General features: G+C 34.8%; 4 protein-coding genes across 11 annotated transcripts in view; 3 read left to right on the top strand and 1 right to left on the bottom strand.

The window, feature by feature from the left end:
- Positions 1–21,161: 21,161 nt before the first annotated feature.
- LOC131158176 (uncharacterized) lies at positions 21,162–26,079 on the top strand. The gene is made up of 4 exons (XM_058112849.1): positions 21,162–21,545; positions 23,264–23,304; positions 24,592–24,841; positions 25,467–26,079. The coding sequence occupies exons 1-4, from the start codon at positions 21,485–21,487 to the stop codon at positions 25,787–25,789; spliced, it is 675 nt and encodes a 224-aa protein (XP_057968832.1). The 5' UTR covers positions 21,162–21,484; the 3' UTR covers positions 25,790–26,079.
- Positions 26,080–27,858: 1,779 nt separating this feature from the next.
- LOC131158175 (uncharacterized) lies at positions 27,859–41,537 on the bottom strand. Of its 6 annotated transcripts, none has more exons than XR_009137418.1 (5): positions 41,359–41,537; positions 33,097–33,525; positions 30,377–32,794; positions 28,115–28,225; positions 27,859–28,032 (listed from the first exon to the last, which is right to left on the bottom strand). XR_009137418.1 is itself a non-coding variant. In XM_058112846.1 (4 exons), the coding sequence occupies exons 2-4, from the start codon at positions 33,447–33,449 to the stop codon at positions 28,219–28,221; spliced, it is 2,778 nt and encodes a 925-aa protein (XP_057968829.1). In that variant the 5' UTR covers positions 33,450–33,525; positions 41,359–41,537; the 3' UTR covers positions 27,859–28,218. The 6 variants fall into 6 exon arrangements, 3 of the variants coding, with proteins under 3 accessions (XP_057968829.1, XP_057968830.1, XP_057968831.1); XR_009137419.1 differs by having other exon boundaries at positions 33,097–33,470; XR_009137420.1 differs by lacking the exon at positions 41,359–41,537 and adding an exon at positions 40,911–41,287.
- An 11,766-nt stretch (positions 41,538–53,303) lies between these two features.
- Positions 53,304–57,126, top strand: LOC131158174 (monogalactosyldiacylglycerol synthase 2, chloroplastic-like). 2 transcript variants are annotated; one of them, XM_058112844.1, is made up of 8 exons: positions 53,304–54,005; positions 54,637–54,809; positions 55,303–55,464; positions 55,555–55,696; positions 55,793–56,017; positions 56,150–56,212; positions 56,314–56,388; positions 56,468–57,126. In XM_058112844.1, the coding sequence occupies exons 1-8, from the start codon at positions 53,736–53,738 to the stop codon at positions 56,726–56,728; spliced, it is 1,371 nt and encodes a 456-aa protein (XP_057968827.1). In that variant the 5' UTR covers positions 53,304–53,735; the 3' UTR covers positions 56,729–57,126. The 2 variants fall into 2 exon arrangements, with proteins under 2 accessions (XP_057968827.1, XP_057968826.1); XM_058112843.1 differs by having other exon boundaries at positions 53,306–54,005; positions 55,303–55,696.
- A 6,577-nt stretch (positions 57,127–63,703) lies between these two features.
- LOC131158173 (actin-related protein 2/3 complex subunit 3) overlaps positions 63,704–67,292 on the top strand; it is a 25,627-nt gene continuing 22,038 nt past the window's right edge. Inside the window, exons 1-3 of one of the 2 annotated variants that reach the window (XM_058112841.1) lie at positions 63,704–63,972; positions 64,086–65,685; positions 66,139–66,225. In XM_058112841.1, the coding sequence (XP_057968824.1) occupies positions 66,223–66,225 (3 nt within the window). In that variant the 5' untranslated portion in view covers positions 63,704–63,972; positions 64,086–65,685; positions 66,139–66,222. Of the gene's footprint in view, positions 63,973–64,085; positions 65,686–66,138; positions 66,226–66,312; positions 66,362–67,292 lie in introns of those variants that run through there. The other variant, XM_058112842.1, reaches the window with a different exon arrangement.

The raw sequence follows: 67,292 nt of genomic DNA, 5'->3' as shown, positions 1-67,292 counted from the left end.
TAACTTTAATTTTCAAAATATATTGTAATTAACCAATCAACTTGTCCAACTTAATTTATTAAATTAATGTTATTTTCTTATTTTATCATATTAAAATTAATTTAGGAGCTCTTCTAGCTTAGTATTCAAATTGTTAGGTGTTCATTTTTTATTGGCTTATTTTATCAAGAAGATGTTATACACAAAACACCTAATATTTTTTCCATACTTATAAAAAGTTTACCAAACATATTTGATTGAAATATATTTCATATGAAATTTTTAAAATTGAAATAAAATGTGATATGCCCTAAATGTATCAGTTTATAAAAGGAAGTCAGAGCCCAATAATCATTACCCAAGTCAAATGTTTTGGTAGAAGCAATTAGCTTTCACCTAATAATGAAGGGAGAGATCCACTGAAATGACCTGCTAATAAAATATAAACTTTTCCCCCATTTTAATATCAAACATTAACCTAAACAGCGGAAGGTCAATCATATAAAATAAATCCACACTGTAACGCCCTGAACCCTTAAACCCGGGTCCGGTGCGTTATACCTAATAAAATTTTGATAATTCATAGTTCATAATATACACAGTGGAAAATATAAACATAATCTCCATATAACATAATACTAGAGTTTACTAATTCTAACTATAATCCATAATAAATCATCTATCACCTATATTTCCATAAATCTACATAACTCCCAAAACAATTCTATATTTTCACAATCATTCCTTACTCAACAGCCTTAAAACATAAAGACATAAAACTTAAATATTTACATTCCCCAAAATTAACATAGAAATATACCCTTTTCTTTTTCTAATTCCCAATAATACTATAAAAATCTCAAGCTCTCAAAGCTCGATCTCGAAGAAATCCTGAAAAAGATGAATTCATATTCAGGTGAAACACATCTCAGTAAGGGAAGAAACATACATATTAAACACAGCGTGTGTTTAACATGAGGTATATAAATATCATTTTAATAACATGTGTAAAGCATTTTCATAAACTCTGAAATCATTCTCTATATCTAAACAATCACATGCAAATGTTTACCCACGAGATTACCCAAGGATAGGGATGATTACCCGCCCATATAAGTAGCGCCCCTTTGTTCTGATACTTAGGCAACCCTGAGATCATAATAAAAGCATATCGGGACACTCACCTTACTCAGTAAGCCCTCAAGAGTTAACTTGATTTCATACTCAAACATTCAACAATAGTTTACCGATAAAGGCCCTAAGGATAGGGAAATCTACCCGCCCATACAAGTAGATTTCCTCTGCCCTAGTACATTATGCACCTACTGCCACATCTGAAGTTACTAGCGCACTCGCCTTTCTCAGCAAAACCCTCAGACGAAGAGCATGCCCTGCCCAAATCATAGCATGTTCTATGTACATAAATACTTCTAATATCATAATACATCATTCTTTCTGTCATTATTCAATCATACACACTTGTTCATATTCATAACTTAAACATTACATTACATTTCACTTTAAGTGACTCTTTTCCATTTTCATCGTTCACATTTCTCGTTTCATTCTATTGCCACTTCATTGTCATGTCATTGCATAACGTTTTCGTTTCATTTTTTCGTACTACAGCTGGTCTTTAGTCATCATCAGTTAGTCTACAACTCCTTTTAGCTGTCATCAGTTAGTTTACACATAAGTGTGCTAGATCTAATAACATGACTGTCTTTCAACTGTCTTACGTTTACATGGTTGCATTTAACATACACAAGCAACATAGTTCATTTCATATTTTATTCTCATTGCTTTACTTACTTAGCTTGTATCTCATATATTTAACATATATTTGCATAGAATCTCATGCCACACAATTTAGCTGTAAAATTCATACATATTCCTATAAAATAGGCTAACCCACATTTAACATTTAATTACTAAAAATACAATTTTCATTTCTTACATAATTATCTAGAAAATTTCTTTAACTTTCTTCAATTCATTTCCACAAATACATACCTAAATAAGTGGTCCTAAGCTCAAAATTCATAGTTTTACATGGTTGACATTTTAATAATTCACACCAAAACATACATATAATATAACGTAAATTATTAACTTTAATTTCATAAATTCTGATTTAATATATATTTTCCCCTTACCTGAATTCTCGAACTACAGCGATAGGAATCTCACACAGATGCCCGCGGCGCTCACCCGGACCCTAATTCAAAAACCCTAGTTCCATTTAAATTATTCCTAAATAAAATACTATTTAAATATTTTATAGGGCCATAATTTTGAAATTAATAGTTATACCCGCAAATATAATCAATTTTCTAAATTTCCCAAATCTCACTCTCGCTTTGGAGTGGGACTTAGAAAACCCCAATTGGAAGTTTACCTACGTCAAAATGACGATAATCGCGACTAAGACCACGTGGTGGTACCCGATCGTCGATTTAATGACAGATTTAAAGGAAAATTAAGAAATTAAGAAAAATTGTCTTACCCCAAGAATAGTGCCTACGCCACTCCCACGACAAATTTGTTCTAGTAGAAATGTCGACAGCGAAACCAGGAATCCAACGGCACCTTTCGTTTCCCAATCCGCCACAAACCCGTCGAGAAATTGAGAGAGAGAGACGGAGACGGAGGTAGAGTGGCCGCGACGCGCAGAAGAAACTCCAGGGGGGGAGGCGTGAAACAGAGTCTGTTTTTTTTTTTTAAATCAACTCCTCTCCTGAAGCTTCTAAGCTTCAGGAGGGTTATCTTATATATATATATATATATTATAATAATATATTATATTATGTTAATATATATTAATATGTTATGTTACGTAAATTAATTAACGATTAACATTACTTAATTTAATTAATTATTTAATTCAATTTAACTTAGTTTTAAATTTTATTTTATTTTTTTATTGATTGATTGATTTATTTATTTATTTATTTACTTTATTTTTATTTTTTTTGGGATCACCACACACATAATACAATACCAGAGTGTCAAATGATCCCATGATATACAAGCATCACTGTTCTCTCAAATCTATCTTTACTGATACTAAGGGTTTACAAAAACATACTCACTCAAAAAAGGGCAGTACAACAGCCCCTCTACCTGCGAGCCTACTTCGTTCGCCTAATTGGTTCACCTGAAAAATAATTCAACACTGGGATGAGCCAACGCTCAGAAAGACGAAACATGCTATTACTAGGGTGTGGCTATTGAGCTATAATTTGGTAAAAATAATCTGATTTAAGAATAATATGAATAATTGAATCCAAAAGTGTTGATATTACATAACGTATAATAAAACCATTAACTACATAATTGAACATGCCAATTTGTATGAAATTACTTTTCATATTAATATTACTATTTCTGAAAGTCTGATAGTACTCATAATATCTGAGAAATTTCTCTAGATGGTTGTATGTCATGATTTAACCCCTCATGACAGGGTTGTGCGGCCCGAAGGCAGGACCTATTTTGGCTGGCCTACCAGGGTAAGTCAACTGAACTCCGACAGTCTGATCGGCCCCCTCAATCCATATCTGATGGAGAGCCTGTCCCGACGTGGGCACGATCGACCTCATACCACTTACTATCTGAGTAAAGTGGTTGCACTCTAAACTGAATATCTATAGCTACGGTATCGTGCTCTACTATTTGATCCATCAAGGTCTAATACTATATAGGTAACTGATATCTGTAATATAATGTTTTTATTGTGGTTTCTAAAATAACCATAATCCCATAGAATTTAACTGAAATTCTAAATAAATGGACAAAAATTCTGATTTATGTATAACTGAACTACTATCTGAATATCTGTTTATTGGGGCGTTATGGTCTTGATAAACGTGTTATTCTGAAATTATTGAAAATGCGTATTCTCGAGTATACTGTATACTGAGAAATTCGTTATTCTATAAACATACAAATATCATGGTATTTCTGCTAATAACTGTAAACATGGTATTCACAAATTCTATAAATATAGTGCTGTTCTATTATCGACTCAAGCCACATAAATAAATATTAATATTATTAGGTTCTGGAAACTATATATATATATATATATATGTATATATATAATCTGAATAATAATTTGATAACAACCTATATTTTGTACTGAAATCATAATGAAGTTTCCAAGCATAGCATGTTCCCCTTACCTGACTATTGAAAAGCTCCCATGGTATACTGGTCCAACACCCGCAGGGCTTCATACTCAACACCCTGAAAATAACATTCGCCAGAACAGAATATCATCATTTCTTTGTCTCCATCATTTCCTACAACTACCAGAAGATCAAAAACTGACTAAAAAACCTTACCCTGATTCTGGGAAGAAATTCAACTCGATTCCACCGACGATCCGCTCCAGTAAACTTGGAGAGAACTTCGCCAAGAGCGTCGTGGTGGCCTCAGATCATTGATCCGATGACTAACACGGCTGGAATCAAAGATACAAGAGGGAAGGACTGTAGGAGAGAGAGAGAGAGAGAGAGAGAGAGAGAGAGAGAGAGGAATATTTTCGTTGATTTTTCTCTAATTAAACGAAGTTTAGGGCTATTTATACTACGACCTTCGTCGACGAGTCACGTCATCTCGTCGATGAGTCACGTCATCTCGTCGATAAGTCACGTCATCTCATCGACGAGTCTAATAGTAAATTCGTCGACAAGCTCTCCCCTTCGTCGACGAAATTCAGAATCGCCCAAAACATTTTCTCGGTATCTTCTCGTCGACAAAACATTCCCTCGTCGAAGAGACCCTCTTGTACCCTCGTCGACGAATCCCTTGTGTTTGTTGGGTCGTTACATCCACACTGATGCTTTAAACCTACAAAGCGATCCACGCACCAATGTCATAATGATGGATCAACCTAAAGGTCAGACTTCGCCACTATAAAGAGGGGTAATGCAAACAGGGAAAGGTAACTCACTCTTAACCCAATCTTACTATTGCACTTAACCTCTTCGAAACATTCCCTTACTTAGGCATCAGAGTGATCCCCCGGAGTACACCTTGAGTCCTCCAAGCCTGCTTTGTTTTCACCATTTTCAGGTCATCGGAAATCGGAGAACAATGTCGTAGGTCATCACCATTTTTATCTCGCAATAGTTGGAGCCGTTTGTGGGAACCCGCTTCTGGGAGGTGCTCATCCTGCTTCCAAACTCTGATTCTTAAATAATGATAACAACCCATGGCTAAAGCTTTAGCCCTATCGCCAATAAAGAGTCACCCCAATCTGTTCACTCCACACCTGGAGATCGTTCGGGAGTAACCAGGAAGGAATTTATCACCTTCCAAAGGAGAATGGAAGCCTCCCAGAATAAGATGGAGGATATGTTCAACCTACTCTTGTAGCAAAAGGGTCAGGAAGAACATGTCCCCCACCAACAATAGGTTAGCCCGACTCACCTAAGAAAGCAGAGAACCCGAAGGAGAGTGAGGGAAAAACTAACCTCACTAAGAAGGTGGAAGACGTGAATAACAAAGGAGTCAATGAGCAATGATCGAATGAGTTAGAGGAGAGGATAAAAAAAGATAGATCAAATAGAGAAGATGATGAAAGAGGGTCGAGCCAACCCCTCCTACGGGGAAACCTCTTTAAAATCCTTGGAGCTGCCGCTCACCAAAGAAGTTATGGAGGTCCCGCTGCCAAACAAGTTCAAAATGCCGACTTTTGAAAGGTACGAGGGCTTGGCTAACCCGATCAATCATCTAGACACCTTCAAGGTATTGATGTAATTACACGGCGCACCTGATGCCATCATGTGTTGGGCATTTGCAACCACCCTTAAAGGTAGTGTCAGGGATTGGTACCAAACCTTACGACCTGGATCGATCGGCTCCTTGTTTAAGATGGAGTAGCAGTTTACCAACCATTTCATCAGCAGTCGGAGAATCATCAAAACTTCGACTCATTTGATGAGCTTGTTTCAAGGAGAACGGGAGACGTTAAAAAAGTTCATGCACCGCTTCCTCACCGCGACCTTGGAGATCCGCAACCTGGATATGGGGGTGGCGTTAGCAGCCTTGACTATGGCCCTTCGGCCGGGGAATTTCCTCTACTCATTGGGGAAGAAGCCGCCAGCTGATATGGGAGAGCTGATGGCCAGAGCACAGAAATATGTCAACCTGGAAGAGATGATGGATACAAGAGGAAATCGGATTGAGTTGAAAAGGAAGGGTAATGGAGAGATCGGCGAACCTTCCAAACCCAGGAAAAGACAGGAGAACAGCACGCTGCAAGCCAGCTCTAAATAAAAAGGGCACACTAGTAAGTTTCAAACTTATACTCCCTTAAATGCACCGCGAATTGATGTGTTGATGCATATAAGAAAGGAGTATGTTTCATGGCCCGAACCAATGCGAACACCTTCATATAAATGGAATATGTCAAAGTTTTGTCAGTTCCATAGGGATCACGGGCACGACACTAAGGAATGTATTCAACTAAAAAATGAAATTGAGACCTTGATAAAAAAAAAGTCATTTGTTGAGGTTCCTTAAGAAATGGGATCGTCAAGGGGAAGCTCGTTAGCAAATTAGGCCAAATGGAAATTAGAAAGAGGAACAGATCGTTGGAAAAACCGCTGTTATCTTTGGTGGCTCCGCTAGTGGCGCATACAGTGGAGGTGCTCGAAAGAGGTATGCCAAGCAGTTGCTCTTAATGGAGAAAAGGGAGCCAAATGGCAAAAGACAAAAACAGGAAGACACTATCACCTTCAGTAGTGAAGATGAAGAAGGCGTACAATAGCCCCATGATGACGCTCTGGTAGTATCCCTTCTGGTGGCTAACTACAAAGTGAGGTGCGTGCTGATAAACAACGGGAGCTCGACCAACATAATATTCTGGTCGATGCTCGAAGGAATGAAGATCGGTAGGGAACACCTCAAATCGATCTCCACCCCGTTGGTCAGATTTGGAGGAGACGTAGTACATCCCGTGGGAACAATTACGCTACAAATGACCATGGGGGATGACTCCACAGCAAATCAATGTAATAACCCCAAAAAAGGATATAAAAGATTAGCGAAGTGGTTCAAAAAAATAATTAATTTATTAATTAATCGGATTTATAAAAAAAAATTAAATTTATTTTTATTTTTATTAATAAAATATATTATTATTAATATTAATTAAATATTATATATATATATATATATCAATCATCCTGAAGCTTCCTTCAAGAGGATTTCAAAGAAAAAAATTTTAGAGAGGAGGAAGCTGCGCCAGCCCCCCCCACTGTATTCTCTCTCTCTCTCTCTCCTCTTGTTCTCTCTCCCTCTCTCCTCAGTTACGTGGCGGATTCTCGCTCGATCGAGAATCATAAGATATCGTTAAGCTCCATTCTCCGCTGCTGTCATTTCTACTAGAGCGGATCGGTAGTAGGAGCGGCGTAGGCGTATCTCCTGGGATAAGCCAATTTCCCATTTTTCTTTAATTTCTTGTAAATTAATCCCAATTGATGAACGAACACCACCACGAGAATCTAGAGATGATTCTCTACAAGTCTAGCGGGACGAAATTCTCGTGGGGTTGTTGTGGGTAAAACCCCAAATTCAGGGTACGGGGGTTATTAAGGGGTTTATTTTAATTAATTAAGATTAATTTAGAAATATTAAAACATTGAGCATCTGGAGTTTAAGTAGAATTTTCAGAATTTAGGGCTCGGGTGAGCGCCGCGGGTGTAATTTTGGGACTCACGGGCAAAATTCAGAAAATTAAGTGGGGGTGTTAAATATTAGTTTAAATATTAATTTGAGGTATATGAATCCTAGGGAAGGTTAGATGGGTATTATTTTGAGAAAATAGGTTAATTAATTTGGAAAAAATGCAAATTGCAGGATTTGACTTTCGGGCGCCAAGAGCGTAGGATTTGGGTCCTAACGAGACTCTCAGTAAGTTAGGTAAGAGGAATAAATTATAACAGTATTTCTAAAATTACTATGTGAATTAATATGTGAAAATGAACATATGGTATTTTGCTTGAAAATTATTATGATATAAATATTAGATAAATTGTGTGGCATTTGAGTAATATTAAATTGTGATGCTTTGCAGGGTGAAATTAACATATTATGAGTATTAGATGAAAATTGTGTGGCACATGACATGTGTTGAAAAATGTGAAATATAATGATGTGTATTTTCTGAGAAAATATTGAAATGAGAATGATTGAGGTGATATTTATACGTGAGTAGAAATTATTTGCATAAAAAATGAGTTTGTACAAATTACTGATATGAGTATTTTGGGAAATGTGGAAATACGTGAAATATGATATATATTATTATGAGATGATGAAATGTGCATAGAAAATGATGAAAATATTTATATTAAATTGAATTGAGATGTACTGAAATATGATTGATGATATGTCAATACCGCACAATAGTTGCGGGTGGGTGGTATTCCTTTCCTACTGATGTCATTGGGGAGGTATGCTCAGTATGAAGACTGTCTATGTGTGAAATTCCTACTAATGCCATTGGAGAGGTATGCTCAGTATGGAGACTGTGTGTGTGTGTGTGAAATTCCTACTGACGTCGTTGGGGAGGTATGCTCAGTATAGAGACTATGTGTGTGTGTGAAGTTCCTACTGATATCGTTGGGGAGGTATGCTCAATATGGAGATTGTGTGTGTGTGAAATTATTACTGTGGGGAGGTATGCTCAGTATGGAGATTGTGTGTGTGTGTGAAGTTCCTACTGATGCCGTTGGGGATGTATGCTCAGTATGGAGACTGTGTGTGTGTGTGAAGTTCCTACTGATGTCGTTGGGGAGGTATGCTCAGTAGGGATATTGTGTGTGTGAAATTCCTACTGATGCCGTTGGGGAGGTATGCTCAGTATGGAAATTGTGTGGTGAACTTCCTATTGATGCCGTTGGGGAGGTATGCTCAGTATGGAAATTGTGTTGTGAAGTTCCTACTGATGCCGTTGGGGAGGTATGCTCAGTATGGAAATGGTGTTGTGAGATTCCTACTGATGCCGTTGGGGAGGTATGCTTAGTATGAAAATCGTGAATGTATTGAGAGTTGGAATTATGTGATTTAATGTATTATGTAAAGTACATAAATGTGAATTTATGTATACATAGATATGTAATGAGTTAAAATAGGAAATGATTATGAAAAATGAAAGAGTGCGTGTTTTATAAAATAAATAATTGAGACGAAGTGAAACTCTCCGCCTGAGGGCTTGTTGAGTAAGGTGAGTGCCCTGATAGGTATCAGATGTAGTCATTCCTGGCAGCATAACGTGTTAGGGCAGAAGGAAGCTACCTGTTTAGGCGGGCAATCTTCCCTATTCTCAGGAACTTCGCGGGTAATTATCTATGTTGGAAATGAATAAACTTGAGAAATGATTTTAAAGTTTATAAAAGCTTGCGTTGTATATCTATATGATTATGAGAATGTGAATATCAGTGTATTTTCTCCAATGAAATGTTGTTTTGAAAAAATAAGTAAAGTGTATTATAACTGAACTCATATAGCCACACATTGTAAATAATTTATTCCTTCTCACTGAGATGTATCTCACCTAAATTATCTAAATTTTTCAAGGAATAGGGATAGATTAGGTGATAGAGCTCCATGATCATAGGGAGCTAGGACCCTAACACACAGGGTAAGTTTTTGGATTAGGGGATGTGTAATTTCCCCTAAAGTTGGGTTGATTTGAGTTTGTGATGGTGATGTATATATGTGTGTGTAGATACTCTAGGCATTGTATTTTGGATAATATAATTATACTGTCTTCCGCTGTTAGGTTGTAATAATGAAATGACTTTTTACTCGATACCCAATGCGGGTCGGGTCGTATGAATGGTAGTAGGGTTGTTGACGTGGTCAATTTGTGGATGTTGTGGATGACGAGTGAAATTTATTTATTATTGTTTATAAAAAAAAAATTGTGTGGAAATCGGGGCATCACAAATCACCTCATTGACAGATTTCCTCGTGGTTGATTGACCATCAGTATACAACATCATATTGGGCTGCCCATCGCTTAATGTGGCTCAAGCCATAACATCCACTTATTACCTAAAGATGAAATTCCTTACCCCACATGAGACAGGGAAGATCAAGGGAGATTAAGCAGCAGCTTGAAATTGCTACATGATGGCCTTAAAAGGCAAGACTAAAGCAAGGGAAACCTTGGTCGTTGAAGACCTGGAGGTGAGGGAAGAGTACCAACAAATTAGCACGCAGGATGATGACCTTACACGCATACCCTTAAATGGTAATCAGGAGAAGTGTGTACCGATCGGGAGTCGCTTGTCCAAACCTTTGAAAACAAAACTGAGTAAACTACCTAACGAGTTCACGGATGTGTTTTCCTAGTCGACCGATGATATATCAGGGATTGACCCTACAATCATGGAACACAGGTTGCAGGTAGACCCCAACCATAAGTCTGTAAAGCAAAAGAAGATGAGCTTTGCCTTGGAGCGGATCAAGGTGATAGATGAGGAAGCAATGAAACCAGTGCACGCCAAATTTGTCAGGTAGGTCAACTATCTAGAGTGGCTAAGCAATGTGGTTTTGGTAAAGAAATCGAATGGAAAGTGGTGGATGTGTATCGATTTCACGGACTTGAACAAGGTGTGTCCAAAAGATAGTTTCCCTCTTTCTCGAATTGATTAGTTGGTAGAATCGACGTATGGGCATGAGTTCCTAAGTTTTATGGATGTGTATTCGGGATATAACCGAATCTCAATGCACCAAGGGGACGAGGATAAAAAATCTTTCATCACATAAAGAGGACTCTATTGCTATCGAGTGATGCCCTTCAGGTTGAAGAATACAGGGCCGACATATCAGAGGCTGGTCAACAAGATATTCAAAGACCAACTCAGAAATACGATGGAGGCGTATGTAGATGACATGCTGGTGAAATGCCTAAAAGCAGGGGAGCACTGCAAGGATCTAAAAGAAACTTTCGAACTGCTGTGTAGGTATCAAATGAAATTAAATCTTTCAAAATGCGTGTTTGGTGTCTTTGCAGGGAAAGTTCTTAGGTTTCACGGTGACGCATAGGGGGATAGAAGCCAACCCTGACAAAATAAGGATGCTGCTAGAGATGAAAGCCCCTCGAACAAAGAAGGAGATTCAGGTCTTAACAGGAAGGATTGCCTCGCTCAGCAAGTTTGTCTCCTGTTCGGGAGATAAAGGTCTACCTTTCTTCAACGCACTGCGAAAGAAAGGGGGATTTGAATGGGAGGTGGGACAATGTAAGGCCTTCGATCAGCTCAAGCAGTACCTTGGTTCCTCCCACTGCTAACAAAGGCGAAATCAGGAGAAGACCTCTACCTATACGTGACCTCGACTCCACATGCGGTCAGCTCGGTCTTGGTTAGAGAAGAAGAAAGGCAACGCAAACCCATATACTACACCAGCAAAGTGCTGAGCAGAGCTGATATGAATTACAACATAGCGAAAAAGGCAGCTTTCTCCATTATCTGTGCCACTCGAAAGCTAAGACCATGCTTTCAGGCGCACAAGATAATCGTGCCGACAAACTTACCGTTGAGACAGATCCTCTAGTGACCAGAGAGCATAGGCAGAATGATGAGGTGGTTGATTGAGTTAGGGAAGTTCGACATACAATACCAGCCAAAGCCTACCATCAAAGCTTAAGTACTGGCTGACTTCATAGCAAAACAATCGAACAAAGCAACAAAGAACTCAAAGGTGTGGACAATGCATGTGCACGGGTCGTCTAATGCAGACGGAGGAGGAGCAGGCCTAATCCTCACGGCACCAGGTGACTCGGAGACATTATATGCATTGAAGTTAGAGTTCACGGTGACCAACAATGGTGCCGAATATGAAGCCCTACTAGTAGGGCTGCACTTGGCGGAGGCACTTGGGGTAACGTGAATTCATGTTGCGAGCGATTCCCAACTAGTGGTGGAGCAGGTGAAGGTAGAGTTTGAGGTTAAGGATCACAAAATGAAAAAATACTTAGCCAAAGCCCAATAACACATCAAAGAGTTCACTCAGTTTGATATAGAGCGAGTTCCACGAGTGGAGAACACAAAGGTCGATAGGCTGGCAAAACTAGCCTCCGCTACAAAGCCAAATTGGAAGAATGCAATTTACTTGGAGCGAGTCGGAAAACCCTCTTACAAGGAGGTTGGTGTTAGCCTAATGATAGTTGAAGTTAACGAAAGGGACTGGAGACTCCCTTTGATGCAGTACCTCCGCGATGGATCCTTACCAGATGACAAGAAATAGTCCATAAAAGTAAGGAGGAGGACGTCAAAGTACACGCTCATAGAAAAAGAGTTGTATAGGCGATCCCTGACATTGCCATACCTACGATGCCTAAGTACCAATGAGGGGGAATACATATTAAGGTAAATCCACAAAAAAATGTGGAAACCATATGGCCAGCAGAGCCCTAGCCCATAAAGCCCTACGGCAAGGGTTCTACTAGCCCACAATGAGGAAGGATGCGGTCAAAATGGTTAAACGGTGTGATAGGTGCCAATGGTGCGCGGGAATTCCACACATGTCATCTAGCTTTCTCTCTCCCTTGACCAGTCCTTGTCCCTTCACTCAATGGGGACTAGATATCTAGGGACTGTTGCCTTAAGCGACGGGACAAAGGAAGTTTTTTTTGGTGGCGATTGACCACTTCATTAAGTGGGTAGAGGTAGAAGCCTTAGCTCATATAACAGAACGCAATATCACCTGATTCGTATGGACCTCGGTTGTTTGTAGGTTTGGAATCTAGTGGGCCATAGTCACTAACCACGGGAGACAATTCGACAATGAGCTCTTTAAGAAATTTTGTGACCTATCAATAAAACTCATATTCACATCAGTTGCACATCTACACAACAATGGCCAAGTGGAGAACATAAACCGCACAATACTACATAGTTTGAGGGCGCGGCTCAAAATTTCTCAAGGCAGATGAGTGGAAGACCTCGTCGAACAAAAATAGGTGAAACCCCATTCATGTTCACTTTCGGAGCAGAGGCAGTCATTCTAGCTGAAGTTGGAATCCCTTCTTGGCATAGGCAACATTTTGACGAAAAGAACAACAGTGAAGAACTAAGGGCAGAAATAGATCTCCTAGAGGAGAGACAAGAACAAGCACATATGAGAATTTCCGTATACCAACAAAAAGTGGATAGGTACTACAACACTCATGTTAGAGCGCGAACATTCCACCCAGGAGAACTAATCCTCAAAAAGGTGCGAGCCAACCCAGCAGAGCCTAGGGCAAGCAAGCTGAAGTCTAATTGGGAGGGGCCATACTGAGTGACGTCGGAAATCAAGATGGGGACATACACCTTAGAGAACTTAGGGGGGAGGGGAAATAAAAAACACACGGAACTCTGATATGTTGAAAAAGTATTACTCTTGAAATTTTATTACTCAAAAAGTTGTACAACAAAATTGAAATTTCATTACTCAGAAAGTTGTACAACGAGAATTTCAAAAGTACAATATTAATAAAACCACTAGCTGGTCTATTCAATCATTAGCCTTGCTTCCTTCTGCAAAATATTCTTCCCCAGGCTCGTCCTCTTCGTCCATCTCCTCTCCTGATGCTGCGCTCTCATTGTCATAGCCATATGAACACATGCTAAGGGAAAGGCCAGGGTGCATCGTTCTGACCTATTCTCGGCACCTTCTAAAGCTTTCACGATTGGTATTGACAGTATCAAGGATGAACTTCTTAGAGTTTGGGTACTCCGAAACATCAGCAGGGATTTCTTCATGATGAATCCTCGCTATCTCCTCTTGATGAGCCCTCTCGCGGCATTCAGCATCAGCTTGGGCTTTATGGAACTCGTTCTGGGCAACAACATACTTCTCCTTCGCATCGAGGGTCTGTCGATACATCTCAGCCACCTTCTCCTCTTGAGCCAAAGCCATGGTCACCAACTATAAGCAAGATTAGGTAGAGTTAAGAGCCCAGAAAGCAAGGTTATGGACAAGACTAAAAAAAAGGGTACCTGATAGGACGTATGTCGCATTATTGCGGACAAATGATACAGAAACGACATCTTAGCCTCCACAAGGTCCTCCACTCCTCGCCCAACGCAAGGCGAGACCAATAAGAGTAGGCTCATGAAAAATTGGGCCCAATGCAGGAGTAGGCATGATCGGGTCCACCGGAGGTGAGGGATCGCTGTTCACTGTTGAGGCATCCTGCATTTGAGACGAGTCGCCATCAAAATCTCTCTTCTTCTCCTTCTTCTTCTTCTTACTTGACCTCTACTTCTTCGCCTCCACCATCACCGCCCCATATTGGTTAAAGTCCATGTCTGTAAGAGGGAAGAGGAAGAAGTGAGAAAACATAGCACTCCACAAATAAGAGCATGTACATCATAAAACAGGAAAGGAAGCTACTTGGAGAGATGCGACTAAGCTTGTACTGCATAAAGACCCGTTCCTTGAGTAGTTCACTGTGCGTGGCAATACCCTACCGACTACTATCTCACAGGTCCTTAAGAATGGGTTGCTCTGTAGGGGAAAGAGTAGGAGCCAAGTGCCGCAGCTGAGCTAAAATAAAGAGAAAAGATTAGAGATAAACATACAGAAACCAAAATAACCTACGCACGCGCAGAAAAAATAAAGACAGGGGAAGGAAGATCACCATCAAGAGGAGTAGCCTAGACGCAGGGCCCATGATAGTTTAGCTCTCCTAAGGCTAAGAAGAATTGAAACTTCCACTCGTTAATGGAAGAATTACCGGGAGTAAATAGTTTATACTAGGGAAGGGAGTTGAAGTAGTACAACTCCTTCTCTACGGAGTGCGTTCTCATATGAAAGCAACTCCAAAATAGAGGCACCGTGGGCTAGTGACCTTGTTTTAGGAGGAGGACGGCGAATGACACCAACGATAAGTACAAATTGGGGACAAGTTGTGAGGGAGGTATGTGACAAAATCGAAGGACTTTCGAGAAGAAATGGTGAAAGGGCAACCAAAGACCTAGATCCATGAAGTCAGTGTATAAATAAATCCCATTGGGTCTTGGCTCTAGAGCAGACTCGGATTCATTGGGCAACCTAGTATGAATATCATCAGGAATAGTGAATAAGCTATTAACATTGCGCATATCTTCCTCGAAAAGGTAGCACCGGGTAGTCCGTACGGTAAAATGAGGCTTAGACTGAGCCCCCGAGGGCTTCATGAGAATCAAAATCAAAGGTAAGCACAATAAACAACTTACACAACTCAACGATTTGGATCAACAAAGCCTATTTTCTATAGGTTTTCTATTAAACCCAATCAAAGAAAAGGAAGAACACGAAGAAAAATTGCTAAGAATCCCATGAACAAGCGAAGAACAAAGCAAAACTTAACATACAAAAGCAAAGAAAGACACAAAGAGAAAGGCTTACCTAGTAGAGAGCCTCTTGAGCGGGACTAGAGGAAAATGAGCAAATGAACACCTTTTATAGGAGAAAACTTGCTCAAATCTCAAGAAACCGCACATCCCGAGAAGGCGGGAAGGTATTAATTAGTTCACGTTTCCAAGGAAAAATGCTAAGTCCCTGTACAGGCACACTGCACAAGAAAGATACACATATCATGCCAAACGTAGAGGCTGACGTGACCTCATCCCAACTATAGGGGACGCCCAATTGATGTGACCTCGAGTCCCAAGACGTCTCAAATTCCCATGTATGGCACAAATAACAATAAATTTTGATATCCTATAGGCGCCATCACGAAAGACCTTGAAAATCTACAAAAATTGGCCCAACATGACAAAGAAAACTCGTGAGGCCATGACTAGAAAATAAGCACAACTCATTAGGAAAATTTGGCCCAACCGACAAGCAAAGTTCGTGAGGTCTATGCCCAACAACTAAGCACAACTCATTAGGCAATCTCGGCTCAACTGACAAGCAAAAGTCGTGAGGCCATGCCCAGCAAATGTGCATAACTCATCAGGCAAATTTGGCCCAGTTTATGAGCAAAACTCATGAGGCCATGCCCAAAAAATGAGCATAGCTCGTTAAGTAAATCGGCCTAATTGATGAGCCAAGCATGCGAGGCCTAAAGAAATGCCATGAAGAACTGCTCGGCAAGAAAGGCCACGATGAGCAGCTCAGCAAGAAAAGCTGCGAAGAGCAGCTCGGCAGAAACAGTTTGGTAAGAAATGCCATGAAGAGCAGCTCGACAAGAAATGACGTGAAGAGCAGCTCGACAAGAAATGCCATGAATAGTAGCTCGGCAGAAATAGCTCAGCAAGAAATGCTGCGAAGAGCAGCTTGACAAGAAATGCCCCTAAGAGCAGCTCGACAAGAAATGCCCTAAAGATCAGCTCGGCAGAACAGCTCGGCAAGAAATGCCATGAAGAGTAGCTTGCCAAGAAATGCCACGAAAAGCAGCTTGACAAGAAAAACTGCGAGGAGTAGCTCAGCAAGAAATGCTGCGAGGAGAAGCTCGACAGAAACAGTTTGGCAAGAAATGCCGCAAAGAGCAGATCGGTAAGAAATGCCCCTAAGAGCAATTCCCCAAGAAATGTCGCGAAAAGCAGCTCGGTATAAACAGCTCGCCAAGAAAAGCCACAAAGAGCAGCTCTACAAGAAATGCCCTTAAAAGCAGCTCAGCAAGAAATGCCATGAAGAGCAGCTTGGCAAAAATAGTTTAGCAAGAAATGTCGTGAAGAGTAGCTCGATAAGAAATGCCCCTAAGAGCAGCTCTACAAGAAATGCCACAAAGAGCAGCTCGGCAGAAACAGTTCAGCAAGAAATGCCACGAAGAGCAGCTCGGCAAGAAATGCCCTTAAGAACAACTCAGCAAGAAATGCCTTGAAGAGCAACTCGGGATAAACAGTTCGATAAGAAATGCCAAGAAGTGCAGCTCGACAGAAACAATTCGACAAGAAAAGCCACGAAGAGCAGCTCGGCAAAAAAAAAAATGCTCCTAAGAGCAGCTCAACAAGAAATGTCGCGAAGAGCAGCTCGGCAGAAATAGCTCAGCAATAACAGCTCGACAAGATCAGCTCAGCAAGGGTAGCTCGGCAAAATGTTAGCATCGACTCAGCAAGACCAACTCAGCCAAACATTGGCTCGACAAAACTAACCTAGCTGAACCCCCCTGTGTCATCAGCTCGGCACGATGCAAACCGACTCGACAGAGCTGAACAGAATTCCAACTGGCTTAGACTAACCAACCTAAAAAAAAAGAGACATGACACCAATTCGAAATTTCAAGAACAAGTTCTAAAAATTCAAAACTAGGGGGGACAACTGATATGCCCTAAATGATTCAGTTTATAAAAGGAAGTCAGAGCCTAGCAATCATTACCCAAGTCAAATGTTCTGGCATAAGCAATTAGCTCTCACCTAATAATGAAAGGAGAGATCTATGCTGGCGCTTTAAACCTCCAGAGCGATCTACGCCCCCGCATCATAATGATGGATCAACCTAAAGGTTAGACTTCGCCACTATAAAGAGGGGTAATGCAAACAAGTAAAGGTAGCTCACTTTTAACCCAATCTTACTATTGCACTTAACTTCTTCGAAGTATTCCCTTACTTAGGCATCAGAGTGTTCCCCTGGAGTACACCTCGGGTCCTCCAAGCCTACTTTGTTTTCACCCTTTTCAAGTTATCGGAAGTCGGAGAGTAATATCGCAGGTCATCACCATTTTTATCCAGCAACAAAATGTAAATTGTTCTTTTCTCTTCTATTTCATACTGTGGGTTTCCTTTTTTAATTTGATAAGGGGTTTTTATTTATCATCGTATCTAATCGTTGCTTGTTTTTGCCATTGAATCTATCTAGTTCGATTTTATTTGTCTATGATAATTTAAAATATATGGAGTCTATTGATATCAATTTGTGAAAAGTTCTTCTTATATTGCAATTCTCTGTCGCCACATGGAGTTGCCGTTCTAGTCAGCATTCAAATTTTTTAATAGCAGGCCACATTAGGTATTTATTTTTTATTGACTTATTGTACCATTAAGATGGTACACACAAAACATCTAATATTTTTTCCATACTTATGAAAATTTTACCAAACATATTTGATTGAAATATATTTCAAATGAAATTTTTTAAATTCAAATCGAACGTAAATTTTTTTTTTTTTCTCTTCTATTTCAAATTGTGAATTTCCTTTTTTAATTTGATAGGGAGTTTTTGTATATCATCTTAATTTTATTTTCTAATTGTGGCTTGTTTTTGCCATTGAATCTATCTAGTTCGATTTTATTTGTCTATGATATTTTAAAATATGAAAAACCAAAATTATGAGACATTGACAATTTCATTGTGATAAGATTATCCGAAAAATCTCATTGTTTTTTTTTTTTGGGAAAAAAAGTTTAAATACAAAAAATTGCAGACATGATTCATTTTGAGAATTTCCTTTTTGAAGATTTTTAAAAAAGTCTTATTTTTTTAGGATGGGCTTTGATAATCTTGAATAAATTCAAGCCCAATTTAATTTAAATTAAAATGCATTTGAGCTGAAATTAGATTGCAAAACTAACATATTGCAAGCCCAATTAAACAAGGCCCAATTACATTGGTACAATTGCAAATCCAGGGCAAATATATTTTAATTTTAAATAGTGATTGAGATCATCAATTTCAAGATTTGAATTTAAGTTCGTTTGAGCTTGAAAAAAATTTACATTGAATTTCGGAGCATGAATTTCGGAGATTGAATTTATATTTTTGGTGGATTTGGATAAATTTTAATATAATTTTATATTATATTTTATTCAAATAAAATACAAATCTAAGCCAAGGCCAATAGGGTTAATAAATTTTATGCTATGTTTTATTCAAATTCACACAAATTCAAGTTCAACATTTGAACTATATATTCCTAAACACAAAAGTAAAATTATTTTAATTACTTGAAATTGTTTGGATGAAAGAAAAAAGTTCATAGAAAATAATGACTGCAACCTAATATGATCCAAATAGCGTTCATTTTATTTAAGTACTTATTCAAGAAACAATACACATTATTTTATTCTATGTTTGAAACTTAGATTTGACCGTTGGATTTGGATTTCTGTATATATATAAATTGTAGTGCAAATTAATTTGTATTGAGCTTTGGATGAATCAGAAATTCAAATTTAAGATCTAAAATTTATACTTTCAAAATAACTTTTAAAGCCCAAAACCCTTCATCTTAACAACATCAAAATAATCTAAATCCTTTAATGAAATGTTTAATTGGTTTGTAGAATGGAATGAGATAGTAAAAAAATGTGTAACAAAAATTTTAATGAAATGAGTGATGAAATCAAGTAATAAATTTCATTTGATTCCACCCAATTTCATTTCATTTCCAATATACCAAACATACGGTAATTGTAAAGGAGTACCAATTCCATGTTTTGGGCTCGAACCTTAGGAAGTTATTAATAAGACTCCCTTTGTATAGCCCAATCCTAGGCCTCCAATGGATAGAAAAAAAAACAACTAAATTGGCAACCTTGTTGGCAAGACAAGTGTATTGGATTGGTTGGTGGTATCCTTGGGTGTGAGTAGGTGGCTCATGACATGGGTCTATTTGCATTTAGCTAACTTGAGATAAAGATATTTGAACTTGACTCAACTTGAAAATGTTGAACTCAAACTTGATCAATCTTAAAATTGTTAAACTTAAATTTGAATTGGGTACGAGTTCTTAAAATTTGAGTTTGAATTGATTAAACTTGGTTTGTTTATAAATTAATAGGGTACATATATAATGTACATATGATATTAAATATATGTATATATTATATGACTTCTATTATGTTAAAAAAAAGTGTTTAATTATGTTTATGAGCTATATTACAGAAGTCAAATTCAATTCGTTAGGCTACTCGATTAGTTTAAATTCGATTTGAAGTCGAATAGAACCAAGTTAAGTCTAATTAAAGAGTGAGTCAAGTTTGACTATCTTATGAGTAAATTTAACTCACTCTCACCCTTAATTTATAGGCCTTCCTTTACGACCCTAGTGCATTTTTGTAGTGCAGGCCTTAATAGGCCTATGATGGTCCAATAAAATTAAATATTTAAGCTTATTGTGAAGAAAAGTTATTTGATGCATTGAGTTTGTAGTTATGCAAAGCATTTAGTATGCTTTTCGATTGTGCTTCTAATAGTCACGTATTTGATGAAACGTTACTTTTGCAAATACTTCATCAACAACTTATAAATCGCTTCGAATGCCTTCAAACTTATTCTATTCAACTAATATTCATTTAATAGACATGGAATCTAATGTAGGGGTGGCTAGGATTTGCAAACACCAAATGTTTAGGGAGGAGAAAACACAAATGATAAGAATTAGCAATATTACATTTATTAGTATCTTGATCGCCATCTTCTACGGTCAGAAGCCGCTCTTGCACTAGTCAAACAATTGTAGCTATAAGGAAACAAATCAAACAACTAAAATAACTACAACAAATCAAACTCATTATTTTTTATTACAAAAGGATGAGATTGACATTGCATGAAAGTGTATATAGTACACTTTTTGGTATGAAAAAAAAACAAGTGGTAGTCCAAATTTACATTAATTTGTTGCGAATAGAAGTGGAGGGTTCCTGATGAAATTTTCAGAAGAGTTGATATGTTAGAGATCTTGAAAACTTTACTGTTGTATAAAACCTCTCAAACAAATCTCTTACTTAGACATCAGAGTAATCCCTGGAGTAGAGCCCGGGTCCTCCAAGCCGTTGTCGCTCTTAACAATTGAAGGTTCTAAGTGAATTAATTCCCTTTCTTAGCAAGTGTTTTCTCCTAATGAGACTTCAAAAAATACTTCACACAGAGATAGAAGGTCGATATGATAATAATGTCTATGATTTTGCTTTGTGAATTATAGGACATGATGAGAACAACAACGGAGGAATAGAAAAAAAAAAAAGAAGAAGCTCGGAATCATTAAAAAAGAAGAATTAAAATTTTATTTTTAGGAAAAAAAATGAGCGGGGAGAGAGAAATTTATGGAATAAAACAAAAGAATGGTTATAAAAAACAATATGAGTGTTCACAAAAACGTATAATAAAAATATTTTATAATCCTCACACCAAATTCCATTCTAAAAAATCAACTTCTTTGACAGTAAAAAACTCACATTGCCCCACGGCAAATTCTTTTTCCCCCACCTCTTTTTGTGGCGAAAAGAACTCACAGCACCAAGGAGGAGGGAAAATGAGAAATCACACAGATCGCCACTATAAGTCACGCGCGTCGCTAAAGGCAGGACGTGGGGAGCACTGGAGAAGTTAATATAGCCATGCCCCTTCCATTTTCACGCTACCAAGCGACTATTCCTCTCTCTCTCTCTCTCAATCAAATAAAATCTGGAAATCAAGAAGATATATAGGGTGCGAGGACGTAGGGGGTCCGTTGTCTTCTTCCATTATCTAAAAACAATCAAGATTGAAGAAGAGGAAACCCTAGACATGCGGTTTTCTGCCTGCTACTGACCTCACAAACCCATCTTTAAAATCTCACGCGATTACCACATGGGCAAGCGCAAGCGAACTCCTGACCGTTCCTTACCCTCCTCTTCAGGCGCTCCGTCTGGTACTCTTTCTCTCTCTTTCTCGCTCGTCTTGTTTATTTTGCAAGTGGGATCAGGGTTAAATTGATGGCAAATTGTCTAAATTGTGGGAATTGTTCCTTGGGTTTGTGTTTTTGCATGTGGGCATCAATGCTATTGTTTGCTTTTGTGGCTGTAATGTGATGAGTAGTTGGGGGAGAGAATTATTGTTTCTTGACCTGGGTTACTGTTTGATTGCAAAGAAAATAAGAAGTTTTTGCCTTCGGCGGCAAGGAAAGGATGCCTAGGAATTGGAACTTGGGAAACTCTGGGTTTATCGGTGCTAATGTTGTTGTTTTGGAGGCAAGAAGTTATGTGAACTCGAAACTATAGGGAAAGTAAAATACGGAGGTATTTGCAAAAAATGCATCCGCAAAAAATTAATGATGATTACACTGCGGGCAACCTTTGAATGTTTGGAGTGGTGTTTTTATTAAAACAATTGATTGAAGTGGTGTAGAAATGGAAGGACAGTACCAAAAAGGTTAACTCTTCGTGGTTTAAGATGTTCCTCTTTTTTCCCCTTTCAGAGAACTATTCTCCCTTTATACCTGAAGTAGACAATCTTTTAAGATTGTAAAGATTTTGACAATGTCATCTAAATGTGGATGGTTTTACTTCTTTATATGCACAGGATCTTGTGGAATTCAACCTCATTCTTTTATGATATTTTTGTTTATTTTGAGCTCATCACTCATTTTGTACTTGTATTACTCTTCTTGGCGTTGATGCAATATTTTCTTTCCTTATTACAGTGTAATAGTTTTTAGCCCAAAGAAAAAGTAATAGTGTCTCATGAATTGAGATGCGGAATCCTGTGGTTTACCTTTGATAATTTGGCCTTTTCCCTCTTCTATGCATTTATATGGACAAGCTCCTTATTGAACAGTTTAAGGAGTCATTCTTGCATAACTTTTGTATATTTGTCCAGAGAATTTGTGCGATTTTTTTTTTTCTGCAATTAAGCTAGTTCTTTACAGTTAGCGTTTGTATGCCTAAATAATCCATTCTTTGTTTATCATAATGTTCTGGTCTCTTCAAAGCATGTGCTTGCTATGCACCCTCTATGGTTTTGGAATGTTTGATTGAATTGTTTTATTCTTCCCCCGTCTTTTGTTCTCGCAATATGAATTGGACCTGTTAAGTACTGTTAAATTCCAACATTGCCGCCACATATTATTTGATGTGGTTGATAGTGATGGATTTGGATTTAAACTTATTAATTTATCACAGGGTTCTCCTTATAATGCTTTGGATTGGTTAAGTATGGTCCCAACTTTGTAACCTAAGGGAAGAAGTTATACCAATAAACTGGACTTAGCAAAAGCATTCCCAATCACTTGGGGTTATTGCCATTGTCTTTGTCTAGGCTAAATTCCTTACCAAGTTCTTAGTAGTCATTTTTTTTCCTCCTCATTTTATGTATCTTAATAGTTATAGTCTGATTAAAGTAAAAGTTTTTCAGTTTTACAAGGATATTTTATTCTCCTATCCCTGTAAGGAATTTAGCCTAGATATTTATAGTCTGATTAAAGTAAAAGTTTTTCAGTTTTACAAGGATATTTTATTCTCCTATCCCTGTAATTTTCTCTCTTTTCTGATATTGAAATTCTTTTTCTATCCCAAAAAATAAAACAAAATTGGAACACAAGAATTTTGATTTTTGATTACTGATTGTTGTGTTTAATTTTGAATATTGCAGATGTGCCATGCTCCTCTGGAAAAAAATTGTTGCCAAAAGAGGTGATTGTCTCCTTCCCTTTCTTGATTATATTATAAATCCTGTTTGTCAAAACTTTTTTTCTTATCCTTTTCACATTACTATTCATTATTAATATTGTATAAGAGTTGTGGTTTGATCCACAATTTGGTTATAGGAGGTGGAGGACTAAGTGACAATTTTGAACTTTAATATTATTTGGGTTTGGACCCAGAAAGCAGACACTCCAAGAACCACCAAGATTCCACACTTATGGAACACGCCTGACTCTTGTCTGACACCTAAAAAAAATTAAAATGGAGTAATTTAATTTTACTGCATAGCTCAGCACGTTTTTTAACAGACAGCCTTAACATTTTCTTAGATGGCCTAATACAGCTTTTGTGTTTTTCTTTTATTTATTTATTTTTGCTAGAATTACTATTTTTTTGGGGTGTGTGTGTGTGTTGTGGTTTGGGTAGATGGGTGCCTTCTCCTGTGGGAACCATTGCACAGACCTGCCCCATATGTTAGACAGGCTGCTGAAGGAGAAAAAAATGTTTTTCATGCTTCCTATAGCCAGTTGCTTGTTGCTTGTCCTTATTAGGTGATTGCTCATTATTGATTACTAGTACTTTGCACACGCTCTGTGTGGTTTTATTTTTTTAATTTTTATTTTTCATAAAAAAAATATTAATTAAAAAATTTAAATTAACATGGTAAGGTAGTCTTATTTAAAAGTTATAATTATTTTAATTTGTGACTTGCTGAGAGTACATGTGGCACTTTATCATGAAGGAAGTTAAGTGAGTAATTATGGAAAGTTATTTGTGAATAAATCTAATTATTAAAATGGCACATAAGTTAAATGCTTTTTTTATTTTATTTTAATAATAATGAAGGACATACTAGTAATTCACTTGAACATTTCCTTTGATGATCATGTTATGAATTTACAGTACTTCTATAGATATGTAGTGTTGAATTATGGAATATGAATGCTAGCAATGAATGTAAATGAAATTGTTTGTAGAATGTATGTTACTGATGCATATAAATCATTGTAAAATTACTTTACGGTAATATTTCAATTCTAGAAGGAAAAAAGCAATACTAAATATGCCTAACATACGTATTTTTTTAAATCAGTTGCTTGATGAATCCCAGCCATTTCATATCCTTATGTTTTTGAAAGTTTAAAGTTAGCATCTCGCATCAGTGTGGGGTCATATGTGATCAGTGCTTCTAAGGTTTGGACTTGTCCACCCCACCACCCGGAAAAACCACCTTGGCTACAAAAATGTATAATTGTTTTCTCTTCTTTCATGCAGATTGATATCATGGATAATCCTGTGAATCTAGAAGAGATGCAACGTTCTCCTGCAGACCATCATTACAATCTTAGTCGTTCAATATTTTTAAAACGTTCACGTCATTACTTTGGCCATCAATATTCCCGTCGGAATTCAATTAACCATGCTAGTGTATCAACTTCTCATGGGAAGAGTACTCCTTTACGTGACGATAAATTCCTCTTCAAGTTATCTGGTCGATGTAAATCAGAATCTGGACACCGCGATGGTATGCACTTTTTGCACTTACTCTTTTGATTTGTATTACTAAATGCGCCATTTGTGGAAAGTAAGATATATCAGAGGGGAAGAGCACATTATGCTATTTGTTGAGGTGTACCAACAATGTGTAGGTGATTAATAGGGAATGCAGAGTCTGCTAGTTTATAGAAAACACCTTCCAATATATATATATTCAAATCAGATATCAAATTTATAATCCTTTATGATGGTGATCCAGTAGCGGCTCTTCACAATATGGGGCCCTAGGCGAATAATTTAATTAGGGGTCCTTAATATTTTATTTAATTTTTATTTTTATTTAAAATTAATTTCTAAGTATATCAAATAATTTTAACTGCACTGTATCTGCACTCCACCCACCAAACACATGAATTCCATAAATAATGTTAATATTATTATATTAAAAAAATATTTAGGGGCCCCAAAAATTAGCAAGTACCTCAGTGGCCTAATGGAAGAGCCGGCCCTGTGGTGATCTACTCTAGATTTGTGGCGTTTCCTAGAATTGTTTCTTGGATTTATTTTCCATGTTACTAACCATCATCACAATGGTGTATAATCTACCATCCATGTTTCATCTGATCTAAAGTTTTCATTTACTCCTTGTCCAGATACCAGGAAGAAGGCATTTTACAGGCCAGAAAGAATTAGATCCAGTTCATTAATAACTGAAGCAATGCCTGATGTGGTGACGATGGTATGCGAGATTTGTCAGAAGCTTTTGAAGAGAAAGGCTTTTAGTCTTGGAAACTTACCTCCATCTCTTGATGTTTCTGTTGTAGCAGTTCTAGTCTGTGGTCATGTTTATCATGCAGATTGTTTGGACCAAAGAACTTGTCATGAAGATAGACGTGATCCACCCTGCCCACTGTGTATGGGTTTGGTCTCAAAAGTCGATATCTCGTGTGGGGAAGAACCGTTGTACATATGCTAAATTTTTACCCACGAACTTGTTAGGGTGAGAATCTAGAGTCAAGAGATTGAACATGCTTAGATATAAATATAGGTCGCGCGTGAATTTTAGGAAGACTGTAAATTTGTGCAATCTAGTTTACATGTTATACAAGCTGTTAATAGATGCTAAGTGCCATTTACTTTTGGAATTGTGCCTGAATGTCATTAAGCTGCAAGTAGAGGTGGCATGGATGCTAGTCAAGGTTGTTTTCCTTGGAATCACTCATTCTCATCATGCAATCAAGGTATTATCTTTTCACTTTTTGTTTATATTCAGTATAGAGTTGTTAATTTAGTACATACATATTTGCAATTTAATTTGTTCTATTTTATGCAACAATATTCGATTTCTTCCGTGCTGCTTGTGATAGTAAGATAATCTCAATCTTAGGCTCAAATAACTAATTATGTGATGTTTATGAGGCTCCATTTGCCACTTTTTTTCTCCCCTTTGGGAGATTTTCTTTTCCTTTGGAAGCCATTGAAGTTGTTGGACTATACGATAACTGCGTGTTTGATACTTAGGAATGAAAAAGGAATTGGGAGGAATGAAAAAGAAATTTTTGCTTGATTTCATCACGACATCAATTCAGATTTTCATTTTATTCTTTTTTCATATTAAAAGGAAGTTCTCCTTCCATCCCATAATCCTCTCATGTCCCTCTCATAATTTGGTCTTTGAAATTTTTATGGTAGAAATCTTGGATGTCCCAAAGAGATTTTGTTTTAAATTTCTGATAAAATAGATGAAACCCAATTTTGAGAAGTAATGTTTTATAAAAATGGGCTTAATGGTATTGAGCCTTCATATTGGTTGTGCAAGAGAAACTAAAGTAGAGATCATGATGAGTGAGACATTCTGAGTTGACACATGCCAATTGATGGTCTTCATTTTTTGAAGCCAGGCCTCACTATAATATAAAGATTAATCAAGATTTCATGTAATTTGGCCATTAATTTGTGGATGCAAATTTTTTTTTTTGGAAAAAACAATAACTTTACCCTTTATTCTTTATTTGATTCTAGGCGTTAAACAAAAATATATTCAAAAAACTGTTTCTAAAGAAATAAAATAGTATTATTAAGAGTCGCAAAAAATAATGAAGATTTTTTTTTCAAAAATTAGTACTAATGTTTTTAAAAATTGTTTTCTGCTTAACAAAATGGTCACATTTCTTCAAATGGTTATAAAATTACTTTAAATTTGCAGAATTGAATGCCTATAGGTATTTTTTTTTTAAATAACCCATAGAAACTTGTTACTTCATCCAATAAAGAATAGAGTAAAATAAACACATACAATAATAAATGTTTTGAAAATAATCATTTTTAATCTTTTATTTTAAAAAAATAGTCATTCTTTGTTTATTTATGTTAGATTTATAAATAAAATTACAATATCATTTGCTTTTTAAGAGAATGACATATATTTGCAAGTTATAAAAATTTGATAACATTACTGTTGTATTTTTAAAAATAAAGATATCGCGAAACTTAAAAAATGCACTAACCATTTTTCATTAAAATAATGATTTTAATGCTCTAAAATTCAATAAATCGATGTTATTTGGTAAATATTTTAAAAGAGCAATCTTTCAATTCTTGATTAGCAGATAGATCCATCTAGAAAGAAACTTGTTAGATATTTTTTGCCACTAAAACAAATCGGATTTTGCAACTTCATGACTAGAATTTGAATTTATCGGAATTTTGACAAAAGCGTAACATAAATTATATGGAGTTTTTTCAAATTCACATGACCCCCAACCAATGCTCGAAATCCGCTCTCCCAACACTACCTTAACATTCAATACCTAAAACTTAATCATTTTAAAACCTAAGATCAAACCTCTAACCCAAAGACAAACAACCTGTCAAATCGTTCTAATATTTCACGCAACTTTTTCTCTACTCACAAAAATTTAATGAGCAGAGACTTTTTTTTATTTCATTTCTACTCCAGAAACCAATTTTTTCCCAACTAAAATGATTTGACTTCAAAATTACTGTAATCTTGAGATCTGTCATCTTGCAAATAAGACAAGCCTCAGATGAAAATCTGATGTAGATTAGCAAGAAACTAATCCAATGTTGATACATATGAAAGAAGTAACTATGTCAGTAGAGACTAAATTTTTACCCCATCTTTTCATTTTAGGAACAGAACCGTTATCCTATTTACATTTCAGGATCAAACTTTCACAAACAATTAGCTGCAACAACCTGAGAAAAATAAAAGTAAAGAGTTCAATCCCTAAAACAGGAACAGAGCAGAAAAAGAAAAGAAAGCTAGACTAAGCCTCACAAATGTAAAAGCTTCTTGTTGATGTGTCACTCATATTAGGTTTCCATAGTGTCTCTCTGTTACTTGCATGACGATAGTTCCCAAGATTGCAATAATTTTGAAGTTTAATCCCTACATCAGGAAAAAAGAAAAGATTAGTCTCCAAACAAAAATAGAATAAAAGTTTTTGTCTCTACTAGTGTAATTTACCCAGCTTTAACTTGTTTGCTGCTCTTCTGTGATTGTTAATATGATGCCACAAATAACACAATTAAATTAAATTGCGACTGTTGGGCCATCGTCTATTAGAGGACAGTCAAAAGAGTTTGAGCTTGAGACGTCGGTGTTAGAGATCTAAAATTCAAACCCAAGGATGAGATGAGGGGGCGATTAGAGATGGGTTATCTCATATAGTCGAGGATTGGGGTTTCAATGGATGAAAAAATAAAAATAATATGTATATTGTGACCATGAATATGTCAGTACAGCAGGCTTTTAGGAGAACAAATTCAGACAATTTGTATCGCTTTGAGGTGTGAATAAATTACTGTTTTTTAAGGTGATATTTGCCCTCCCTCGAATGAGTTTGCTGTAGAGAAATAATGCAAAACATAAAATAGAATGGAATAAAAGAGCAGAAGAACTGCTCCCATTGGTGAATATTTGGTTCAACCCACTAGCTCCACCCCAAACATTCAACCTAAACCACTAGCTCCATGACTCCGCTCATATAGCCAAAGTATTTACTTTTTACACAAACACTAGATTACACCACTAAGCCTTCGTCAAATTATTCAGCCAAATCCTAGATTAACCCACCATACCCTTAACCCTTTGCCAATAATTGTGGAAGAAGCAGACAGATGCAAGCTCCAAACCACATCATTTATTAAAGTGCTAATCCGAACACCATCACGCCTGGGAACAGTTGGGCTTAACTCCACAAAATTTAAAGCATGGTCAATTAATCGGTGTTGGCTCTACATAAGCTTCAGCAGCTCAGCAACAACCAACCAATCAAGAGCAACAAAAACAACGAGAATATGAATGTAATATCAGGGCAAAATCCAATAGGCTTTGGGCTCGCTAAGCCATTACTTGAGCCTCATAAGCCGCACAAAGGCTCCCTTCACAACCAACGCGGGTTGAGAATTGGGGTATCGCAATCTTCCAAATTCAAATATGCAACATCCTCATTGTACAATGTCCTAGGTCTCGTCTTACCATGAGAAGAAGTGAGACTCCAGAAGTATCACAGGTCCACATTACGGATGTCACCATCTGCCATCACTCCCTCACTAGACCAACAATAACCCAACACACCAAGATGCACATTTTGTCTCAATCTTATAGGATTCTTCTTACTAGATGATGATTTTGTCTTAAAACCCTGTTTCTGCACTTCTTACATAAAACCTTGAGAGAACCTTGTTCCAACCATGGCACAGTCTTGCTGTGACATGATAGAATCTCACTCTTATCTCAAATCTCAAAATATTTTCAGTTGGTTACATGCACATGGGATTATTGTTATTTTAGATTCAATAAAAACAAAGCTACCATGCAATTTTGCAACTTCTTACATTTTGTTACATGAACGTACTTTACGAATTGTTTTAGTTTATATGTTAAGAGTGGGACATAGTTCTGTTCATATTATCTCTTAGTTCATATTACACGCACAAATTTTCCAATATTATATATGATTTACATAGACACCTCCTAGATGTATCAAAGCTTTGACTCTCCTACTCTCCCCACTTCCCCAAACTAGCTGCTGCTCCTGCTTCCTTTTCTTGTAACCACGATCTCTCCATGACTCACATTTTCAGCCAGCATGACTAATAATACCATTTTAACGGCTTGGGTGAAACCATCAGTTCAAGAACTTTGGGGCTGGCAAATGCTTAAACCAACTCACATGGTAGCAAGCTTTTGCCATCTTATAAGCTCCACAAATATTCCCACCACAACCATTATATGGGATTGGTAACTGGAATATCACAAGGCATATGAATAGATGTTGGAAATGCAGATGACTCGTAGTCACAAAAAAGAGAAAAGAAGTGAGGATGAAAGCCATTTAGCATGGTATTCCAGTATAAATGTAAATATGCTTCTCATGATGCTATATTTTGGGACACTTCAAGAAATGGACTGGCCGAATTCTGGAAATGAGCCTACACATGCACACATAGAACTAACTAAAAGATGTCATCATTACTTTAGTAATTGTAAAAGCTATATAGAATTATACATAAACAAGGAAGCAGAAAAACTTACAAAATAGCTTTGCATGTAGCTTTATTGTGTCCTGCTTCTTTGCACCTAGTGCAAGAAACAACCCTTTTGACTACAGCCCGAGTTTTGATAACCTGTTTCCTCTTCTGTTGTCTTGGTGGTCGAGAGGTGCAAGGAGGAAGTACATGCATAGAATCTGAAGAAGCATTCCTATTCACATGCTCGGCCATGCTGGGTAAAGGGTTAATGGACTCAGCATATGTTACACGGAAGCTATCAACAGTGAAAAATCTTGAACAGTAATCATATACACTCCTGTCTGTACAATTGAAGACAGCAATAGCATGGCAACAAGGCAACCCAGTTGCTTTCCAGGCCAGGCAACTACACTCCCAATTTTCAATATTCACAACATTAATGGAATTGTCATGGACCTCAAATAGGGTATCAGATGAGAATAAGACTTTAAGACTACATGCTTTTTGAATTTCTTCTTGTAGTTCTTCCTCTTTAGATGGAGTCAGTTTTGCAGGCCACTTACTTGAATCTGTTCTACAAGTATTTATCAACTCCATAACCATACATATCAATGCATCTATCTTCTGCATTATTGGTAACTCACGCATTTTCTCTATCAATTTAGAGTAGGACTCTGCAGTGTTTGCTGTAATTTGGCAATAATTCTCACCCTTAAATAGTGCATTTGTCCAATATTCTGGTTCAATATGCATAACCCAATCATAAGCTGTTGAAGAAACCCGCTTAATTTCCTCAATGAACTTTTTAAAATTGTCAAGTCGGACAGCCTGAGCTGCAGCCACAAAATTTACGGGAAGAGATCCCTTTCCATCTCCATGGAATGGACCTCTCAAGTTTTTCTTAAATTTTTCCATAAGGTGGTATAAGGAGTATCCATAGTGAGCATTCTTAAAAATCTCAAGTACAAAATTCTTTAACCCCTTCTCTCTATCAGATACGAAAGTTATGGACTGTGAAGTTGACAATGCAAATTTCAACTGCTCCAGAAACCAATGCCAATTGTCATTATTCTCAACATCAACTATAGCAAATGCAACTGGAAACAAACCATCATTCCCATCCACGGCAGTTGCAGAAAATAAAATCTCTTGATGTTTTGATCTTAGAGAAGTAGCATCCAGGAAAAGAAGGGGGCGACAACCTTTGAGAAAACCATGTATTGAGGCATGAAAGGATAGAAAAAGGCTTTGGAATCTGTTCTCATCACTTGTCAAAAGCTTTGCAACAGTACCCGGATTTGTCTCCATCACCTTCTTACAAAGCCACGGCAACTGATTGTATGCTTCTTTATACGAACCCTGAAGTTGTTCCCTGGCATCTTCAATTCCACGCCATACTTGTGTATAATTCAATTCAATCCCAAAGTCGCGGAAGATGCCATTGGCAATTTCCTTTGGTTTCTGATGTGGGGTATCCTGTAGCCTCTTTTTTATAATGCTCACCAACCAGTTCTTTGTTGGATGAGCAGACTTCCATGATTCCCCTCCACACGTATGTGATTTGTTCATCTTTTTAATCTTAAAGGATTGTGCTGCTGGGACCCAAGATGCATGAATCCTCCATGAACAGCCATCCACTATACATTTACCACTTGCACGATTAGTGTCATTCTTTTTTAATCTGTATACAAAGCGATGTGCAATCGCATATTTCTGCAGAGCGTCCCTGAATTCGTGCACACTTTTGAATTCCTGGCCTACACCAGTTATACCATCCTTCCATGATGCAACTAGGTTTTCAAGTGAAACATCATTAGAGTTGGCTACTGCATGGGGATCTTTAAAATCATCTTTAAAGGGATCAATACATAGTTGCAGATCCACATCGTCCACTGCTGCAAAAGCACTGTGCCTTCGGCTGTTTCTTTTTCGAGGTGCAGTTTTCTTTTTCTCTACCATATCATCAGTGACAGCAACGATAGTAGGGCCATTAGCACCAATTTGCCAGGATGCAGTGCGTCTTCGCTTCTTTACAGTATCTGCAGGAGTAGAAGTCACATCAATTCTGGTTGGGCTCTGGGCAGTTGTATCAGCAGCAACAGATACTGACTCAGCTGGGGTTTGCACAGCAGCATGTGAATTATCTGTAATATTACAGTCATGAGAAGATTTTGAGGTAATAGCCACTGTGCTGGGGCTCTGGGACGTTGCATCAACAGCTATTGAAGTGTCAGCTGGAGCAGATACAGAAATAGTAAAATGAAAGGCTGGAGTGACAGTAGCAGTGGCAAAAACAGCTGTAGGAGTCCCATTAGCATGCACAACAGTAGTATCAATAGCAGTAGAAGTGACAGGAATGACAGTACTAGCAGGCATGTAATTAAGACCAACAGGAGGAATGACAGCAGCTTGACATGCAGCAGCTGCTGGCACAAAGGCAGCAGCATGTTTTACATTCTCAGCCAATTTAATTCCACTTGATCTGAAAGTGTTAACAAATGATTATATGCAAGTAAAAATTGCACAATCATTGGAGTTTCCAGCCTACAACAACCACTGTACGCCACATCACAGTCCAGAGGGCTCCTGTTGTCATCACTACAAATCGACTGCTGGAAATCCCCCATTTTGCTATTTCAGTTCAATGAGTGTCCATACCAAGACAACAGAATCTCTCTATAACAGGATGTGACAAACAGTGGTTTCCAAGGCCAAGAAAAATATAGTTGCTAAAATCTGTAGAGCAGCTGTGCTCCCAAAATGGGATGCACCAGAAATGAATACCTGCTACTGCTAGCATGCACCGCCAAGGTGTTGTGATCAAAACCTTCTTTTCCCATTACAAAAACATCAGCTGTCACTGAATCCCCATGGAAATCAATCATCCTTTTTAGGTCTTTGTTGCCTGAAAGAGTGATGAGAGTTCTACGGTTTCCGGGCAGGAAGTACTTGATAATCATGGATTTATATTCCAAGTTCCACATCTCCGCAAATTTTAACTTAAGATCATCAAACAGGGTTTCACGATAGATATCTACAGCATGTGCCTCCCCTCCGGTATATGACAAAGACCCATCGTTATTAGTCACAAACTCACCACCAGACTGGCAAATCAATATCAGTTTTCCCCTTGCCATGGGGAACCTCAGAATTTCAGACTGAAAGCCAGGCAAGGATACATTAGTTCAGTCCATCAAGATTATTCAGTACTCCCTGAAAATAAGTTCTAGATTCAAAACTTTTTCAAGGTGTTTCTGATCCAATTAGATGAACATAAGATAATAACAGATAACTACAGCAAAAAGTGTAAAGGAAGTGAAAGTACAGTAGTTTAGTTGTCAAGGAAATAATTCGTCAAACGGTTAATGTCCCAAGAAATGAATTAGTTCCGTCTGCTTTACATGCAAAGAATGAACAACACCTCCAGTAGCAGCAATTTATGAAGAGAATAAACCATAAATGACTTCAGTTGTTGAAATAAAAAAAAATGCATTTTCCTAACAAATGTCAAAAAAATAGATGCACTTAAAATCCATTGAAAATGGCCATGTGAAACAGTGAGTAGTTGAAGATAACCCAACAGCCAAGTCTTACATCTCCTTACGACACTTCTTTATCTACAACAATAAATTTATCAGAAAAATATACAAAACCAAATAGAAACTTATTAAACATCCTAATACTGTAAAGATTCAAATCAGACTACTCTATCAAAGAAGCAAAGTACAACTTTATACAAATTGATTTGGCTGATGAGTACTTAAGTGTGGATGGGTGCCCTTTATGTCACAAGTGAGAAAAAAAAATAAATAAATAAAACTTCACATGGTTGAGGAGAGAGAGAGAGAGGACACTATTATCAGATCAACATTAACATGCCATAGTGACAGTACTTATATCTGAAAAAAACAAATGTCAGACCACAATATGCTTATAAATCAGAATCTATTGACAAATCTTAATGCTATGGTACTGAAAAGGATGGGGAATAAATCTCAAGCTCTTCATCATTTATGACCTAGGAAAAAGGAAAACTCCTGTCAATTAAACCAGTTACAACTATATGACTTTGTTTTTGTTATGGGGTGTTCTCTGTCTCTCTCTCTCTCTGGCAGGGGGAGCGTTTTATTATGTTATGCTTTTCCATGCTTCACCACCTTCCATCTCTTCTCTCTTCATGATTCTCTCATTTCCAACTCTGCTCATTGAGATGAGCTTTCATTTCAAATTACCATCTTTTACACAATCTCTATGACAGAGAGGTGGATGATTTTAATTCTAGGAGTACTACTCTTGATATGTGTCATCTTTCTTCTTCTCCCATTGCAGAGTTTGGTGTCATGACTCATGACAATTAATACACATTTTCCTTGCAAGTCCTATTGTGTTTATCCTACCAGATTCCAAATCCTCGGTCTTTTCCTCTTGCAAAGTTTTATAGACAACCAAGATTCCTTTCAAGGTCAAGGCTTTTCCTTTGTGTATGGTTTTAAGTAGGACGAAGTATATTACTGTCTGCATGCTAGGAGATGTAGTGTGTTATGTGCAAGAAGAGTAATGAATCAAGAGCCTTTTTTTTTCCCTTTTGCATTGCCCTATTGTCTGGGAGTTGACAAATTCATTGTTCAGTGTAATTGAGAAGAAATGGGCTTGTCCAACTTACATGGAAGAGAAGTTCCTCTTTGAAATGGGTTTTTGGTGGAGGGATTTGCAGAGGATATTGTAAAGCAATGCTATATTTGCTATAGTTTGGCGCATTTGGTTGAAAAGAAAGGCTAGGATATTAAAAGATGATTTTATTCCTTGTCACTTATTGTGGAAAAGAGTGGCTTTCTCTGCATCTCTTTGGTATTTTTCTATGGACTTCTGCAGGACTGCATTTTAACTGATACACATTGTCATTGGAAGATTTTTGTTTGCTTTGCTCTTACTATCTGTTATCTTTGATTTTCGTTTGGTGGACTCCTCTTCCTCTATTTTTCCCCTCCTTCTTGACAACTTTCCTTTTGAATATATAAATGTTTTTTTTTCTTTTCTTTACCCAATTTTATCCAAAAAAGTCAAGCAGAGGGAAATTTTGATTAAATTAAAGAAAACAAAACATAGCATCAACATCCCCCGCCCCCCCCCCCCCCCCCCAAAAAAAAAAAGGACGAAAACAAACAACAAATAAAGAGAAAAGAGAAAAAATATACATAGTAGTCATGTACTCAAAAAACTTGAAAACATATAAGAACCCCTATTCAGTGAAGCTAACATGAAGATTGATTTTATCTTTTGTCATTAAAATAGATGTACAAATGAAGAGTATCCAAAATAGAGTTCCACTTGAACAATGACTTAAGAAGTGCACAATCAAATGAATCAACTCTCTCTACAAGTGTCTTGGCCGAAAAAATAATTGTATCATACTCTTTTAATACCCAACATGATGACCCAATATCTCACTCTTGATCCCAAGTCACATTGCAGCTCCAAATGATGTTGTCAAGGATTTAGGGAATAACCAAAAAACTGCACAAAATTTTCAAAAGGAGATCTCATGAGACTGAACTACAAGTCAATGGAGCAATAAATGATCCACATTTTCCTTATCACTCTTGCAAGCTATACAAATACCACACTCAGCTAATCAAATGATCCACTATAAAATCTCGTTTCTTGTAACTAGCCCACCCACCCTAAAATCTCAAAGGATCAGTAATAACTATGGTGCGGTTTAACAATGGTTGTTGGATCACTCATAACAGCACGTGTCGTACTGCTATGCATGTAGAAGATGGTCCTCTGCAGCCTGTGCCAAGGAGAGAATCCTTGCCCAACACCTATTCCATGCTTCTTTTATTACTTAGTTCACTACATTTTTTATTGCACTTGAGAGATAAATCATTCTTCCCATCTTGTTTTTGATAGTTTAAATATGAAACATTATTTGTCCATATTTGTCATGGAATGCCTTGCTTAAAGATATTTTTAAAGGGACTATTATCAAATCCCAAGTTTCTATAACTTCACTACAAATCTACAATATATCTCTCCCATATCGACATGCTTTTGGATTGATATGAATTGTGTTTGATTGTTTTGTTTAACAAAGGAATCTTTTCAAATTTTGATTGAAACATTTGCTGGAAGACTATTTGGATTTAATGCATTGAATCTTCTCTTTTAAATGTGACTATGTGAGGACTTTTGAGGTAGTTTACTGAATAGGAATTAGTATGCAGAGAAAGCTTTTAAAGATAGAACATATTGGCAAATTTTTTGAATTCTTGTCTATATATGTTGCTGGAATACTCTCTTTGTTACTAAATATATCTTATGCAAGAATTTAGGCAATTCATTATGTGTGAGACATGTTTCCAAATTATGTGCTTCATTTTTGTTAGAATACCACCTTATTTAAAAGCTTGATCCGTTAGGTTGTGGGCCAACAATGTATTTCAAGCTCTAACACTTCCCTGCATGTGCAGCCTGATTGCACATGGATAAATAACACCCATTTCAAGGAATAAGATAATTTTTAACCTCCACACAATAAACTCAGGCAACAAGACTAGAACCAAGGACCTCCTGGCACCATAGCTCTGATACCATGTTAACTTTACCTAAAAGCTTAATATCAAGTTTTAACAATTTTCTACAAGATTAGTTGTTGTTTGGAGTTGGGAGGATAAATGTTGGATGTGCAAGAGATGGGTTATCTCTTGATTGCACAAAATATGGACTTCCATAAGGATAATCACATCTTTGGAGAGGGAAAAAAGGCATATTGAAGCAGCCATACTTTTAAAAGTCCAAAGAGGTAGTTGAAGGCCAAAGTATAAAAGGACTTCAAGCTTAAACATAGAACATAAAACCTTGAATATTATTGGTCTATTAACATTAGAAAACTCATTTTGTGTCAGACAACTCATCCTGAACCAAGCTGAAAATGTCTGCTTCATTCGCTTACACTTTCCACCACAACTTAAAATCATTTCAGCATGGTGCTTTAAGAATGTCAGTCCTTGGTGGTGTGTTCTTTATGAGATTGTTAAGAGGGTGTTTTCTTTTGTTCTAGATTGCTCTTAAAATCCAAAGTTGTTGAGAAAGGGCATGAGGAGTTCTAAACCATTGGTGAGTAAGGACGCTTCATTTGCTCACACTTTCCACCACAACTTACAATCATTTCAGCATGGTGCTTTAAGAATGTCAGTCCTTGGTGGTGTGTTCTTTATGAGATTGTTAAGAGGGTGTTATCTTTTGCTCTAGATTGCTCTAAAAATTTAAAGTTGTTGAGAAAGGGCATGAGGAGTTCTAAACCATTGGTGAGCAAGGACAGGTTGAGGTGGTTCTCAGTGAAATGATCTTGAATAGATCGTGGTAGGGTCAAAAACCTGAGGTGGTTGTGATTTTATAAGGTTCATGAACCCATAGTGTGAGTGTGTCACTCTAGTAATCAATTTTATTGATTACGGAATGTCAAGATGAGAACTTGAGGAGTGAATGTAGGTCAAATTGGTGCCACTCTAATTATTATTTATTGCACTCTTCCATTATCTTTTTTTTTTTCTTTACATTATTGTGCTGTTGATTTAGTCTTGTGTAGGACTAGAGCCACATTTGACACACAAAATATAATCTAGCCTCTACTAAGACCAGAACATGCTGTTACCAATTGATTTACGACATGAACAGTTTTCCTAATTGCTGTCCTAGACTCCTAAAGGATAAATACACACACACGTGTGCATGATAGGTTTAACTAAAAACCCAATCTATAAGCCACACCTAAAAGCTCAAACTGTTAGGCATGGCTCCAGGAATGGTTTGTTTACTGTATCTAATATGCTCCTGCACACAAAAGCCCACTACAGGGCCAGGTATCCAACCCACTATGACTAATTCTCCCAACCAACCATCCCAATCTCAAACCCCATGACAACAGGGCTCAAAACAAACTCCCTTAAGCCTAGTGTGTTTCTAGCCTCCAACAATCCTCTCCTTTCATGTAAAAATTTTGTAATGGAGACCCCAACTATTCTCAGGTCAAGCATTTCAACACATTGGCAAACAGCAATGCAACAAGAATATAATGCACTCTCAGCCGTCCATTTTGTAAAATGATATACCAATGGCATCGTTGAGCAGAAGAAAGCTCAATTGGTTGCCAAGGCTTTCATCAACGCCTCAGCATTGACTTCTTCAACACATTCAGTCCTATGGTTAAACCTACAAACATCTGTGTTGAGTCCACACTTGATCTCAGCAATCCCCAGCCTCTACAGCAAACAGATATAAAAAATGCTTTCCTTAATGGAGATCTTTATGAAGTTGTGTACATGTAGCAGCTGCAAGGTTTATTTATGAGAGTCAACCTGATTTTGCTTGCAAATTAAACAAATCATTATATGGCATTAAGCAAGCACCTCACTTCTGGTTCACAAGTTCAGAGGTCACTTTCTTGAGTTGAATTTTTCCAACTCCCACAGTAATTCCTCTCTATTCATTTGGTCAAATGGTGGCACCATCATAGTTCTACTCATTTACGTTGATGACATGATTATTACTGGCAATCAAGTGGTCTTGATGCAGCACTTCATTCATAAGCTTCACAATAATTTCTCCCATAAAAGATCTTGGCGAGCTTCATAACTTCCTTGGTTAGGATGTTCGACATCGCTCTCATGTTACTCAATCCAAGTATGTTTGTGTTATTCTTGATCATGTTCAAATGCCTGGTTGCAAGCCTCTTTCAACCCTACAGAAAATGAACTCCCATCTCTCCCATTTCAAAGGAGAATCCATGCAAGGATCTACAGTACGCAACTATCACTCACTTCACAATTTCACATACCATTAATGAAGTGTATCAGTACATGCAGTGTCCTACCATGACAAATCAGCAAGCTATGAATCATATCCTTTGCTATCTCAAAGGTATGGTTTATCATGGTCTCTTTCTTCAATCATTTGATCATTTCAATCTCATTGCCTTCTTGAACACCAATTGGGCCAATGATCCTAATGACAAAATATCCAACATGGCTAATGCCTACCCTTTCAACAAAATCTAGTCAGTTGGCCTCCTTGGAAACAGCATGTGGTCCCTCGGTCTAGAATTGAAGTCGTTTGGTCCAGCTCTGAAACTGAGTACCATGCTTTTGCCTTGACTACACCTGAAATTATTTGTTAAAGACCTCCTTCATGAACTCAGAATGACTCAATCATGACCTTTGGCACTTTATTGCAACAACATTGGAGCTACCTACATGATGGTGAATCCCATGTTCCACTCTTGCTCAAAGCATATTGAGATATTCTTTCACTTTTCATGTGAAAAAGTTGGCAATTAGGACTTGTCAAACACATTTCATCCTCACATCAGACGGCTGATTATTTGACCAAAGGACTACTGAGTACTTTACTCCATTAGCTAAAGTCCAAGTTCATTGTGGCATCCACCCCATCCGTTCCTACACAGGGTAAATGCACGGGAAGCTCGATCCTGCCTCTCATGGCAAATTAGCTCCCTGATGCAGAACAAAAAGCGAGGCCTGCAAAAGATCCTTGCTGGAGAATAATTTAGAAGAGTTGGGTCAAGGAATTGTTGGGTTAAGTTAGTAGTTTATTGTGTGTTTCGTTTAATCAGTAGAGCATTATATGTATTTGGGGGCTAGTTTGTAGTATTTGTATATTATAGGGGTATGTTTGTAATGCAATTTAGTTTTAGGGGTTTATGTGTACTTTTCATATGAAAAGGCTTTCTTATAAATGGTGTGTGACAGCCATGTTGTAGCAGTTGTTGATGAATTTGAATTGAACTGAACATGAGTTTTCCCCCTAGTATCTCCTGTCTCCTCCCTTCACCTTCCTTCCTCAATTCTAGTTCCTCCATGGCTGCAGAACCTTGATGCTGCCCTGCATCACTCCCTCATCTCAATTTCCTCAGCTATTCAAAGTCCCATAGCAGATAATTCATTATTTTATTATTTAGTTGTTTTTATCTCATACAAAGATACGATCATTGTGTATATATACATTTGCCATATGAATGAATACAGGGAGCCTTTTCATTTTTTTATCTTAAAACCCAATAGGATTTCACTTGCAGGGGCATGTTAGTGATAATTAAAAAATCACTCCTAGGGCTGCATATAACAGCTTAGGCTTTTAGGGGAATCGGTTCTTACCAAAATTTGTGGAACATTGTTGGTAGATATGTAAATTGACAACAAAAATAAAAACATGAAGACAAAAAGGCTTAAAGAATTGTTTGATATTGTTTATTAGATTACCCCCCACCCTAACACACCTCCCGCCAAATATATATTATATGGTTTCTAATAATAACAAACAAATGCTGATTGGACTTGGTATTGGATGTCTTAATTATATTTTCGCTACTGGGCTGCTTTATATACCAGTTACATTGCCATTGAAATCATAGACAACTGCCACTAAAGCCAATCACATTTTTGGAAACAGGGTATGCTGCAACCATGGACACCATGGCATGTGAATGTCTACATCGAGATTCCATCCAACCACCAGGACCCACTTACATATCACGGTGCCACATAAGAGAAAACATCAAATGACAAGAGAAACATTACCGCGATTGAGGAAGAAGAAGAAGAAGAAAGATAAACTGTCAAACAAAAATCAGGGATCAAATATCTTCGCATTCACAAGACTATCACCAATTCTGCAAGTCAAATATCTACAAGCATGCAAAAATAGCTAATAGATCAGCGTGTATCATCATTGATCAACAGGAAACAGTTCAGCGTGCCAGGCCATCATCCACCACCTATGACCATCCATGAGCAAATCCAAAAAAAGAAATGAAATTTTCCAGAAACCCATTAATCTACAGCTACCACATTGGAAACTTATAACCAAGAATCCGACTACAGCAGTGTTATATCACCCCAAGCAGGCACATTTACGTAGATGAAGACTACAACGACATCGAAGCTATCAACAGAAAGTGCTCAATTTTTCCCTGGAAGGGAAATTAAACTAAAACCCTAGTTGTACAGAGAGAGCTGAGGGTGTTACCGGCGGTGGCGGCGCAGGGACTTGCCGGTGTACGGAAGCTGAAGATTGGGGGCTTTTCGGAATTAGGGCAAAAAGAGAGAGCAATTGGTGAAAGTGAAACAAAAAACAGGGGCGTTTTGGAAAGAGAAGTAATGGAAATGGGGCAAGGCTCGGAACAGAGAAATTTTAAAACAGGGCTGTTTGGGAATTTGAGGAAAGTTGGAAAAACCACATTGGGATAGTTTTATCTTTATACCCATAAATTACTCTCAATTCATAATTTTTAGTACACCCATCAAAATTATTCATATGGAGAAATCATGGCTATGATTTAGTGACACAAATTTTTAATGAGGACTATATGGGAATTCGAGGATGATAATAAAATTACGGAATGAGCAATTTCATATTGTTTTATTATTTTCTCAAGTAGTAATTTTTAATACTCATAAAAAATATGTTTATGCAGAAGTCAAACTCATACTGTGCGACAAATTTTGGATTGGTGTTGAAATTTATAACTAAATTCAAATAATTTTTTCTTTTACTTAATTACTTTTTGATAAGTTATTATTTTAGATTTAATCTACTTAAATTTGTGTGTCAGACTTGAAATTTGAGTGAATTCAGTTAATTTCTTAATTTGTTATTGTGTGAAAATAAGTTAAATTTTATATTAATTCATGTGTGAAAATGACTTATAATTTGCGTCTTAAAAATAATTTTTTGTAATAAAAAAAAAAGAAAGTGAAAGTAATTTACTCGAGTTAAAAGTCAAATTCGCTTTTGAAAAACAAAACAGCTGACGTAATTTTTCTCTCCAATAGGGGTATTTGAAAGTTTCTCAAATATTTTCAATTTCTCGACATGTGGATGTGCTAATAAATTAATAACTCTATTTTAACTGTGAAAAAATTAAAAATAATTAAAATTAAATATAGAAAATTAAAAAATCAACTGTCTTAGTTGGGTTTAGGTTACTAAATTGAATCCCTCTACAATATCTCAAAACCCAAGGAGATCCTACCATTATCAATCTCATGCACTTGGGGCTAATCATATGTGAAAATTATAGAATTAAAAAGCTAACAAAGCAAGCAATTAATATTTAATCATTGACTAAATTTAATATAACATTACATGATTGGATTAAGATATAAATACATACGCACGTAGAAATGTTGCAAATGTCGAGAGGAGGGAGACATAGAGTGGAAGTCAAAGCCAGGGCATGCTACAATTGTCTAGGAAAATAATGCAAAGAAAAAGAGATTAAGAGACTAACGGTGTTTTGGAAAGCATGTATTTTGAATCTTGGATTTGAATTTGAGTGAATTTGAATAAATTTCAAATATAATTTTATATTACATCTTATCTAAATACAATATAAATCCAAATTTATTTGATTCGGTTCAATTTTCATTTTCATTGAATTTCGGCTTTTGAAGAGTATAAATTAATAATAAATAATTATATGTATCATATATTAAAATATTATATTTATATATATTATATATTAAAATTATATATATTATATATACTATTTATATTTTATGTATATTAAAATTCTATATTTTATATATACTAAAAATATTAAATCACTTAACCGATTTAACCGAAATTCAGTTCAGTCGCTTTTGAATTCGGTTAAATATGAAATTTCGATCGATTTGATTAATGAAATTTTTTAACCAAAATTTTTTTGATTAATTAACCGAATCAACCAATTATCATTTTTCAAAGAAAATATCTTCATTTAAGGCTAGACTGTTGTTCCATCCATGGTACAAGTTAGTACAAAACATAAAAATCACCATTTACAAATTGAGAAATGAATCTTTATATATTTTTTAAAAAAAAAAACAACATTTTGTGGAAGTTAAAATAAAGCATAAATAAAAATTATGTGATTATTGTAAAAATTTAAACAAAAAATAGATTAAAAACTAAAAGTAGAAATTAAAAATAAAAATTAATAATTTATTTATTAATATCTAAAAAACTGAAAAACCTGATTAAAAGCATATTTGTTTTTATCGTGGATCAAATGATAACTAAAAAATATGATTAGTACTCTAAGAATAATCTTATTATATATATAATCGTATCTCTTAATTATGATATCTTTAAACTTATTTTTTAGTACTATAAGAATAATCCAATTGCATATAAATATCAAAAAGTAGAGAAAAAATTAGATGACTTTTATTATCATTTAAAATTTTGAACATTTTAATTATTTTTTATTTTATTTTATTTTATTTTATTTAAAATGTAGTTTTATTTTATTATATTTTAGAAAATTGTGTTTGGAATTATTTAACCTGTAAAAGTGACAATAAATTTCCCTTAGTTGAAAATCATGAAATTTAGTGTTTAGTTTTTGTTGCAATAGGTGAAAACTAAAAAATTAGTGACATAAAAATAAATACAATATTTTGGCTTATTTCTTTATTGTATTTCAACGAAAACATAAAATAAAAAATAGAAGTAATACTAAAAAACTCAATAGCTCCCTTTTGGGAACACTTAAAAAAAAAGTACTTATGTAATAACCCAAGAAAAAAAAAATGAATAATAATAATAATAGTTAGTATTAAAAAAGAAAGTGTTTCTCTGTTAGGATCCTTGATTCCATGTTTGATGCCTAAGAAAGACCTTGTCTAAGCGAGTGCTCAGAGACCATTGCGGCTCAGTCGCTCCCTGGAGGTCGGCCTGGTCAAAATGGAATTTCACAGGATAAACAGGGTAGACACTGTTTATATACGTAAATAAGTACATAAAATAATGTTTTGACTGACATAATTTGTAAAAATATATGATAAAATAATAATAATGTAAGTATCATATGCGGGGCCCACAAGACTGTGTGGGGCCCACATGAGTCCCGAAGCCGTATGGAGGTTTACACGAGTCTCAAAACTATTTAGGATGCAAAAAATCGTATAAGAATTATTCGAGTTACGTAGGATCCATTCGGGTCTCGAAGTTGTGTGGGGCCCACAAGAACGTGTGGGGCTCACATGAGTTTTCAAAATTCAAATTAAATTATTGTTCAAAAATAAATAATAAAATAAATAAATACTAAAAATAGTTTAAAAGTAATAACAATGATAATAATAATGATAATAATGATTAAGAAAAATAATAAAATAATAAAATAATAAATTAACTAATTGATTAATTAATTAGGTAAGTAGTTAATTAAGAATTTATTTAATGGGAATGGTGGCAAGCACTTCCACATGGCCTCCATCCTCATCCCATACTCAACCCATACCTTAGCCATCCCTTGCCCATTCTTTAATTTTTAAAAAATTATAATTTCACCCATCTCCCCACACTTTTATAAATTCTATTTCTTCCCCAAAATTTTCCTATAAATAGAGAGCTCTCAACCTTCATTTTTCACAACAATTTTCCAAGGAAGAGAAGGATTAGCGAGTGAAAGAATTTGTGGTGGAGAGAGAATTTTTGAATAAATTCTCAATCATCCACTTTTTCCGATCTCATTTCTTAAATATAATTATTGTGTTCGTAGCACACGGTAAAAGAAGAAAGTAAGTAAATTTTGATTATATTAGTTTCTTTTTATTTTAAATTCATACTCGAGTTTATTTTGTACGTAAATTTTAATTATGTTAATTAGTTCCACAAAATTTTCATGAGTTTATTTTTACGCATATTTAATTATACTAGTTCTATCTTTAATATACTTACATCTATTTTTGGGTTAAGAAATGTTCCAATCCCCTCGGATAAATTTTCAGCATTTCTTTCTATTCAAAAATAAAATTATATATATTTTTAACACAAAAATTGTATGGCATGAGTTTATTTCTATGTTGCATTTTTTATGAAAATATGAGTAAAGATGAGATTTTTACGATATTATTTTAAATTGCATAAATTATAATAAGATGATTTTAAAACCCCTTATGGCAACGAAAGTTCAAAGTTACAGATGTTCGGTACCACAGCTTAAAGTTTATACGGATCAGAGTGCACTCACACTGTTTACAGAGTGGTTATTTATGTTAGTGGATTTCTCCTGAGTGCACACCTGGTTCCGGACCAGGACTTAATAAGGAAAATCTCACTTAAAGTTTACGTACGTTGATTTAGTTTGGTCGGCCAGCCAGTTAAGTCCAGTTTTCGGACCGCACAACCCAGTCATGGGGGTAAACATGACTTACGGCAAACAGGCCTAAGGGTGGGTTTTTATAATATATGTTTATACATATTTAATTACGTGTACAAAGTTACTAATGATTTGAAGGAAAAGTGTAAGTTTACGTGAAAATGATCATTTTGGTGCTTAAATGACGATCTAAGAAAAACGTACAAGGAAAAGTATATGCATGTTTATCATTAAATATTTTTACAGTTTTAAAGTTAAAAGTTTAATTTAACAGTTATAGTATATAATTGTAAAAATTTACTGTTGAAATTGATGACAAAAGTTTTATGCAAAAATTTTTAAACTTATGTTTATTCTAAAAGCAGTCTTGAAGTTATAGTATTAAATATTGTTTTACGAAATTCTTTAAAAGCTCATTTTGACCACACACTAATAATAATCTTATTTACTTACTGAGCGTTGTCTCACCCCAATCATATTTTATTTCAGATAATTCTGAAGGACATATCGAAAATCAGGCTTAGCAAGCATGCGGGTGGGGATTAGAAAAATAAAGATTGATTAGAAATATTAGTATGGTTTCAGATATTTATGTTTGTGTAATTTTTCTTCTTTTGAAATAAATGATTGTAATATGGATGATTAGCGCTCTGGTTTAATAAAAGTTGAGTTTATTTTGTTTCCGCTGTAAATTAGTAGTAAAAAGTTAATATCTCAGCCCCTTCGGGGTCGGGGTGTTACAACTTATAACTCTTATCACTTAAAATAAGTATTTATACAAAAAAAATTATCGTTTAACTTATATTATAACAAACACTTATTGTAAAAAATGAAAATTTCAAGAATCACTTTTTTTAGAACTATTTAAATAAATTTCGAAAAGCAATTTAAGATAACTTTTTAGCCACTTATAAGTGTCGGGACCAATTTCGTAAACACAAAAATAATTAGTGATTATTTTACATTTTAAAAAATATATTAGAAGATAATCATATATTATTTTTATTAAAATATTAGATATTGATGAAATATAATTTGAAATGATGAACAAGAACCATTTTTATTTTAAATTAATATTTAAATAAAAAAATATTAATTTAATTAATAAGATTATTTTAACATTAATTAATATACTAATCATATGATTATCATTACTCAAAAATAATATTATTTTATTTTTACTTAACAAAAATATTTATATGTAAATTAAAAATAATAATTAACATACTTATTAATTAAGTTTTTAATTTAAAATATATTTAATAATAAATATATATTATTTTATTATGTATTGTAACATTTTAGTTATTAACAAAATATAATTAGATTTTGAAATGAATAAAAAATCCAATAAATTTAAACTGACATTAAATAAATTAAAATTTTTAATTTAATTATTAAAACAGTGTGATAATCATATTGCTATAAATATACATTATAATAAGATTATTGATAATTATAAATAATATTAAATTATTTTAATTAATAAAAATATTTAAATTTTAAAATCTTTGTTAAAAAATATTATTCAAAATATATTTAAAAAATTATATATTATTTACTATGTATTATGACATATTAGTTATTATAATACAATTAAAGAATTGAACTACTCTATTTATTAATTCAAATTAACATTAAATAAATTAAAAATTTAAATTTAATTAATAGTATTATTTTTATCATAAATTAATATTATAAAAATATGTTATAGATATGCATTAATAACAAGATTATTACTAATTACAATAATAAAATTATTTTATTTTATTTAATATAAATATTTAAATTTTAATTAAAATTATTATTAATAAAATTTTTAATTAAAAAATATTAATATTTGTAACTTCAAATATATTTAAAAATAATCATATAAAACTCTATAATAAAATTTAAGTATTGAAATACCACTTATTTTAAATGCAAGAAAATACCACTTATAATTTTTAACACTTTTCCAATTCATCACTTATTATCAACCATTTTTTTTTTTTAAAAAAAAGTGGTCATTAATTTACATATGAATTATATATTAGGGGTTCTATTTAATTATGCATTTACTACCTCTAACTTCACAAATAAAGCCGCAAACGAACTAAGCCACTCACAAGTGGTTCAGAAGCTTGGTTCGGTAAGAGTTCATTCAAACTCATTTATTAATTATGTAAACAAGTGATTTCCAAACCCAATTTTACAGCTCGTTTAATAAACAAGTCGAGCCTAAACATAAGCAGGCTCGATTCACTTTGGCTCATGAGCAGTTTGATTATAGGCTCAGTTGGACTTATTTAATATACTTGAATTAAAATAATTTGTGGACAAGTTTAATAACATCGAATTAAACTCGATAGATTGTAGTGCACTTAAATGTAGGGATTATTGATGTATAAGATTATTTGTTGCAAATTCCATAACCTTAATTTAGTGAAAAGGGTAATGCTCAAAATTAAGACTATAATTTGGTGGGGCAAAAAAATTTCTAAGACAATATGAATAAGAGCTTATGTTCACCTTTTTGTCTAACGAAATCTCTTGTTTCTCAAATTGAGAGGCTCCAAAAGAATTAAACTATCAGTGAGCATCTCAATAGCTTGGTTCGTTAAAGGCTCATGAGCTCGTTCAGTTGCGTGATAAACAAGCTTGAGCCAATATATTAAAGCTCGATCTGAACTTGGCTCGGACTCGAGTTTGATTAAAAATTAAATGAACAAGTTTGAGTAAAACAAAGTTCGATATGACTCAACTCGTTTGCAACCCTATTCACAAATATGAGTGTGTCTATTATTTATTTTTATTTTTTTTGTTGATCCATTGCATGTATTAAAAATAAAAATGAGAAGATGTTGGATTATTTCATGGAGAACCCTTTAAGAAATGTTAAATTGTATTATAAGATGCTTAATCCATTGGCTTGACTTATTGTAAATGCTCCTCAGAATCACTTCCATAAATACGCCTACAAATAACATTATTATCTCAATCCCTCAATTTTCAATAACGATATTAATAAAATTTTAAAATGATAAGTTTCTCCTAATCCCATAAATTTCATAAGGTCGTTTTTGTTAACTAATTTGAATCGCCATGAACATCGAAGACAACTAAAAAGGGGTAAATTTTAGGCCCAATACTTTAAAATAATTTAAAATTATCAAAAAAATAAAAAATCCAAGATACTAATGAGTTATAACATAGAATTTTCATGGACTTCAAAATGCCAACATCCATTCTTTTTGAAGGCATCTTCTTGGAAATCTAATTCAAAGCAAACAAAACATTCCTTTAGGAAATGGATTCCAATTCCACCTTCTGAAAACCCATGTCCTATTTCCTCTCTAATAGTCCAAACTCAAGAATGTGATTTCCCCCTTGTGTCCCATTACTTGTGGTGTCTCCTACTCTTCTATTCTATCTTATGTGTCTACTCTCCCCCATCTTCTACTTTTACCCACAACTTTCCTTCAACAAAGACAATGTGCAATCTTTTTCAAGTACATCATAATCTTCTTAAGGCCATTCTAGGGCACCTACCCTGGGATTGGTGGTGTGCCTGGCAGTGTCCCTTTCAATGCAAGGCTGGGGTAGGGATGAAGATGGGCCAATGGGGTGTGTCTTTTAATTTCAAAGTGAAGTTTAAGTCTAGACAAGGGAAACATCAAAAGCACTCCAACTTGCATATTGGGTTTTCTCTTAATTTGTAGTTGTAATGCTTAATTCAAGTGTATATCTTATGGGTTCTTCTTTTCAAATTTAGTTCCTCATATTCCTAAATTCAAGTTTAGTTCCTCATATTCCTAAATTCAAGTTTAATACAATTGAAATATGACTAGTTAACTTTGGCACAAGTATAACCTATTTCAAGCTTTATTTATTTATTTATTTGGTCGGTTGGAGGTATAAATAGTTCTGCTCTGGACTAAACAATGAGAGATAGCATATTTCTCATCTCATATCTCGTTTCGAACCCGAAACTTCTAATTGAGTAATTTTAAGTTTTAACCATTAAGAGATGTTTTAAATAAATTTTAACTTGGGATATTGAAAGGTGTGCACACGTATGTGCATAACCCTTAATGTGTATTTTACAAAGTTTAGGGTATGTTTGGAACTATAAAAATATGAGAGAAAGGAAAAGAAAATATAGAATTTTTTTTAATTTTTTAATGTTTCATTATTAAAAAAAGTGAGAATTTTTTTTTAAAAAAAAAAAATGCCAAATCTATGAACAATACTTTGATTTTGCATGATATTAACATTTAAATTTTCTTAATTTTTAATCATCTTAGAATAATTTGTTATTTTAATAATATTTATCATAGAGAGAAAATACAATAGAAAATGAATTTATTTATTATTTTCATTTCTTTTCATTTTCTTAAACAAAATTGTGGATCCAAACGCATCCTTACTTTAGTAAAAAAAAAAAATTGTAAATCTTAACCATAATTCTTTTTTTAACAACAAAGTTTAAGACAAAAACCTCTATTTTGGGGACCCAAAAAAACCCCTAAATCCAACAAAAAGAACTCTACCACCAAATCATAGAAAACTATAATCCTAAAATCTCCTAAAATAAATATCGCAACTTATCCGAAGAACAAGTTATAAATAATAAGCTAGGGTTAACATTGAATTATTAATTTATAAATAATAAGGCACCTTTAGTGTTTCAAATTTTGACATTCTTTAATCTTATGTTTGGAAAAACCTTAGATTTGGATAAGATATAATATAAAGTTGTATTAAAATTTATCCAAATTCACTTGAATTCCAATCCAAGTTTCGGAATTCCTACTCCCACATACAGCATAAAAGATTTCAAATGTAGAAAGATCCGAAATTTTAAAAATAATTTGAAGCCATAACTCCACCTTAAATTTTTTTTTCTTAGTTACTTAGACTTATTTTCTTTGATAAAAAAAAAAATGCATATTAGATCAATTTTATATGAGATCCATTCCACTTCTTTTTAAAAAAAAAAAAAATTATTGATCTTGATGCACCCATCAAAATTGTTCAAAATGGTCTAATATAGAACAATTAATTTAACATGATGTTTATGATAATCGCATTAAAAATTAAGAAAATCTAAAATGCGTTCTTCAAATAACTTTGCGCAAGTGTATTTAAATCATCTCAAAAACTATTAATTAAAAAAATTCTTCAAAGTGTAGTGTTTAAAAAGTCAATGTTAATTAATACCTTGAATATTCATATGTTATTTAACACCCTTCTTAAAAATTATTAATAACCCATTACCAACCTAGGAAAAAAAAAGTGATTTCCTTGTGAAAAAATAGGTTAAGTTATTATTTTATTAAAGAAAGTACATACATTAATTCATTATTAATATTTGTTGACATTCCGTATAAGCTGCATAATGGAAAGCGGCCCATTCTATACTCATTTCCACCTCTTTCAATTGAGCAAAAACTTTTTAAGCACCAAGTTTTAACCACTAAAATGAATTTTTTAGAAACCAGACTTTCATTTTAAATGAAAATTAAATATAATACCAACTTATGTTAATGTAGCCGGTAAAGCAAATATAACAAGAGGCAACTAGTCTCTATAATATAAGCATTCCACTTGTATAGATGAAGACTTGCTTAGGCTAGAGCGATATTAGAGTTAGTTTCGACAAATGTCTTCAAGTCACATAGGGTAAATATTTTTATCTTTGCATAAGGCGTGAGCTTAGTTAAAGAAATGATTGTTTGGTAGATAATAATGAAATAATAAAATGAAACTAATTTTTATAGTTTTATATTTTTGTCCCCTTCTAATTTATTTTATTCTTTGATACCAAATATTGGCTTAGGATTGAGGCATAAGATCATGGCATTTCACTGGATCGAGCTTTTGGTCCGATGCCAAGAATTCGAATCCATTTAATTATTTGGAAAATGAGTTGGAGGATGAGGGGAGGATGGGTAGTTTATATGATGCATCTCAGATATTTAGAGGGCATTTGGTTCGTAACATAAAAAATATTTTCATAAAATAGTATTTTCAAAAATTTCATTCTTGAAAATAGAATAGGCACCTCATGAAGATATTTATATTTAGTGTGCACTGTAAGATTCTAAAGAATGTATGTAAGATTGCGATATTAATATTTTGTTTAGCATGAAAATTTTGATAGATATTTTAACAAGGTCACTATTATAACCTAGATATGCGTGTTGAGAACAAAAAATGAGAAATAAATTCATTTCACAATCTAGGGTGTGCAAACAATCGGTACGGCCGATTAACATAATTAATTGAATTTTTTTGGTTAACCTCACCGATTGAATTGGTGTCTTTAACCGAACCGTAACGGATTGAACTGAATTGTTGGGTAATTCCATTAAATGAATAAAATTAAAATTAATTATGAGAAAAATGTCAAAATTGGGAATAAGTAGGCAGGTAATGCATGGTAGGCAAAGCAAGCTTGCCAACATGAAAGTAAGGAAAAATTTCATCCGGGTTGGGCCATCTGATCGTGGAGTGCTCTGTAACAGAAAACACTATCAATATTACTGTAGAATTAAACAACATAATTGACCAGGGCAAATACTAAACTTCTTACATGTTTTGCAGATTTGTGAGCTTTTTAATCGGTGGATTCAGATCGGATGGAATTGTGGAAGGCTGAAAGCGCTGGAAGCACTGGAAGCCGAAGCTCGAAGTGTGAGGCTATTATTAGATCTGGAACTGGAAGTGCGAACTCGCCGAGTCGCGGCAGTCGCCATCGCCGAACTGGGAAGGGGGAACTGGGAGTACCGCCGAGTCGCCCACTACGTGCGCACTACGAGATGAGAAGGAACTGGGAAGGGAAGGTGGAAGCTGAGACTGGGAGTCATTGCCGGCTGCCGGCGTGCCGCTACGGCGCTGCATGTGGTGAAGTTCCGAATTGCGAAGTGTGAACTTTTGGAAGTGTTTGGCTCCTCCGTGGTTGACTTCTCCTCGCTTCATTTCTCCCATGGCTCTTCTCGCCTCATTTCCTCATAAGCTGGAAGGGGAGTATTAATATACATTTGATTCCACATCGTTTCTTTAAATAGTTTCAAAATCAGTATAACATCCTCTTAATACTCTCTTTTTAATACTTAGATTTTGAGAATGATCTCTCTAAAATATTTTTAAAAAGGAAACTTTAGATACTATCATCATGTGGCTTTTTTTTGTTAATATTTTTTTATATGAACAAATTTAGGACAAATTACTCATCGATTATATTCGACAAGTTTAAATTAATCATTAAGAGCTTGTTTGGTATTGTTGCTATATTATATTTTTTATTTTTTACAGTAAAAAAAATATATAATAAAACACATTTGTTTATGTAGTCAATTTTCAATTTCTGTTATTAATTTCAATTACTTATTATGTACGAAAAATATTAAAAATCATATTTATTTTAATTTGTAATTATTTTGGCAACATATTTTAAAAAATTTTAATATCCAGATATTATTTTTATTAAATAATTTATTTCCAATGCACTTTTAAATTAATATTAAAATAAAAGAATCATATAAATATAAATATAATTAAAATATAAGTATAAATAAATTTTAAAAATTGAAAATACAATTAATCACATTTTTATAAATTACTGATTTTAAAATATGAAAATAAGTATTTTTTAAATCAAGCTTTATTTATTTAAATTTATAAATATTAATGTTACTATTTTTTTTAATTTAAAATTTTTATTTTTATAATTTTTGACAATGACATCAAACAATCATTAAAAGGGCAAACTAGTCATTTCGCCCTTCCAACAGACGTTTCCGATTAACTACATTTCAATTTACAACCCAAACGGCTAAAAATGAATTTGGAAGACGTGAGCATCGCTCCCATTCTAAATGGTCAAGCCTCCACTGTTCTCCCATATCATAGATTCGAATCTGCTCCTCAGAACATTCCAAAATCCCCGCCACAAAACCCATCATAAATGCGAATCAAACCCTAAAAATTCTCAGACTCGTCCAATTTCCACCAGCCTTTATAAATCCCTCTCTCTCGGCTCTTCCCAAAAAAAAAAACCACCCTTGAACACCACAATCGCCAGCTCCAACCTCCGCAACTTCCTCTCTTGACTCTCCTCTCCACCTTTCGCCTCCAACGTTCTCTCTCCGGCGCTCCGTTCGGCCTCCGCCGAAAAACCCTTTTGGCCGGAGGCGGGGCGGGCTCGGGGGAGGCGAGTTTGGAATTTGGGGATTTCTGGGTGTTTAAGATTTTGGGCGGTGGGTAGTCGGAAATGGCCATGGCGGTGGCGTCGCCGAGGAAGTCCCTGAATGCGGTGTTCCAGAGAGTTGGGGGGTGCTATGGGTACGGAATGGACCAGAACCATTCCTTGGATGATGAGCGAATGGTCGAAGAAGAGGAGGCGAACATGGAGTTGTTGGAGATGGGGGCGGAGAGGACCAAGAATGTGTTGATCTTGATGAGTGATACGGGAGGTGGGCACAGGGCTTCTGCCGAGGCAATTCGTGATGCGTTTCGATTGGAATTTGGGGATGAGTACAAGGTAATTAACTCCGTTGGTCCTCTTTTGGGTTTTGATAAGAGCTTTTAGACAAAAAAATAAAAATAAAATCAGTTTAGCTCTTCTTTTTTAGGTCAACTGCTGTTTCGATTGATGTGAAAACGTACTAAACTCTGTTTTTGCTGTTTGGTTTTGTTCCCATGCTAGATTTTATGCAAATTTGGTGGGCACTGAACCCATTTGTTCCTCTCTCTCTCTCTCTCTCTCTCTCTCTCTCTCTCTCTCTCTCTCTCTCTCTCTCTCAATTTTAGGCCTCTGCACTTTCATTCCAAATCCAAGCTAATGATTACTTTCATTCTTTGCTCCGTCAATGATCTTATTGAACATGTTTTCCTGTATTTTCAATTATTTCTCACCCTTTTCAGCATCATTTGGAAACTCTGGTTCTCTTATATTGTTCAAATGGTTTCCTTTTTGAACATACAGATTCATTTTTTTTCCATTTATGGCTCCTCCCTTTTCCCTTTTTTGTTCGGTTATTAATTAGATTTGGGTTTTCTCTAAAGTCCAAACTTAGATTTTGAGCTTAGCTTCTCATTGAAGGATGTTTTCCTTTTCCAATTTACAGATTCTCCTTTTTTCTTGTGGGTGACATGACACATTCTGTGTGCAGATATTTGTGAAAGATGTTTGGAAAGAGTACACCGGCTGGCCATTGAACGATATGGAGAGACAATACAAGTTCATGGTGAAACATGTCCAGCTTTGGAAGGTTGCATTCCACAGTACGTCGCCACGGTGGATCCACAGCTTCTATCTCGCTGCAATTGCTGCCTTCTATGCCAAGTACCTTGTTCTCTTTAGTCTATGCTTACAGCCTAAATTGCAGAGTTTTCATGTTATTTTATTTTATTTTATTGTTGGGAGAGTTGGGGATAAACCTACAAAAAGTTGGTATTTAATCATTTTCCAACTGGAATACAGCAAGTGGATTCTATTATATTATTCTTCTGGATTAGTATATTTAATATTATATGTCATGGTTCTTTGGCAATTGTGAAAATCTAATATCACAATTAAATAATTGCAATCTAGATGTCTTCAAGATTCCTGAACAATCTTACTGGTTTCTTTTTTCAGTTCACATTTAGTGTGATTTGTTGTCAAATAATCAATTATTAGGAGCAAAAATGATCTTTCACACGGTGGTTTCACTTTATGAAAAAGATGAATCATATTTCTTGCTGGAGTCTTGATTGGTTTCATATTATGCTTTATTTTTACTTTTAGTTTTAAATTAATGGGTTTTTCTAACCTGTACTACCTTGTGTGCTTGAAGGGAGGTGGAGGCTGGTTTGATGGAGTACAGGCCAGACATTATCATTAGTGTCCATCCTCTAATGCAACACATTCCCTTATGGGTTCTCAAATGGCAGGGTCTTCAGAAAAAAGTAATCTTTGTTACAGTCATTACAGACCTCAATTCTTGCCATCCCACATGGTCAGTTAATGAACCTATTTTGAGTTTTTTTTTTTTTTGTCATTTTATCTGTAGTCCATTTTTAGCTCATTTTAGATTTGACTGTATTAGGTTTCACCCTGGGGTAAACAGATGCTACTGCCCCTCACAGGAAGTAGCCAAGAAGGCTTTACTTGATGGCTTAGTGCCTTCTCAAATCCAAGTATTTGGCTTGCCCATTCGACCTTCTTTTGCTCGCGCAGTCCTCTCTAAGGTGACTATTTCTACAATTGAAATATTAGTTCCATTCAAATTTGGTTTTTGAATTTGACAGATTTTGATTTGATTATGTTTGTCCCCTTGTTTATAGGACGATTTAAGGATAGAGCTTGAGATGGACCCAGTGTTGCCTGCAGTTCTACTGATGGGAGGAGGCGAAGGAATGGGTCCTGTTGCGAAAACTGCAAAGGCCCTGGGAGCATCATTGTTTGATGAAGAACTTGGGAAACCCATTGGCCAACTGGTTGTTATATGTGGTCGTAACAAATCCCTAGTCTCATCTCTTGAATCCAGTGAATGGAAGATCCCTGTTAAGGTACTCACATTTGCTTTTTGTCCTACTTGACAATTGCACAATCGTTTTACACGAGTCGAACAAATTTTCTTTTGGCATTCATTGAAAGGTTCTTTTGTTACCCTTTTTTTACCTTTTGTACTGGTTTTATAGGTAAGAGGCTTCGAGACTCAAATGGAAAAATGGATGGGAGCTTGCGACTGCATAATTACAAAGGTAGGTCAAAGAGGTTCACAAATTTATGTTTCTGGATGTTCTATCTCCACTGTATGTAGAGTATCTTTGTCTCATGGTTTCTATGGTTTTGATTTCCATAGGCCGGACCAGGTACAATTGCAGAGGCATTGATTAGGGGGCTCCCCATTATCCTCAATGACTACATTCCTGGACAAGTAAGTGAAAAACGAACTTTGGATATTGCAGAGACTTCTAATTTCATTATATAATTTCCTTTTCATTTGGTGATCACAGGAAAAGGGTAATGTCCCTTACGTGGTAGACAACGGGGCAGGTGTTTTTACTCGAAGTTCAAAAGAAACAGCCAGGCTTGTGGCCGAATGGTTCAGCACCAAGACAGAAGAACTCAAGCGAATGTCAGAGAATGCGCTCAAACTAGCACAACCTGATGCAGTTTTCGACATTGTGAAGGATCTTCATGAACTTGCAGGCCAGCGCAGCCCTCTTGCCAAAGTCCCCTACACGTTGACATCGTCATTCACCAGCCTGATCTAATATTTCGACAGGACCAAGTCTAAGGGTTGTCCTTAATAGAATGCCGTGTACAGCTAGCTTTAATAGTGTCATTCTTTGCTTTCATCTTCAGAGGTTTAGTTGCCTAAAGTAAGCTGTAATTTATTTGCTGAAGAAGCAAAAGCTGTAATGTTCTAAAGGGATGGAGCTTGTTTAGCCCACCAAGGTGGGCTCAGCAATTAGGGCAGACAAAGGTTGAAAGAGATCCTAAGTTTGATTTTCCTCTGTGTCTCCTTGACTTGCCTGGGTTGGAGGGGGGCGGGTCGGAGGTTGTTTTGGGGTCGTCATTTGGAGAAGGATAATGTGTTGTATTTTTTCGGGTTGCAGCTTTACATTCTTTTGTGGTCACAAATGAACTCAGTTTGTTGTTGAGCATCAAATTTTGATAGTGTGATTCCTTGTGTTGATTGCTTCTTGCTCACGATGAGTATGACTTCTTCAACAGTAAGATGCCAATGTTTGCTTGTCTTAAATGATCTTCTTATGAGTTTGCTTCAAAGTTAAGAAAAAGACTAGTGTTGGAAAGCTAATGGATGCTTCATTGATTGTGACCTCAAAGCTTGGACAAGTTGTTGAAACCTTGTTTTTTTGCATTAATCCAGCATCCAATCAGATTGACCATTTAGGGGGTCTTAACCTTGCACAAGATTTTGCCAACTGGGCAGGTTGAGAAACCGACTGTTCATACACAGTAATCCTATGTTTGGTGTCCCAGAAACAATTGGATTAGAAGTAAAATGGAATGAAAAATTATATTGCGAATATGTAAAATTATAAAAACCAGTTTTGTTTCATTTAATTTCATTCTTGCATACCAAACAAATCATTAATTAGTACTAGATGAGCCCTATAACAGGAGCAACCTTGATTGTCAACTGCTCCTATAATCAACTAACCCTAATTTTTCCTATGATCATACAAGGACAATCTTAACATGAAGCAAGCTCAGGGTTGACTGGTTGTTTACTTGTTTTCAGGGTTGACTGGTTGTTTACTTGTTTTCAGGGTTGACTGGTTGTTTACTTGTTTTTTGCTCATGGAGTGTTACTTCTCCCCGCAGCTTGGGAGTCTTCTCAAACCTCACCAAATTTAGGTCAACTTCAAGACCCAGGTTTTATAACATCAAATTAATTCTGCCCCTAAAGTCCAAAGACACCCCCAAGGGTGAAATAGTTTTTTTTTTTGGCTTTTCCAAATGGCAGTAGTTTAAAGTCTAATTATCGGTTTTGTTTGAGAAAAAAAAAATAAAAGAGAAGAAAACAAAAAGAAAATTAAGGATGTCTGATATCAATATAAAAATTATAGAAATAAAGATTAAAATTAGAAATAGAAATTAAAATCTTAAAATGAGCTGCATACTTGGTTAATATTTTTAGAAGTAAAAAAATATATATATCAAAATAACATTCAAAATTACTGTTAGAATAATAAAATGTAAAAGAACATAAATTAAGAAAATTATAATTAAAAATAAATTTGTCTATAATTATTTTGTTTAATTACTAAAATTTTAGGCCCACTTTTATTATTCATCCTTTTGCACATGATATGAAAACATGAGTGTTACCAAACAATATTTTAAATTTTATAGTAATTTTATTTATTAAGGGTAAAAGACATCGACTACTCTGGGACATCGACTTCTCCTGAGATTTGGCAAAAAAGACATATACCTACCCCGATGTTTCAAAAAATCTCACATATCTTCCTTGAAATTTTAAAAATTCACAAGCCTCTCTTAACATTTGATTTTTGAGACACTGGTACTGATATTTTTTTTTTTTCTTTTTGTTAAACACAAGTGGAAGTCTATATCTTTCAGCAAACTTTAGGAGAAGTTTGTGAAAATTTTGAATTCTTATGGGAAGTCCATGAAATGTTCGAAACTTAAAGGAATGTCTTTGTTTTTTGGAACTTTAAGAAAAGTTTATATATTTTTACTAAACTTCATAGGAGGTTGGTGTCTTTTGTCATTTTATCAATTACAGATAAAACCAAAGCTCGAGAACATGTAAAAGCAAATTTTTATTTATTAATTTAATTTATTTTATGATCAAACACCCCAAAAAAATATTATTTATTTATTTATTATAAATTTCACTATTTCTTAAGGCTTTGTTTGAAACTAAAAAAGTATTATTGAAAGGGAAGGAAATTGTAAAGACCTGAAAAATTAAAATGATTGAAATAATAAAGATAAAAATAGATAAAATAAAATAATAAATGAACAGATAAAAGGAATAGTATTGAAAAAAAATAAAAATAAAAATATATATTAATTAGTTAATTAATTGAATTAATAAATTAATTAAACGTTATTTAAATAAATAAATTAAGTAAATTATATGATGGGTATATATATATATATATATAAGGATATGGTATATATATATATGATTAAAGTAATAAGTATATATATATAATATAAAATTAAATAAAGATAGAATTAAGTGAAAATTTCAATGTCCAGTGCCTGAATCACGCGCCCCCCTTCTCTGCAATTGCTTTCTGCTTCTTGCGTGCAGAACGCTCAACTCCATATTTGTCTCTCTCTCTTTCTCTCAATTTCTCGCCAAATTTGCAGCGAATTGAGAAACGGAAAGTGTCATTGGATTTTTGGCTCCGTTATCAACATTTCTACTAAAGCAGATTGATCGTGAGAACGACTTAGGCACTGCTCCAGGGGAAAGGTAATTTTTTCTCATTTTCCTAATTTCGCTGTTAATATGCGGTTAAATTGGCAATCGGGTACCACCACGTGGTCCTAGTCGTCGTCGTCGTCATTTTGATGTAAGTAATTTTTCAGTTAGGATTTTCTAGACCCTAATCCAAAGCGTAAGTGAGATTTGAAAATTTTGACAAATTAGTTAAATTTGCGAGTATAACTGTTAATTGAAAATTATGACCCCTACAAAATATTTAAATAGTATTTTATTTAAGAATAATTTAAATAGAATTAGGGTTTTTGATTCAGGGCTCGGGTGAGCGTTAAATATTAGTTTAAATGTTAATTTGAAGTGTGTGGAGTTTAGGGAAGGTTAGATGGGTAGTATTTTGAGGAAATGAATTAATTAATTTGAAAATTTTGATAATTTGGTTATATTTATTTATTTAGAATTTATGGGTATAGAAAATATTAAAATAATATTTTATTCATGATTAATTACATGGAACTAAAATTTTTGATTTAGGATTCGAGTGAGCGCTGCAGGTATTTTTCCGGAATCCCTGTTGGTGTAGTTCGAGATTTCAGGTAAAGGAGAAATTTATATATTAAATCAGGTTTTTCATGAATAAAAAATGACTATGTATTATTTATGTATATATGTTTTTTTTTATGGGTTTAAAATGCCAACCATGAAATTTATGTTTTCTGAGTTTAGGATTGTCGATATAGTTATGTATATGTGAAAGTGAACGAATGAAAGTAAAAAGAATTTTCTGATGAATTAAATAAGAAATGAAATGTATTTTGAGCACATAAATGTTAAATGTGGGTTGACTTATTTTATGAGAAATATGTATGAATTTTACTACTTAATTGTGTGGCATGAGAATCTGTGCAAATTATATGTTAAATGTATGAGATGTAGGCTAAGTAAGAATAAAATATGATATGAACAATGTTGCATGTGTATGTTAAATGCAACAGTGTAAAGGTACGACAGCTGAAAGTCGGGTTAGCAGATTCTAGCACATTTCTATGTGGACTAACTATAACAGATTTTAGCGCATTTCTATGTGGACTAACAAATGACGGCTAAAGAGCGGTTGTAGTACAAAGGAATGAAATGAAAATGTTATGAAATGAAATGACAATGAATAACAATGCAATGAAATGAATGTGAAATGTGAATGATACAAATGGAAATGAGTCACTTAAAGTGAAACACAAAAAAATATTAAGTTATGAACATGAAAGAATGTGAATGATTGAATAATGATGGAAAGAATGATGTATTATGATATTAGAAGTATCTATGTATGTAAAACATGTTACGATTGGGCGAGACATACTCTTCGCCTGAGGGCTTACTGAGTAAAGCAAATGCACTAGTAGTTTCAGATGTGGCAGTAGTTGCATAACACACTAGGGTAGAGGGAACCTACTTGTATGTGCGGGTAGAATTCCCTATCCTTAGGGCCTTTGTTGGTAAACTATTGTTGAACTGTGTGAGTACAAGATTAATCCACCACTTGAAGGCTTACTGAGTAAGGTGAGTGCTCTGATATGTTTTAATTGTGACCTTAGGGTTACCTAAGTATCAGAGCAGAGGGGTGCTACTTGTATGGGCGGGTAATCACCTCTATCCTTGGGTAATCTCGTGGGTTAAATATTTGTCTGTGATTGTTGAGGTTCAGAAAAAGATTTCAGTGTTATATGATGATTTGCAAATGAAATAAAAATGATATCTATTTATCTCATGTTGGCCACACGCTGTTTTAATATGTATGTTTCTTCCCTTACTGATAAGTGTCTCACCCGAATATGAGTATTTCTTTTCAGGACATCCTCGAGGTCGGGCTTAAAGAGTTCGAGGGTTTTTAGCATTCTGAGGATTGTATAAAGAGAAATGGTATATTTTTATATAAATTTTTATGTTTTAAGTTTGTTGAGAACGGAATGGTTATGAAAATACTGAAATGCTTTTGGAGATGTATGTGTATATGGAAATGCAGGTGTTGGATGGATACTTTGGATTATAGATAGAAATTAGTAAATTCTAGTATTATATTATATGAAAATTTTGTTATGTTTTCCGCTACGTATGTTATGGATCATGATTTATTAGGGATTTTATTAGGTATAAGGCGCCGAACCTAGGTTTAAGGGTTCAGGGCGTTACATAAAATATCAAGAAATTTATATTTTCATGTTTGGTTATCTAGAAAAGTGAGAAAGAAAATGAAAAATATACCAAATCTACTAACAACATTTTCATATTACACATCATAGATATTTAGTTTTCTTAATTTTATTCATATTAAAATAAAATATTTAATAGAGAAGAAAAATATAAAGAAAAATAAATTTCCTTTAAAATTTTTTTTTTTTAATTAAATAAAAGTCTTAATCCAATCCCACCCAAAAATTTTGACCCCTTAATGCCTATGGACCATATGGTGATGGAATGGGATATGGCATTTAAAAACAAGAAAAGGGCTCTTTTCCAAAGGCATTCATAATGAATAAGAGGGCCATTGAGGCATTCACACGTGAAGGATTCATTCATCACATAGGAAATTAAAATGGACACTTCTAATTTGAGAATTGAAATCCACCAGCAATGAAATGTACCCTTTGGAGCTTAGGGCACACATATTCCTCCCATGACCATTTGATTATGTGGTGCCTCTGGAATTGAAAATGTAAATTGAGAATGGAAGGAGTTTATCAAAGTGCAGATCAGATGTGAAGAAGTGTTCAATTCTGGGTTAATTTTATTACTGAGAGCACCATTTCTTTTCAAAAAATGAAAAAGTCAGACATTAAGATTTTGAATGAGTTTCAAATTAAGCATCAATAAGTTTGCGATAGGCCTGAAAAATTATTGCATGGGTTAAACCTCAAGTAGGGTGGATAAAACTTAATTGTGATGGGAGTTATAGGGGCAATCCGGATACTTCAGGAGGTGGAGGAATTATTCGGGATTGCCATGACATGGTAAAAACGGCTTTTTTCAAGTTATTTTGACAATGGTACGAATAATAGTGTGGAATTAAAAGCAATCAGGGAATGAATTTGTTTGTGTAAATGTTTGCATCATGTTAATGTGATTATTGAAAGTGACTCGCTAATTGTAGTTGATTGACTTCAGAAAGGTAGATGTATTTTGTGGTATCTTTGGGAATTCTGGGAGGGGCTCGTGGCAGAGTTAGAAAGAGTGAATGTCATGGTGATGCATTAGTATAGGGAAGATAATAGTGTGACTGATTTTCTTACTAAAAAAGGAGAAATTGGAAACAATGTAATCTACGAAGAACAACATATTCTACCACGTTATTTGAAAGGTATCTTTCAGATGAATAAGTGGGGTCTTGTTTCCATTCGTCGTTAGTTCATTTCTAGAGTTTCGTTTGGTGTATTTCGTTTTGTTTTTGATTGTTTTTATATTTTTATCTCATTTGTTAGTTATGTTTAATTTTGTTTGTTCTAATTTGGTTTGTTGGTTTTAACTTGTAACCATGGTATTCCTCCGTCAAAAGTGAGGGTTTATTAATAAATAAATGGAAGTGCCGCCATCTTTTAACAAAAAAAAGAAAAAGAAAAAAGCTAGTGGTTCCCCACTTTTCCCCACCCCCCCGGGGGGAAAAAATATAAAAAATAAAATAAAACATTGAAATATAAATTGGAATACACTAAAATCGAAAAAGAAATCATAAACTCTCTCCTCTTCTCTTGACCATCTAATTAAACGAGTTGAACTGAGCCAAACCAACCTATGATAATTGTTCAATTCTCCTCTCTCTACTCGTTCGTTACATCCCTCTACTTGTATGTCGTGCCTATTACATCCACTAGTCCACACCTACATTCCCAAACTCCTAAAATCACAAATAACAGAGACATCAATAAGTGAAGCCTTGAGTCTCAATTTGAATCGTCTTAAAAAATAAAATACTTTTTTAAAAAAAGTATTTTATTTGTAAGTATTTGTTTCAAGAAGTAGTGTTTACTTTATACTTAAATAAACACTTATTTTAAAAAATACTTTTTGAAACTATTTTTTTAAGAAAAATAAGTATTTTCAAAAAAAAAATCTCTAAACAAATATTTATATGAGCAAGTGCTTATAATATAATATATAATATATATAATTATTTATTATTAATTTAAACTAACCAAATTAACCAACTCAAAAACCAAAAATCAAAATTCAATGAAAATGATAACCGAATCAAACCAAATAAATTTTTAATTGAATCAAATCGATCAAATTTACTCAATTATGCTTCACCCCTTCCCGCCTGGCCCCTCTCTTTCCCTCTCTCCATGAGAAGATGAACAGATATCTTCTCACACCCTACCCCCTTTCTTTCTATCAACCTCAAACTAGACCAGACCATTGTCTCTCTGCCCTTTCCCTCTCACAACGACAGACCAGTGAATAGGCGATACCCATCTCTTTGCGACACAACACATGCAGCATTTGCCACATAGCATGTTGGCGTCTCGCTCTCTCTCGCTGGGAACCACCACATGCAGCCATTACAGTTGGTGCTTTGTACGTTGTCCAAACAAAGATCTTCATAGCAAATTTGCTTCTAGTTTCTCCATATTTTCTTTCTTTAATTTAATTTCTAGATTTCTCTTCTCTTCCATCTCCAATTTGCACAGGTTTGTGGAGAACCGCAACAAGCCACCGCCATCTTCGGTGCTCAACCGAGCAAACATAGTAGAGGAAGATGTAGCGAGGGGCCATGGGAGTGTTGCCTTTGTGGCTCGCGGTTATGCACATTTGGATTGCTAGGGTTTATCGAATAACGAGCAAGTAGATCTAGGATGATTTGGGATTTCTATTTTTTCCTTCTGGATTGACTGTAGAAGTTAAGGATTTTGAGTTTTTGTGTGTGATGATTGCAAATCGATTCTTGGATTGTTTGGGATAATTGCAAAATAGAAGAAACAGTCAATTAAATGATTTCAGTGCTGAAGTATTTTTCCTTTAGAGTTTGGATTTGATATCAAGATTTTGAGGAATTTTTATGGTTCTTACCATGATTTTTCAGGATGTTAAGAAACTATCTTTGAATAGTTGAACTTTTTTTTTTTTTTTTTTAAGTTTTTAAAAATATATTCAATGTTTACCAAACAATTTAGGGGTGGTTTGTTAAAACCAGAAATAATAATTAGAAACCAAAAACTTGAAACATGTTTGGTCAATATTTACAAAAATTAAAATAAATTAAAAACTTAATTTAAGAAATGCTCATTTTTATTTTTAAATCAAATAATATTATAAAAATATATATTAAAATAATAGGATTGCAAAATAAAAATTATAATAATTATTTTATTTAATTGTTATATTTGTAAAATTTACTTTACAATAAAATTTTTATTAGACATAACAACCTGAAAAAATGTAAAAATATTTTGTAATTAGATTTATTATTATTATTTAAAATTTATATGTGCATTAGTTTTAATTATATGTAAATTCATATAATCATTTCATTTTAATGTTAATTAGGAAGTGTATAAATTGAATGATTTAATTCAAAAGTACTATTTTAGAATATTAAAATTTCTGTCTCTTGCGTCAGCCCTTCCCACGTGTCACAAATGACCTACAAATAGGTTGTTAAAACAATTGAAAATCATAAAATTTTATTTTCACTTTTTCACAAATAGAAATATACTTAAAATTTAGAGCTTAATGCTTAATTTTATCAAATAATTTCTCACGCTTTGTTTTGATGAGTGTTTATTTGATGCGATATTGTTTCACTAAATTTGTATAATCTATTTATTCATTATTGAGAAATAGAAATAGATTAAAATAATAATAATAATGTAAAAAAATCTTAAATTTTCAAAGAAGAAAAATTCAATGATTGGAAGTATAAATTTTGAATATTAAATTTAAATTTAAATTAATTTTTATAAATTTTAATATAATTTTATATTACACCTTATTTAAATTCATAATACATTTAAATATAAAATCGGTAGTTCTGGTTCGCAAATTCACTACTATATTTAAAATTCAGCGCCTAATGCTTAATTCCAAAAAACCAAACCCCCCCCCCCCCCCCCCCCCCCCCCCAAAAAAAAAACTTCTTTCCGGTGAGCACGTCTTTGATCCGTCACTGTTCCACTGGATCTCGATCCCTCATCTCTTCTCTTCCGCGATTTGTTTCCCAACAACAGTGATGGGAATGAGCTGCTGATCTTTGCAGTGGTCTTCACCCATGACCAAGTTTATTTTGCATTTGTAAGTACTTTTGCGAATCAATTTTTGATTGTTGTGATGCAGTTGTCGTGTAATTGTTTTTTCGATCTGTCTATTGGATCTACAGCTTTGTGGGGGCAGTTTTGCTTCGAAATATTTTTTGCTGAGCTCTTTTTGTATATAAGTTTCCCCTGGGGCGATATGCAGTTTGCAGCGCTGGATTTGCGGCCCTAAATTTCGTTGTTGTTTTTTTTGTTGTTATGCAATTTTTTTTTTGTTCATTTTTCTTATTGTGAGAAAATTTTACCATAAAAAAGCAGCATTATGTAATCACAATTATTTTTTTTTAATTTTAAACTTGAAACTCTTAGTCAAAATTTCCGTTTGTTGCCTTTTCTTCCATGTGTTATAGTTTTGGAAGTTTTGATATACGGAATATCGTCTTGTGTATTAACATTTTATTGATAATGAGTTTTGTGCTAATGATCTCTGCAGAAGTATTCGTTTTCCAGTTTGGGATCTCTGACACTTCAGCTTGGATTTCTGGTGTTACAAGAGATTGTTTTCCTGGTTAAGAAAATGGTAACAAAATTATGCCTTGCTAAATATTCCTTCCATTTTCGTTTATTCTGAATATTGGTTTGAAACAAAATTGTGTGAATGCTTCAGCTTGGATTTCTGGAGTTACAAGAGATTGTTTTTCCCGGTTAAGAAAATGGTAGCAAAATTATGCCTTACTAAATATTCCTTCCATTTTCATTTATTCTGAATATTGGTGTGAAACAAAATTGTGTCATAATTATCATCCATTTATTGTACCATTATCATTGTACATCAGGAGTGTGTACTTTATGTGTGCTTTTAATCTATTTTGTTTGTTGACTTATCCTTGCCTCCTTCTACCCTTCTATTTTACATATACATTTTTTTTTTCTCATTCTCAATTTACTTATTTCTCACAAAGCAAAGATAAAATGAAAAAATAAAAAAAAGTCTTACATGTTCATTCTTCATGTTGGGTTGAAAACGATGAGAAGAGTCATCCTCTCACTTATGAGTTATCACTAAATGGGAAACCATCGATTCAAATGCGACTTCCCATCCTCTCCAATAGACCTAGAAAAGAAAGCATTCCAAGGGTGGATCCCTCAAACTGCACTCCCTAATACCCATCACAATAATGTATGCTAGAAAACTTGATACTTGCCTTGGGGAACAAAAACCATATGCATTGTTCCCGAAGTAGGAATGAAGTGCATGCCTTGTAATTCTATAGTCCGAAGTAAATCACCAAGACAAATAGAGAAAAAAAACTTGCTGGACAATCGGTTCTAGAGACGGAATGAGTATCTCAAACAACTAGCACGATTGTTGCCCTTACTGAAAAACTTAGTTACTCGAACTAAAGGATCCAAAATACACTAAAACTCTTTCTAAGAAGGGCTAAAAGCTCAAAATATGCTAGTACGCTAATATGCACAAGGTTGTGCGTGCTTCAAAAAAATTCACAGCCATTACACCCGCTTCCCATTATGTAACATCCGCTACTCCCGCTTCCCGTTACACTCGTTACCGTTACGTTATGCTACCTGCTACCGTGATTTAAAACCATGCTAGCACCCTTTAGCTGCACCATTTATAGAGACATT

Source organism: Malania oleifera, chromosome 6 (genome assembly GCF_029873635.1).
Source record: "Malania oleifera isolate guangnan ecotype guangnan chromosome 6, ASM2987363v1, whole genome shotgun sequence".
Taxonomy (NCBI): Eukaryota; Viridiplantae; Streptophyta; class Magnoliopsida; order Santalales; family Ximeniaceae; genus Malania; species Malania oleifera.
This window is presented reverse-complemented; position numbering and strand designations above follow the sequence as displayed.

Excerpts from the sequence above, each read along its gene's own strand:
- LOC131158174 (XM_058112843.1), top strand. The coding sequence starts at position 53,736 with ATGGCCATGGCGGTGGCGTCGCCGAGGAAGTCCCTGAATGCGGTGTTC. Across the intron at positions 55,697-55,792 it reads CTCGCGCAGTCCTCTCTAAG|GACGATTTAAGGATAGAGCT; the intron begins GTGACTATTTCT and ends CCTTGTTTATAG. Across the intron at positions 56,018-56,149 it reads AATGGAAGATCCCTGTTAAG|GTAAGAGGCTTCGAGACTCA; the intron begins GTACTCACATTT and ends CTGGTTTTATAG.
- LOC131158176 (XM_058112849.1), top strand. The coding sequence starts at position 21,485 with ATGGGCAAGCGCAAGCGAACTCCTGACCGTTCCTTACCCTCCTCTTCA. Across the intron at positions 23,305-24,591 it reads AAAAATTGTTGCCAAAAGAG|ATTGATATCATGGATAATCC; the intron begins GTGATTGTCTCC and ends TCTTTCATGCAG. Across the intron at positions 24,842-25,466 it reads AGAATCTGGACACCGCGATG|ATACCAGGAAGAAGGCATTT; the intron begins GTATGCACTTTT and ends CTCCTTGTCCAG.
- LOC131158175 (XM_058112846.1), bottom strand. The coding sequence starts at position 33,449 with ATGGCAAGGGGAAAACTGATATTGATTTGCCAGTCTGGTGGTGAGTTT. Across the intron at positions 32,795-33,096 it reads GTGCATGCTAGCAGTAGCAG|ATCAAGTGGAATTAAATTGG; the intron begins GTATTCATTTCT and ends TAACACTTTCAG.